General features: G+C 34.9%; 2 protein-coding genes across 2 annotated transcripts; both read right to left on the reverse strand.

Moving 5' to 3' along the window:
- Positions 1 to 2,606: 2,606 nt before the first annotated feature.
- On the reverse strand, positions 2,607 to 25,762 carry LOC129264735 (DNA mismatch repair protein Mlh3-like). Its single transcript, XM_054902672.2, has 9 exons — positions 25,722 to 25,762; positions 19,087 to 23,054; positions 18,217 to 18,423; positions 17,646 to 17,821; positions 17,018 to 17,162; positions 15,056 to 15,333; positions 13,713 to 13,815; positions 12,013 to 12,170; positions 2,607 to 5,675 (listed from the first exon to the last, which is right to left on the reverse strand). The coding sequence occupies exons 2-9, from the start codon at positions 23,045 to 23,047 to the stop codon at positions 5,607 to 5,609; spliced, it is 5,097 nt and encodes a 1,698-aa protein (XP_054758647.2). The 5' UTR covers positions 23,048 to 23,054; positions 25,722 to 25,762; the 3' UTR covers positions 2,607 to 5,606.
- A 6,360-nt stretch (positions 25,763 to 32,122) lies between these two features.
- On the reverse strand, positions 32,123 to 49,635 carry LOC129264734 (signal recognition particle subunit SRP54). The gene is made up of 15 exons (XM_054902671.2): positions 49,562 to 49,635; positions 47,079 to 47,269; positions 46,317 to 46,493; positions 44,946 to 45,050; positions 44,205 to 44,271; positions 43,443 to 43,500; positions 42,908 to 43,058; positions 41,793 to 41,941; positions 40,731 to 40,831; positions 39,596 to 39,682; positions 39,121 to 39,194; positions 38,619 to 38,727; positions 36,129 to 36,299; positions 35,447 to 35,542; positions 32,123 to 35,036 (listed from the first exon to the last, which is right to left on the reverse strand). The coding sequence occupies exons 2-15, from the start codon at positions 47,154 to 47,156 to the stop codon at positions 34,933 to 34,935; spliced, it is 1,527 nt and encodes a 508-aa protein (XP_054758646.1). The 5' UTR covers positions 47,157 to 47,269; positions 49,562 to 49,635; the 3' UTR covers positions 32,123 to 34,932.
- Between the last annotated feature and the right edge of the window lie 22,454 nt (positions 49,636 to 72,089).

Below are 72,089 nucleotides of genomic sequence, written 5' to 3' on the forward strand. Positions count from 1 at the left end.
GGTATTTTGTTCTCTCTCCGCGAATACGAGAAAATTCAGGAAGGATTCGGGAACATTCGAATCCACCGAAACCATCCGAATTAGGCTAGAATCGGTCAGAATTTATTCGGGAGAATTTGGTTTTGGTCTAACCCTGGCTTTACATCCATCCTAACATGAATACGGCCCTGATAACTGCGTACGAGTGCTGTAATTTGTGTAAAAACGAACATCAAATTAATGAGGACGCTATAACACTTTCACTAAAAGTAGACATGGTTGATATTGGAGAAAGTGTGGATAACATCGAAGTGACACATTACGACCGTGTATGTGGACATTGAGACCTTTAAAGGCTTTTAACTGATCACAATCCTGTCGAAGTTCAAGGTTGGACTTTTCAGTGTTTATATGGATATAAACAGAGAGTCTTTTAGACTTTATTTTATTGGTCAAAGATCATGTAATCATTGCTGGATCCTACTTTGAAAAGGGGTTAAAAAGTAAAGTGTTCCAATTGTAGGCTAAGTTTTCTGTTTTCGTCATTTTTCATTCGTACATTATACTGTAGGTGACAATTATATTGTTCTCATACATAATATAACCTGACGTCAGCATCTAGTGTTTGTTCCCCATATGTTATCAGATAGTCGAGACATTAGTTGTCAGAAAGGAAAATTTATCCTCTTTCCAATTCGTGAAATAGAAAAAATTAATCTTCCTTTTGTTATATATAAGAATTGTAAGAGCAATTACATTCGTTTTATTTAGTTATTTTCTCTTGAAGGATATTCATAGCATAGAATGATTAAAGAATATTCCAGAATGTCTCAGTAAAGCTTTGTTAGGCATGTTCGTTAATAGGCTGAGGAAATTGTTATTTCTGAATAGAGATTACTTGACAATAGGCTGCTAGTGGCAGTGAAAAGGACAATAGGATTAGCTATTTTGTTTACATTGTTATATTTACTGAGGTCAGTCAAGAATGTTCTAAAATTAGACTGCTCTAGAAATTGGCAGAATGTTCTTTTTTGTAGACACTAGAAGCTTCCAGAATAGTGAATAATTTGTATATAAGCTGGCAGGTTCTTCAAGGACACACTACATCAGATCAGAACTCAGAATTTCAAGCCAGACTTTATGTCAGAGCATAGTTTATTTCCAACTGGAATACAATGTTTATCTTCTGTGGAATTATTTGCACACCATCAATGAACTGTTTGCAGTTACTTTGAGAGAGGAATTCTCAGTTCTCATCGAGATCATAAACCTGTTTTAATGAACGCTTTTCAACCGATGGATTGCTGAAATTGACTGTTAATCATCATCAACATCGTCTTCACGGACATTCAACTCGTTACAGTGACTCTCGTCATTCATCGTGCTTCAACATCAATTTCATCATCGCCATCATTGTGAACTTTAATTTGAGGAATTTTCGCCAGCCAACTTGGATTATATCTGGATTTAACTTCGGATTATAATCAGAACTGACATTTCAAGAGATGTAAGATAAATATCTGTTTTGTTTAGTGATCCGTATATTTCCTGTAATAAAAGAAAAGGAAATCAAATTTAGAACTAAATTTTCATTGTTATTTGTTGCAGTATCGTAACACTTTAATGTAATATCTTATCAAAACAGGGACGGCATCAGTGTATTTGAAGGGGTGAATAATAGGAGAAATATTGAGTTACACGGTCAATGCTTTTTTATACTATTTCTTCTTTATATTTTTTATTAATGGGGTCACTCCCTGCCCTTCATGTGGCACCACCCATGTTACCAGCATGAATCCCCTCTACGAACAAAAGTATCAATATTCTCCTCCTTGTTCTACCTGTCTTCTGGTGACCGTTTCATAAAGTTGTCCGCATTGACAAGTTGACTTTCTCTGACGGTAACCATAGTAACAGTCAGAGGCAGGTGTATTACAGCCAATCAAAACCAAGGATTTCACTGAAATTGTCAGTACTGACAACTTTCATGAAACGCCCACCAGGGATGCCACCACAAAAAGTAAGAAAATCATATTCTCTCTCTCTCTCTCTAACCCACACTTGCACCACACAAACTCAGTTAAACATTTGCTTGTCATACTTAAAATTTACAATTTGCAACTGATCTTAAGACAGGAAATAATAGTTCTGTATGTTTACAAAATAATAAACATCCTTGCTTTATTCAATTCCACAATCCTGAGGCCTTTACAATTTATGTACATATTCCAACAAAATAAATGTGAACTTTTTTCCTGATATTTATCTTTAAGCAATAAATTAATAAGTGAATTTCAGCTGTCTAAAGTGATATGGCAAGACATGCATAAATAATCTGAGCTTAACCTGACACCATTTCTATTGCAAAGAAACAACTTTTTAACAAGATATAATATATCAAAATATTAAAAACATTTATCAGTCACAGCTAAGTACCTGGACAATTATTGCAAAAAATTTTTTTCACATACTAAATCTAAATGCAAGTAACTATAAACATAAACTCACTAATATCATTAATCAAGTTTAGTTCACTATTTATACTACATTTCACTTAATGGATGCAAGCCTGCTTTTTGCCACCTTCTATTGATCATTTTCTTTCTTTCTTTCTTTAATTTCCTTTTCAAACCTTCAGGTTAAATTCAAACAAGAGTTTAAGTCTTTCAGACATTCATTATCCTCATAAGGTACTCTCATTTCATGAGTAACATGTATACAAATCATTTCACTTTTCTCAATGCACAATGGTCCCTGTCTATATTCCTCTGAAGAATCACAGGGGCCGCGGAACGGTTTTCAAAGTGGGGGGGCTGAGCCAAAAGTGGGGGGGGGGCTGACCATGCTAAAAATCACAATCATATGGTCATTTTTAAGTTTTTGTACACGGTTTTGGAAAAAAGTGGGGGGGGCTGAAGCCCCCCAGCCCCCCCGGTTCCGCGGCCCCTGAATCAATGTGTTATAATATGACTTTGGTTGATAATTATGTGAGGTCAAGAATCATCATAAATTTTTAAGCGTGAGGTTAAGTCTTATGCTTGGTTCAATGTTCAGTTTTCATGGGGCTAACTATCACTCATGCAATTCTCATATATAATCTTGAATCTTGACTTTTGCCCATGGAATAATTTGTATGCAATCACCATATATACATCGCACACTGCATGGGAGTGTGCCATCAATCTTAGTTGATACCCCCCCTGTAGATGGGAATACGCACCTATATCATCCTTTCCAGGTCCTGTATGAATCATATTTTTATTTATTTCTCAAGTAATTCCTTTTTTCTATTCCCTGGGTGTTTCATCAATCTTGAAATACATTTTCAGTGATCTCTACAGGTATAAAATGTATGGAATTGAGGCAATTCATAAGTCTTTTTTTCAGAGCAAGAAGGTAATAGATAAATTAATTGGCCATTACTTCTTGCCGATAAATACAGTACATGTATAACTAAACATGATTATTTTGGAATATGAATCTATTCCTAAACCCGACTTTAACCTTGACTTGTATTTCAAAATTCAAATACTTGATTATTGTAATTTTTTTAGAGAACCATGCATACCTGAGTTGGATATATTTCCCCATGTTGACATGTTTTCATCATCTTTTGTTTCGTTCTGTGTATATACATTGCATCTACTTGTGTGTAAACCAGTGAAAAGAGAATTTCCTTTATGGACAATAAAGTTATTCAATTCAATTCAAATATTTAAAATAGAAGTTTTCATCAGAATGTTATGAAAGACATTTCCAGCAAGAAGTAGCATCTCCTTGATAAGAGGATCCTTGTTTTTACATCATTTGACAAGCCGTACATGTATATTTCTATATCCTTTCTACATGAAAGAATGCATAAGGTTACTAAATCATTCAAAATGTTATGTTCACATTTGAAATTAGTATGCAAATGAAAGGCCTCACCACAGACAATGAAAAATCTTCAATGAATTTGAAAGACATTAGTACTAATAAAGGACTTCACCTATGAGTCGAGAAGGTCACAAAACACAAAAAGATGGTGTGGATATGATTCTTTATGGAATTACAATTTAACTAGACATCATAAAGAAAGTTATCATTGAATCACATAAAGCTACAATGCTGATGGTTTTCACATGTCATGTAAGGATTCATGTTCAACATCGTTTCAAAAGAATAATGAAATACTTCAAATTCCAGCTGTTTGTCATCATTGTCTCTCTCATATGCATACTGCGACTGTTGTACTTATAACTGCTTTGAGAAATCGAATAAAATTTACAAAAAGGCTATACTTTCTTAAGTCTTCATTCCATTTTGACATTTTCAGTGTTCTGCACATTAGTTTACTTTTGTTGTAAGGTTGAGCCAAGCTTCCATACTGAATTCTCCATAATAGAGGCAGCTGTGTCCAGGTGACCTTAGCATTAGTTGAATAATCTTCTCTTCATAATATCTGCCTATTCAAATTTATTGGGATCACAGAAATCTCTTTGACTCAGGCAAAATTCGATTTTTGGGAAGATTCATGCAAACTCAACTGCATTTCTTACGCTTGTGACATGTATGGCTATGGCACATATCTGCAAAACATGTTCAATGATTTCTGAATTGAACAGAAGCTTAAATAACGATCTACTCATTGTCATTTGCTTTTATTGTTTCAAGAAAACAGTTATCATCATTATCTGCTATAATCTTCAAAGGGCTCTGCAGGCTACCTCAAAGATGAAATTAGACTTGGACGCACGTTATGAGGAGTTAAAGTTAAAAGTATATTTCGAGATTTGTTTATCTTCATGTCTCTGGTACAACCCATAAAGTTTTATTATTTCTTCTCGGTCAAAGATTGTAAACAACATAAAAATAATGTCCCCTTCAATCAAAATGACACAACATTTTAACAAAATGGTTTTCAGCAAATAACTTAGAAAGTTTCTCCTATACTTCTGAGTAAACATGAAATTATCTGTCATGTCATGCATGATGGGATCACTTCAAATGCAAAACATTTTTCAAAGCTCACAGGAAATCATTTATTGCATATCAAGAAATAACTTTGGTACAGGTGTATTTCTTGTTTTTTATTTAAATGGGTAACTAAAAAACGTTAAAATTACCTCTTAAGATTATAATGATAGCATTTTTTTCCTAGCAAATTGTCTACTTTACAATAGTCTGAATGTTAGCGATCCAAAGTTTGGGAAAGCTGAACATAGGGAATTTCCCTCTAATTTAAGTTCATTGATCCATGCAATACATGATCAATGTCTGGATCTGTGTGACTAGATCTGGCGATGAAACCAAAAATATCACAGCACTTGAACATTCACCAAATAAAAGTTTGACTGACAACATACAACCCACGTGACTTAAAAAAGTACCAATTCTGAATTTTATATGTGCTCATTCATGCATGACCCAACTGATAAATTTTATTTTTACAGAGAAGTTAGGTAAAAGGGGAATAAAAATTGTGACCAAACATGCTCAAAAACCTTTAAGATAAAAAGTTATGCCACTTTTATTTGGGGAGATCCTTTGATATCAGTTTAGTATGTATCTGTAGCCCCTTTGGTGGGACCAAAAGTAGGCTAATTAATCTCCATCAATACATGTGTTTAATCTGAAATGATATCAAGTCAACCCTGTATATTCATACCTGACGTGAGATACTTCAGCTTCCAAACTTGTGGTGGTGAAGGTGTAACCTGCATGGAGAATAAGAAAATTTCTTTTAAGAAATATCAGCAAAGTGCATGTAATTATTTTCTCAGTCAGGATATCAATATTTGAGCCTTAACATCCTGTAAAATCAAATTTTGTTGTTGAAATCTTCGATTGAAAGACATTTTTAGCACAGAAAATCGATTTTCTTCATACTTTTGACAAATGATATTTACTGACTTTACCAGAATGAATATATGTTCTACTTTTCAATTATATTATTTTTCTATTACATATGATTTCTAATTAACTTCTGATTTTTGCTTTGCATGCTCCAGTTAGCTTTCATCCTTGCATTTTAAAGAATTAATCCCTGATTTAACTGGAGAGTATGCTCAGGTATTATTCAGACAAACTGGTATGGAAATATTGGCTATGCTATTGGATTTTGATACTATGGCAGCCTGTATTGCTTCATTCCGCAAGAGTTTGACTGCTTTTTCCAGTTGGTTTCCACCCTCTTTAGAGTATAACGGACAGTTACCCCATACAAATTACTATACTTAAAGAAAATATATTAAAGCCTAATGGTCTTTATCTGTGTTTGTTGGCCTCATGGCAAGAGATACAAAAATAGATAAAAGAGGATTTTGATTAGATGTATATCTCCCAATAACTACCATGGGATAGAAATAGAAACATTAACACTGAATGAAGAAGATGGGCCCGGTTTCCCATCAGTCTGATCTCTAGTCGGTTTATCTTCTTTGATGTACCATTGATTAGTTTCTATCTCCTGGCCAGATGGATGATACCAATCTAGATGTTAATCTAGATTGGTATCATACTCTGGGATCTCATTTTGGCACACACCATATGAATTCAAGCAAGGGCTTTTTAGATCGGCTTAGAAGGAATGAAGGCTTTTTTTTACATCTTTCCTCCATAAAACTAACTCTTCCATTGGCAAGGCAACTATTTACTACAAAAACAGTGTAGCCTTGATGAGTATGAATGAAATACTTCAATCTATCATTCAAGGTTGTCGTTTTCTCACACTTTGTGCCAATCTGAGAACACAAAGTGTTTCTTTTATGAGAAGTAGCTAGCCTTCAGGGTCAGGATATGCCGTTCTGCACCTTACTTTCTGTAAGGAAGGCGGCAAGCACACAGGGATTGCTATGAATGTAAAGTGTATTGAGAAAGACAAGATCCTTATCTTTCAAACTGATGCGCCATTTTCAGGCAGCGTGCGCGAGTCTAGGCACCGATTGTCAACAAAAGTGGGTCAAATGACAATAATGAGGGGGGAGAAGAGAAAAAGAAATGACACAAGAAATATGAGATCAAAACCAAAGAATGAATATACGTGGTATCATCAGGTCGGATGGAGTAGTCCACAAACGCATATACATCTGCGGTAGGACATGCATGGCTGCTCATCCCAGCCATTGTCATGCAAATGATAGGTTAATAAAAGTGAGAAGAGCGAAGAGGTATAAGGGGGGTAGCTTTGAGGGGCGTTGGGGTGTGGAGGGTGGTAGTCAGGTTCAATGACAGGTGGGTTTAAAGGATCAGTTCTACTACATTAATCAATGACAAACTATCAGACATGGAGCCAGGGGGGATAACAAACCCACAGCTCTGTATCATCAGCCGAATTAAATCATTTCCTCAAGCATCAAACCTCAAATTCATTGCAAAAATAACCATTTGCTGAATAACAAAAAATGAAAGGAAATCACTTTTTCTGCAAATAGTATTATTTGGAAACCATAACAGTTATATACAAATAAAATGCTGATCATTTAGAAGCAGTTTTTCTGACAATTCGGAGTAAAGCTGAAGTTCAAATATAAAATGGTATCACAATGGCCTTGGATTTAAGGCATGACAGAATAATGAGTATCTATTTGAAAATTGTTGAAGAATTGATTTTGGAACTATAAAAAGAATAAATTAAATGAATGGATATCTGGTATTTCATTTGAACAAAACAACATAACTTTCACATTATGACAGAAAAAAAATTGACAATCAAATCTATAAATAATAAATTGCAAAAGTGCTTCCAAATAATATAATTTTTATTATACATTTTATTAGGGTTTAACCTTCTTCATACACCAATATCAAATTCTCCTTTAATTTCATTCACTTTGTTTTTAAATATAAGAAACAACAAAAAATCATTTTCAAAATACATTTAATCATTAATAAAATAAATACCCATTATACTCATGAAGCCTGAAGTATCATGACCATTACATCATTGCACTAAACCTTTACCACAAATTAAAAAAAAAATGTTTCTAAATGCATTTTACTTGTATTTATAATCAGAATATGTTTTAATTGACTCGACAGTTTTGTGATGTACATGCCGATTTTTGTCACAGACACACGTTCTACGTCCCAGGTCATGGAAACATCTGAGAGCCCTTCCCCCCTTCCCCAGTCAAAGAAATGCTCAAAATAAAGAGTTAATCACAAGAAGAAAGGAAGATAGGTTGAGGCCAGGGTTAATATTGGGTAATTAAAATGGTTGTAGGTAGCAAAAACATGGGTAATGATCACTCCTGGAAATGGAGGGGGGGGGGAGGGGAGAGAATCTTGTAATCCTGAGCTGAAACTTCAAGAAAATACATAAAGTGTAGTTGATCTGTTGCCTTTGAAGTATGTGCTATTTGGGTGCTATACAATAATTCATAAATGCAGCCATTTAAATAAAGTACATGAGATTTGGAACATTAGTAAAATTAAGTTTGATTTACAGATAAAATAGAGATGTCCTGACAGCCATTTACTATAATCAAGTAAATACAAAACAAGAAAAGAAAGAGCAAGAGAGTTAGAAATGAATATCATGAGATATAACATGTATGGTTCGCACTAAATTAAAGAATTCTTGCTAACTATAGACTTCAAAATGACTGATTGCAAGAAATTCTTTATCAATTCTGAATATGCTTTAGTATTCAGTATACACCAAGATGATTAATAATGCTTCATTACTATTCAATACCTTTGATGGAATATAACACCGATGGACATATATCACTCTATCTTCTCATAGTGACCTTCAATAGAGGTCATTCATCTACAGTCGAGTGTGAAAATATCTGACCATTCAGAAATCAAACTTATTCTGGACACTGACTGACGCTGGTGCCATGGCATGCCTAAAGGTCGTCTTTCTTTGTTTTCATTCAAAGTATTGGAAGGTCTATTCTTTAAAGGTGATATAGAGGTCATTGGGGTGAGAGGGCAATCAAAGTTGGATTTTGGTGGTCAGTGGTGTGAAAGAACCCCAGCAAATTAACATTGGAGGTCGCTGGAGCTCAATAGAAAAGAACTACTCAACATAATAATGTGGTTTGGAGATAATGGTCTAAAAGGACCCAATCATTGTCATTGAGGTGTGCAGATAAATGGTACACGAAAGAACAGTTGATATTCTGCTTTGGATATGAATGGTGAAAAAGAAATGTGACAGTCTGTCAGTCAACATTGGATTTTGTAGCTATATGGTGTAAATGAGCCCCAACAACGAACATATACGTATGTAGATTGACAATATGTAGCTGGGGCTATTTTCAAATTGCTTTGAAAGCAATTGCTTGTTTTTGGTGGGAGTTGTAAAAGACCCCCCCCCAAAAAAAAAAAATAATAATAAAATAAACAAATAAAAATAAAAAAAATGAAAAAGAAAATAAATGGATTAATAAATAAATAAAATTAAATAGATAGATAAATAAATAAATTATGATAATATCAATAATGATGATGAAAGTAATAATAACAATGATAATTATCAATTAAAAATAAAAGGATTTCAAGATAAAATAGTGGTGAATATTGGAGTACAAAGTTAAATGGTGTACCCCTATCAATATTGGCATTTAGAGCTCAGCTCAAGGAAGGGACAAAGCCCCCTATAATCAACAATAGGGTTTGGAGACAAAAAGAGGAAAATTTTGCAACAATGAGCATTGGAAATTGAGCTAACTTTAATGAAAGAATACCAAGAATCAAAATTCAATTTGGAGCTAAATGGTGTGAAAGACCCCTGTAATTATCAATGTGGTTTGGAGATAAATGGTGTAAAAGGAATGAAACAATGAACATTGTGCGGTTTTGAGGTAAATGGTGTGAAAGGACCCCATGAATGAACTGAAAGACTTCAACAATTAATATATGAATTTGGAGTGGTGTTACAGTACCAAAACAGGTAACATTAAAATATTGACCTTATGAAAAAACACCAAAATGATGAGAATTAGAGTTTAAAGAGAATTTATGTAAAGTTAATGATGTCCAATAATTAACATTGGAACATGGAGATAAATGGCATGAAAAGATCCCTAAAATCTCCATCAAGGTTAATAGGAAAGATGGTGTGAATGTCCATATGTCAAGGATTTGAAGCTAAGTAGTGTGAAATGATCACAAAGAATATTCACACTAATACACATATAGAACAGCTGTGTTCAGAACAGCCACATCTAGTCTACTTTTGAAAGGTCTACTTCTACTGTCATGAAAATATTGTAAAAATGTCATTAATAAGTTTGTTCATTGATTTCTTGTTGATATAACACGAGATAATGAAACCGAAATGGATCTTAAAATGGGGATAAAAAACATAATATTTCTACATTTTCAATGTTTCCGATAACAATTGCACACATTTTGACAATTTAAAGCAATAACAAACATCTTTTCTTTTAGCTTACTAATATTTCTTAACCGTAGCTAGACCAGATTATTTGTGTACATCATCAAGCTTAAGATCTCGGCCATGGACGGTGCGATCACATAAAATATTAGCATGTACGTTGCCTAGGACATACTCTACACCATGATTTATTTAATTTTTCTACAAATTATGTGATTTCATAGACTATGTTAATTTATGAAATCAGAATGCTCTGATCAAGAAGTGGAGTGTTGTGGTCTAGTGAATTAGAATACGGACTTTTATACAGAGGTTCATGGGTTTGAATCCCAGCCATGGGGTAATCTCCTTCAGCAAGAAATTGATCCAAATTGTGCTGCACTCAACCCACATGAGGTAAATGGGTACATGGCAGTAATTAATTCCTTAAAGTAATTGTGTACTGTTGACAGCTTGCCAAGCAAAGGTCAGGGTAATAATATAACATAAAATAAATATGTTAAGAAATCATTTATGCTTTTGGAGCACTGTAGTCATGGAATACAAGACCTTGGCTTTTCCTTATTTATTTCAATTCCCTCAAATGCTATACTTTAATAGAGAACACTACACATACAAAATGAGCATTAAATAAATAATAGGGAAATATGGAAATCTGATAAATACAATATTTTGAGATGAATATCAATATTAACATCTTAGATCACTCCCTCAGATAATGATAGAAAATGTAAATAATAATGAATACTTTAATAAATAATAAGAGAACATGAATTAATTCATAAAAGAATGGTTGAATTGTAAGTTTATATTCATGGGGTTTCGCTCTTGCTATATTCAGTGAATATAAACCCATGGGCTGCACTCACACTCTGTCATCACTTTGCATGGGTAACACTTGTACCCGGCACTACCTACATGCCAAGTAGCATCGAAATAGGACTATGGAAAGGGGTCAAAGTTCAACTTTGTTCTTATGAGCCAATCAGAAGAAATATGCAAATGAGGTCATTAATATGGACATATTCTGTTATCACTTTGCATGGGTAACACTTGTACCCGCCACTACGTACATGCAAAGAGTTTGCTTGCTTGGTCAGATTAACCTTTTTGAGGTACAATGGTTGACGGGAGACATTCATCCATCCCTCCAAGCGAAAATTAAATGTGCCATCCAGCATACTGGGCGGCCCAACATTACCATTAAAAACTTTGTAAAAAAAAACCAAAAGAAACCTGTAATTCATGACAATTTGTCCTGGATTAACGTCTCCAAAAATATATACTTGTTTATGCTGCAATATTTTTTTTGTTTTTAAGAGACACCACATGAAAATATTATCTATCATTGTATTTGCTTTAGAAACAATTGTGTTGATATGCCTGAATACCAAAATCCTTTGATTAAATAGATATTGTATACCAAAATCCTTTGATTAAAAAGATATTGTATACCAAAATCCTTTGATTAAAAGATATTGTATACCAAAATCCTTTGATTAAAAATATATTGTATACCAAAATCCTTTGATTAAAAAGATATTTTATACAAACAGGGATTGCACCTAATGGTTTCAAACCTTGCTCTAACAATTTTTTCTGAAATAATGATAACTTTTTTATGTTTAAACAGTTGTTTTCATACTGATTCTCCCTTCATGGTAAAGATTACACATTTTTGTTAAGTTTGATCAAAACAGTACCTTTTTGCGGTTTGCATGCTTTATCTTCTTAAAGTCGAGAATGGGCATGAGTGCTGGACGACCATGGGCACATTGAAAAGGCAAGTCACATGATGAGAGCTGACCAATCAGAGTCTTGCATTCAGCAAGATCAAGGGTGTCCCCAAATTTGATAGCACCTGTCATGAGATAAGACCAATAAGACAAATAAATTTAAGTAAAATAATAGGGCAGAGCATTTAATTAAAGGCTTGGTCCCACTGCACATACTGATGCAGACAGGATGTAAAACGGAAAAGAATTTTGCCATCCATTGGAATACGTTATGTATCCGTTGAGTACTCTTTGCATATGTGTTTCATACGCTCTATATCCATCGAGCATCCGTCCACTGTGATTTCATTGTTTGCCCTTTTTAGCATAGTCCGGAGCGGATGAAAACGGATGGAGCCACCCCAAAATTTTGCTTTTCCACTGTATCCATTATGAATACGTTTTGTGTCCGTTGGCCAGTGCAACCAGGCCTTACGATGGAGAGTGCGCTTCATAATTTCTATGTATCACTATTTACTACTATTATTATCAAGAGACAATAATTACCAGAATTAAAGAAAATACAGTGGTTGGTCTTGACTTTTCTATCAAAGACAAATTAGGTTAGTAGATGTGCTTAAAGGACGAGTCCACCCAAACAGAAAGTTGATTTCAATAAAAGGAGAAAATTCCAACAAGCATAACACTGAAAATTTAATCAAAATCAGATGAAAAATAAGAAAGTTATATTTTAAAGTTTTACCTAATTTCGCAAAACAGTTATATGCACATCCTGGTCGATATGCAAATGAGGGGACAGATGACATCACCAACTCACTGTTTTGTATTTCATTACATGAAATATGAAATATCTTAATTTGTCTTCATTGTCATGTGAAAGAAAGGTTTATTCCTCCCTGAATTTGTGGAATTACCATTGTTTAAAACATTTTGTTTAGTCAAGTTGGTCATTATCATCAAATCTGTAAAAATTGAAATATTGTACAATTCAATGATAAAAAAAAAAGATATAGTGAGTGGTGGACATCATCCACTCTCTTATTTTCATATCACTGAGTTGTGCATATAACTGTTTTGTGAAAAATAAAAGAAAATCTAAAATGGCACAACTATCTTATTCTAAATCCAATTTTGATGAAGTTTTCAGGGTTATGCTTGTTGGATTTTTCTCTATTGATTCAAGTCAACATTTTTACTGGGGTAGACTCGACCTTTATAAAGATACATATTTTTCTTTATATATTTTTAAAATTCTGATTTTGTTAGAGCAATGTCTTAAATTACGATTTTCAGCCTCCATTTTTCTTTTTTTTTTTTTTTGGGGGGGGGGCGGGCATACTTTCAATTGATACATCATTTACATATTTTTAACATTCATGATATTAGACCAAGTGATATCTAATACCATTTTATTTTTTAGCTCTTTGGTATGACTGTAACTTTGAAGTCGATGATAGAAATAAAATACTGTTAAACCTGTCTTAGTGGCCACCCATCTGTAGTAAAAACCTGTCTTTAGTGGCCTACAAAATTACCTCTAATTTGAAAGGAATATGAGTGTTAAAAGAACATGTCTATAAAGGTCACCTGTCTACAGAGGTCACTATTTCTGTTTCCATTGAGAGGCATTAATAGACGGGTGTGACTGTATACAATAACATATTCACCATGGCAAGCTTGAGAGTTAAGAATCCTTGTGATGGTCTTAGGTAAGGATGAAACGGCTCCAGATTGATGCTGTAGCGAGTCCAATACTTCCTTGATCAACGTCTGGATGAACGCCAAGTAACAGAAAGGAGATTTTCAAAGGTAAATAAACAATCAAACATGTTTACATTGGACTTGAAAATTTCAAATGTCTATTTCCTGTTATATTTTCTTGATTATCATATTGCAAATATATGCATTACATGACATTGATAAGTTATTATATGTATGTTTGTATATTGGATCATCAAATGAAAGAAGATGCAATAATGTAATAAGATGGGGGGAAAAATCACAAAAAAACATCACAAAATGAAGTCATCTGATGTTCTGTACATGTACATGTAGAATACATTCATCTATTTTAAACCATTTCATTTCCATCCTTTACTTTGAAAGATTTAAGAAGAGATTACCACATGTATGTACGATCTGAGCTAACTCATAATACTTTTAGTTCTACTTAAATGGACATAAACAACAATCTGAGTACTTGATACTAAAAAATTTCATGTAAATTTGAATTACATGTACATATACTTTCCATATTATACTGATTTCTACCCCCTCCCCCCCCCCAAAAAAAAAAAATGAATGAAATGTGTTGGCAAGGGTTTGAGATTAAGTTTTCAGGTTTATCCCTAGGACAGAAATTTAACGGCTGTTAAGGAAATCAATCATACAGTAAGATATCACGTTCATACATTGGATCAGATTTTCACTTTTCAAAAAATATTTTCTATTGAGAAATTCATCTTAAATACTAGTTGTGGTAATGATCTCAAGTGAATTTGAACAGAATCCAAGAAAATTACAACTGATGTGTTTGTATGTATAAATGGCAGATGATTCTGGTAGATAGGCAGGTGAAGTGTCTTTTTTGAAGCAATAGTAATTAACTGACTATATGTGCTTATCTATGTTGACAATTGTCAGTATGACAATTTTTCAGCATAGATTTCATGATTTCAAAGAGTAAGGTTAAAGTAAATGTACTTAAACCTAGATCTATAATATAGTGAATATTAAACTTCATTTTGAAGGCTTTCATATGAATCATTGCATGCTGCAACTACATTACTTAAGTGTTAAATATAAATCACACGTTACACCTTTTTCAAATCTAACAAGGAGTCAAAGAGACAGTTACAATGGATCAGAAGTACAGGACTTTCAGATTATTGTATTTCAGCTATAAACCATTTTCAGGTCACAGAATGAGATACCTCTTCAATCTAGAATGTTTACCAATCCCTTTAAAGCAATTTAATGCATAAGTATTGCCCTACGCCATCATTCTCACCTCTGCCACACTGGTAGCTATGGTTTGGCGACCTCTTTTGAGCTCATTTGCTTCTTTTTCTACCACACAAGCTGGTAGCCGAGTAACCAAGGCACTATCTTCAGACAATTGGTATGCTATACCAATCCTCTTCATCTTCTGAGGATAAGCCTCCAGAAGTCTTAATTCAGATGAAGATAGACTGATAGGAAGAGCTGGAGTGACATCAGAAGTACGGATACATCTTGTTTGGTCAGCGTTGCTATCATCAGGATTATCACAATGGCTTGTATATGCATCTATAAAGTAATTGATATCAAGAATATCAAGGATGTAGTTTAAACAATGAAATCCAATTTTAATATTCGGGATGTTGGTTATCTAATTAAGGTCTAAATGAATATCTGGTACAAGAATTTTCAAGTGTATTCCAACAAGGATCCGGTAATATTCAATATAAAAATGTAATGAATGCGATGGACGTATCTAAGAATCATTTGATATTCAATTCAATCGTCCTCTTATTACATATGAAAAGTTCTAGTCTGTATACTTCTTGAATTAATGAATATGATTGCTAAGTACTAAGGAAATGTCAAAATCATTTTCTTTTCACTGAACTGTTACCTTGCAGTGAATTCATTACGTTTCTCTGCACATCATTGACCACTATCAAAGAACATTTCCAAAGTAAGTTTTTTTTTAATAAACAAGTGGAACGCCTCTGGCAGTCTCGCCTGCATTACCCAATGCGATATAGCAGCAGCGCTTCCTTTGAAAATAGCTAATGAATATTATTCACAGAAGAAAACACTAATATGATAATAAAATATTACGTCCATTGAAACAAAATGACCATGATCATGTGACCTAAGGATTGTGCAAAACTATCATTCATACTTGATTACCCTTATGTCGATGTTTCATGAGCAAGTACCATAAACTTCCTAAGTTATGAAGCCAATTCAACACATACTCCCACCACGGCCAGAGTTCATTGACCTTTAAATGACCTTTGATCTTGGCCATGTGACCTGAAACTCACACATGATATTCAGGGATACATGGTTGCTTTATGTCCAAGTTTCATGAACTAGATCCATAAAATTTCAAAGTTATGATGACAATTCCTCAAATAACCCTACCATGGCCAAAGTTTGTTGACCCTAAGTGACCTTTGACCTTGGTCATGTGACCTGAAACTCGCACATGATATTCAGGGATACATGGTTGCTCTTATGTCCAAGTTTCATGAACTAGATCCATAAACTTTTAAAGTTATGATGACAATTCCTCAAATAACCCTAACATGGGCAAAGATTGTTGACCGTAAGTGACCTTTGACCTTAATCATGTAACCTGAAACTCAGGCAGGATCTTCAGTGATACACTATTACGTTTTGTCTACGTTTTATGAACTAGGTCCATATACTTTCGAAGTTATGACAACATTTCAAAAACTTAACCTTGGTTAAGATTTCAATATTGATTCCCCCAACATGGTCTAAGTTCATTGACCCTAAATGACCTTTGACTTTAGTCATGTGACCCGAAACTCAGGCAGGATGTTCAGTAATACTTGATTAACCTTATGTCCAAGTTTCATGAACTAGGTCCATATACTTTTTAAGTTATGATGACATTTCAAAAACTTAACCTTGGTTAAGATTTCAATGTTGACGATGCCGCCTCCGCTGCCGTCAGAAAAGCGGCGCCTATAGTCTCGACAATAAAATTGTTCTCATACTTGCTTATTATCCATAAAGCGGTCAAGCAACAAAAAATCCATAAACCTACCAATGTTAGAACAGGCTTTTAATGAAGACAGGGCTGTGTCTCACAAAGAGATACAATCGATTGAAATCAATCTGAAGTTGCAATTGATCAAAATTTGTGGAGTTAAGAGATACCTCAATATCAATTTGAGTTTGATTTGAATCTATCACAGCTCTTTGTGAGACAGGGCTCTAATCATATGCATACCTTGAGTGAGCATTTCCAGCCTGATGCGTTCATGTGCAGCATGTTGATCAACAAGAATAAGAAGATTAGGCTCTCCTGCGGGGTTCTTCTCATAATCACTGTTAACCAGGCAGGCTATGAACTTTTTATCTACCTGACCGAGGACCTGATTTATTCATGCATGAACAGGAAGAATAAAAAATAGAAACAATCAATGGGAAAAAATTACAAAAAGAAGATTTTTTTAATACTAACAAATAGAATTAAAATATAACATGACTTGCCATATGTACATTGACATACATATGCTGACAAAAACATCCAGTGTAAAAACCCCTTTAAATGGATATTTATTATAGAGGAGAATAGTTCTTAGCCCCCATGTATTTTCCCAGATGGAAGAGGTCGACTACTGCAAGGCTGATCGTAACTTTTCTCATCCATGTTCTAAAAATATAAAAATATTTTTAAATCATGATCCTGTTACATACAACTTAGAATCAATATTAACTTCATCATCACTGGTAACTTAATGTACCACCTCTGATCAACAGCCAATTAAAATTGTCTCAATGTCTCCTTGGAGTGGCCACTGAGGGTTAAGTTACATTCAATAGTTATTGTCATGTAACAGGGTCCAGATATTCACCTTCATGCTTGCAAACATGCCTTTGGTGAACTGACATGGATTGAGTGAGGCGAGAACCTTAGCCTGGAACTTTACATCAATGTTGGGAAATCCCTCACTCACAGAAGTCAGAAATCCGTATCCTGTGCCTTCTTGATTGTATTTTGAGAATTGTGGACCTTCATTGCAGCTATCTCCTGTATCAGTTAATAATAAGTATTGTATACATACTTTTATTGAACAAAATGCGCAAATAATGAAAGCAAATTTGAGACAATCTTAAGTACATTATTGTATGCATGATAATCATAAAGTGATGGAAAAGAGAGGTCAGACATAAAATAGTCAATTTTTTTAATGGCATTCCCCAACTGGTATGGAAATGTTCAACAATGAACAGAGACACAACTGTGGGAAACATTAAAGTACCTTGCATTTGACTATAAGCTTAATACCCTTCACAAGAAATGAAAATGCACAATTTTGCTAACACAGACAAGCGCAAACATTTAATCACATGCAAATTCAAACTTTCACAGTATCCAAATTTATTTTTCTAATTATATTTAGGGTGAAAATGAAACTTATTTACCAGAAATCTGACTTCTCTTGCCCCACTTGACAATGGACAACTCATCATCTTCTTCTTGGCTTTCTTCCATGGCAGCATCAACGGTTGCCAAGGTAGCAGGTGTGACTGGAGGATCATGGGAATGGGATGATGACTCTTTCTTATCACGCAAGTTATTCACAAAAGGGGCTGCACTGTGAGGAAGATGAGGATGGGCTAATGTATCATCTGTACAATGAGAGTTTAAAAAATGAAAACAGTGGCTTGAGATGGTATGAATGGCAACATTGAGCTGGCTTTAATAGAGGTAGCCTATTAACTTTCACTTTTAACAGTACTACTATCCACTTTGTTTCCATCCATGTTCTTTCCATCCAGCATCTTCCCATCTCGCAGACAACGTTCCCGAGTATACTCCATCAGAGACAAATGTCCAAAAACAAACTTATAATTTGAACCTACATGTATCACTGCAAATACAAACTTGCTTCTTCCTCTTTTTATTTCTCCTTTAGTACATAGGGACCCACATGTAATACTTGTACATTATTATTATCATATATGTATGTCTCACACAGTCAGTTTATAACAGTAAAACAGCACAGCAGATATTCAATTCTTGTATGCATTTGATATTAACCACTCCTTGCATTTCCTACCATAACCAAAGCTTCACTGTCCATTATACTGATGGAGTACAATGTAGAATACTCATTTTATACAATTCCACTACTCAACTACTGGTATAAAGCATTATTTGTATAGATCCATGCTCCCATGAAGAGTATACCATTCTAGTTTTATTCTTTTTAGTTGTAAGTTGAACTCTTTAACCTTCCATAGTTTACTGATGTTGAGCATGAGAGGGGGGAAAATACTCAAATTACTCACTTTTAGTCACCATGGTAAACTGATGATCTACATTGATCTGCCTTGAATCCTGGTTCAACACTAGATCATCTGGCTTGTCAGAAGAGCAGTTCCCATTGAAGCGATTAATAAAGATCTTCCTACCCCTGGAAGCATCATAGACACTGTACCACTCTCTGCTCTCTATCACAAATTTACCATCTGGGTCATTTCTCCCTGATGAATCTTTGGTATCCATGTCCTCCCGTTGAGTGGTATAAGAAGACTCACACATTCTTATTTCTGATTCAGTAGCTGGGTTACCTTCACTGGAAACCTGTATTTCAGGTACCTCTACTGCACTAGGTACATTTTCATCAGCTCCTTTGCATATTTTGATAGAATGGATGTCTTCAAGGCAAGAATGTTGTATGGGAGCTAGGTCAATATTGATACCAAATTGGTCTCTTCCCCCATGCACATTGGTTGATTTTGATGATAATGGTGCCTCTTTTGGAATTGAATTTTCTCGGGCATCATTTTTGGTAGCAGTACTGTCATCTCTATTTTCTGGCGCTACTACGACAGTATCAAGACAAAATGTTCTTTCTTCGTCATGGTGAGGTATATGAAATAAAGATATTGAGTCATCTGGATCACTTGCATCCAACAGACCAGAATCTTCATCCATATAGGTACCAGGATCAGTGGTCATCTCTGCATTATTTTCCTTTAATTCATTGTCGTTATGGTCTGTCTGGAAGATTTTGATAGCACTTTGTCCACTGTCTGCCATTGTGTCAAACTCATTCATTTCTGTGATATCCCTTGCATTGATTCCTGTGGTATCTTCTTCCATCCAATGGGTTGTGTTATTACCTAATGTTCCCTTTTCATTAACAATTTCACAAAGATCAAGTGCACCATCAGCAATCTCAACAGTAAATGGTTCAGTTTCAAGTACAGTGCAAGGCCTCTCCTGAACTGGAAGTGGAACCTGACAATCATCACTTGCTGCTCTAACACCCTCGCTCGTTGATTGTTCAAGTTCTTCATTGCTAATTTGAGTGCAATCATCTGTTGGACTAGAGCTTTGCAAAGTTTCTCTGTCAAAGACCTCACATGCACTCACCATGAATGAGGTAGATGTCAAGAACTTCACTGGCACCTCAGCAGATGCTGATGATTGCAATCCACTGGTCAGCTTCTGCCACTTGGAACTGACTGGGGAATCAGGAGGATCTGCTACTCTCTTCAAAGTAGGTGTTGATTCTAAAGTAGAGTTTCTTGGAATATATGAGGTATTGACAACAATGCTCTTTCTTTCACAGTGTTCTCTACTAGAGCTTTCAATACAGTCATCTCTGGCTGCAACATCCACGAGTTGCCCTTCTGAGTCTTGAACATACGATTCCATTCGTTCTCTTAAATTACATCCACTGCTCTGCTTCCATGCCTTGGAACTAATTGGAGAATCAGGAGGATCTGCTATCTTCCTACTGTTTGTTAGTTCCATAGTAGAGTGTCTGGGAAGATCTGACATATTACTATCACTTCTTTGTCTTTCCCAGTGTTCTCTGTTGGTGTTCTTTGTACAGCCACCTTTGGGTGCATCATGTATGTTTTGCTCTTCTGAGTCATGTGGCTTCATATGTTCACTTGGATTACATTTTTTATTCTCTATAATGACAAGACAAGCATTCTCTTTTTCATTAACCTTCAGCCCAGGTGCATTGTTATCATCAGCCATATGAGTTTTTGCTTGATTACCAAGTTTGCTCTTCTCATCAGCAATTGCTTGTTGATTGCTTAGACATGCTTCCTTCATTGAGCTGCCACTTTCTGAACTAAAAGTAAAAGCATTGGTGTGACCGTTTGATTGACTGGGCCCACTAGATGATGATAGCCTTTGAAGCATATCCACCTGTTCCTGCCTGTCCTTACATTTGATATTCAAACTCTCCAATGTGCTTCGAAATCCTGGACTACGGTACCATCTCAATGCAATTGTTTTGTGCTCATTGGCTGAAGCAGATTGCAGATGCTTATTAACTTTCTGTTCTGATTTCTGAGATGAATCATCCTTTGCAGCCTTAGTCATTTTTTTCTTTTTTACTGATCTTCGAAACATTGAAAGTGTATTTCTTGCTTTGACAGCAATCCTAGTTCGAGGAGAAACAAGATCAACAACTTCTTGTCCTGAGTCAGTGTCATCTCTTCTCATTGACAAACAGCGAGCATCACAACACTGATGTACTCCCGACTTAGGTGTTCCAATTTCCACTTCACTGCTAGTTAAAGTCTCCTCACTCGATCCTACATCTAGTTCTGATGATGGTGGTGTCCAATGAGCTGCACTGATGGCTGCACTTCCTTCCCTATTACAAGACAAGTTTGAAGTCAGAGACTTCATATTTTGAGAACTATCATCTTTCTTATCATCAGGTGTTTTTGGCATGGGTCTATTAACCAAAGTCTCCTCAGAGAGCTGACAATGTGGATCTGCATTAGGATCTGAATGGTCACTTGCATATGCTGTAAGAACCTCCTCCATATGTTTATTTGTGTCCACATGTTTATTTGTGTCACATGCATCTGGTTGCGGGATTTCAGTTTCTCTGATCTTATTGACATCTCCAAATGCATCTGGTATCCTGTCAGAATTATTTGTCGTATGAGAGTCAGCTTTATCCTCCTCTACTCTCTCTATGTTACAGGGATTCAGGTTATTCAACATGGTGCTGACATCTGGCTGGACAATTTGTCTTCTAACACATGTTGACTGAACAGCATTTTTACAATCAGTTGTACTGATGACACTGGCACACACTTCGGTTTCATTTGGTATGATAAGATTACTACGTCCTGCTTCACTTCCTGTCTGTGCAACATTAAATTTCATTGTAAGATTCTCCCTCTCAAGAAAAGATGTAACAAGCTCATGCACACAGGTTACGACTCCTTCCCAGTCCCTAAACTCAACTAAGGTCTTGGCTGGATCAAACGTGATGTCATATTCATTACGACAGCAAGTGATGTTCAAAACAAAGATGCCATACTCCATTTGATTTCCCCCAGGACTAGGTTGGCATGTGGCAGACATGCTGTATCCTTGCGACATGTTTTGATTTTTTCCTTTACTCTTAGTAACAAGTGAGTTACTGAGAAGCTCATTCACAAGTTTGTGAATTTTTGTCTTCAGAATCAATCTTCCATTCACATAAACAAATTGCAGGGACTTGTTCCGATGACTTGTTGATCCAATAAACCCTGAAATGTTGAAGACTGCGTGAATGTGATTCACCTCTTTCAAGCCACCTACCACATCTTTACCAAAGAGATACCCAAACGTTTGAACAACTGATGACGAGTGGTGCGTTTGTATTGATTTTACTCCTGTGCTGTCATTTCGAAGAGTAAGCGAAATCTGTGGGTGAATCAAAGATATTGCCTGTAGTTGCTTGCAGATTTGTTCATACACCAAGGGACTGGACAGCATCTTCCGCCTTACTGGTAAATTATAGAAAACATTTCGGGCTGTGACTGTTGTCCCTCCACTTAGCCTAACCTTTGAAGCCTTTGTGACACCTTGATCCTTTCCATGATGAAAGAGTTTACTGTAGGTAAGTTCAGACCCTCTGGCTCGTGAAGTGATCTCCAACACTGAAGAAATTTCCTTTATACTTGCAAGAGCTTCTCCTCTGTATCCATAATGGGATATATCTTCAAGGTCTTTTGTGTTATGGCATTTGCTTGTAGCATATCTCTCACCCACACAGAGCATATCATCTTTAGTCATCCCCCTTCCATTGTCTACGACCTGAATTTGACAGTCAGGTAGATGCACACGAACAGCGATGCAAGAAGCTTCAGCGTCAATACTATTCACAACCAATTCCTCTACACATTGGACAACTGATGGTGTGGCAACGCCAGATCTTAGTTGATTTTGTACATCTTGAGACAGGAACTGGATTGAAGCAATTTGATCAAGAGACATCATGAAAATTCTGTAACAAATTAAAAATGAAAAAAAAAAAACAAAAAAAAAAACAATAAAACCAAAAGAAAAAATAGACCAAATAAGACATTTGGCAACAAACCGACATCAGAGACATCTACAAAATGTTTAATTCCATCCAATTCAAAAATGGTTTATTAAAAACATATTTCACAGCCAAAGGCTTAATAAAACATTTGTAAGGTAAGGGGTCCTAAAGCTACACACCACTTATTGAACATTCAATTTCAATGGCAAAATGTGGATTCTGTGTATGGGACTGTGACTGCAGTGTGACAAATTATTCCTATTCAAAACTCCACAAAGGCTATGCAATAATTTGCAAAAATCATATATAGAACCATCAAATTATTGCAGCTTTGGAATTCTATTCTCTTAATTATCATATATCACATTTTCTTGCAAGAAAATAATAGATATTAAAAATTTGTACACAGGAAATGCAGTTTAACAACATTTCTCTGAATGGAAAATTGTGTATGTAGAAATACATGTAGGACCCCTTCCAAACCCATGGGCCAATTCAAGAGGTGAATTCAAAATAAAAGACAGCAGAATTTTCATTTTACATGTTTTAGTGAGTTTTTCACCATTTTCTTCTTGATTGATGATCTTTAGAATATTTACAAAAACTTTCAGATATAAAATCTATCCAAATATTCTTTATCCTTTATCACAAAGGATCATGGGATCAAAAAGGGGGCAAGACAAGATCTCCGCTATTGTCCAGATGCGCACATGCGAATGCTAGCAGCCAAGAATTTTTTGTACAGTATTGAAATACAATAGTTGCACAAATTTTCCCTTTTATTTTAACAAATAATAAAATTTGAAACTTGATTATATTATAAAGAATTATTATTGCAATAATGATTATTTATAGGTTTTAAATTTATTATTTGTTAAAGAATAATTTTTATCTATAAATTGTTCTTCAAAACGGCATTTTGTAACATCGCTTATCGAAGCTACGTCATAACGAAGCAGTTCAAGTGTCAAGCCTATTGTATGTGCGGTGTTTACAAATGGATCGAGGGATCTACACGAGAATGTTCTGGTAAGAAACCTCTCATTTTTCACATTTTTACTAAGTGTTTTTTTGCACCTTCATACGCATTTATAATTATAGGCACATGAAGGTGTATAGATAAATAAAATCAGACAAATTTACGTGATTTCTATCTTCAAAGATGAGATGGATTTCCTAGGGAAATCCATATTTGTTGACAAGTCTCGCTTACGTACCTATGGCAAGGGTTTCAAGGCTTCTTGATGAATAAGTATATGTCAAAATATTTAAAAATATCATCACAAAGTCCTCAAGGCTAAGTGCCACGCCCACTCTAGGCGACACCCCAATACTTACCCGTGCTAATAAACTGGGACTCCACTTACGCGCGTTTGGGCCTCCCTAGCTTAGAACTAAGCACTAATATCACCTTAAAAACTAAATCTACAAGGTATGTATAATCTATTTACAAATTTAATAATGTTTAATCGGTACTCACCGGTTCTTTTGTTGCATTTTCAGACCATTTCTCACAATTCTTCGTAAATATTTGCGGCAAATTTTGTCGCCATAGACAGCTTAGCGTCCATCTTTATTGATAAATGGAGCGCCCTTTACGATAGTTGTTAATGCCGCGGAGAAATCGTTAGGCATTTTGGCCTGTGTTCAAGGCGTTCTTTCTGTTTTATTTTTTATATTGAAGATTGTGCATTTGTTGAATAGCGCCGTCTACGTCAGGTATGAGATCGAGTGTATAAATACACTCTTCCAAAATAATTATGATTCCGACCTGGCGCTGTTTAACTTCAATCTCTTTCACCTAAATTAGCGATGAATGCTAGCATTATAAAATATATATTATTAACGTCTGACGAAAAGAATAACCAACCGATCAGCTGACGAGAACGCGAATCACGTGATCTTCATATCAGCTTCGATCGCGAGTCAGAAGAGAAGAGCAGCTGCCCAGAAAATCAGGAAAAAGCCGTGAAAATGTAAGTTCCCCTTCATTTCTTTCATTTTTTGTTGTTGCTAACGATGCATTTACACTATAAAATTATAATTTAAATAAGAGAAAGGAATTATAGCTTGTACTTGTGATATAATGTTTAAATATCATGTTCTCAGAGATTTCTAACCAAAAATACTACTGATGTCGCCTATGAGGTCCATACATGTAATGTTGGACCTCATTGGTACTAGGAGTGGCCACGCCCACACGTGAAATATTTGCTGAGCTTTTTGTCTCAAATTTAAGAGATTCCACTCTTTATGGTTACCATATCATAATGATAAGTGTCAAATTTATACTAGTAAAAACATATTTGATAATTGTGAAATTTATATCTGAAGACGGGTTTCCTTTTACTAGTGGGACGCCCTGTAATGTTAGATCTAACGTTAGTCCTTAACAATTTAAATTTTACCAACACTATTTTCAGTACGTGGGGGACGGGGGCCTAACTAAATAAGATTAAGAAAAGACGCACACTGCACTGGACGCACCTGAACGTGGTCTTGATCTAGATCTTACATTGAACACTCGATAACTCCATTTTCATCTTCATAATTGATAAAATTACACGAAACGGACAAAACATCACATTTAAAACAGCGAAACAAAATGAAGCAACCCATCTCACTCACCTCGGCTTTCTTTCCAAACTTTGAAATTCGCGAATTTTCTGCTCTGCGCTGTAGAGGGCGCAAGGTAAAAAAAAGGGGGGCAGAAAAGAGTTGAGGTGCCGTGGCCAAGTGGTCTAAGGCGCCTGGCTATACATGGAAAGTCCGGGGTTCGATCCCCGGCCGCGGCACCTGTGCCCGTGAGCAAGGCATATAACCTACAATGCTCTTTTATCCTGCTTTCAAATAAATGGAAATGCTATATGCATTATTGGAAACTAGATGTGCACTTGTAAAAAAAAAAAAAAAAAAAAAAAAAGAGTGCATTTGACATTGTGTATGAAAAAAACACCAGATCGTTGAGAAAGCTTTATGAAATGAAATTAATTAATTAGTATTAAACGTCTCTTTTCATATTGTACCTGAAATGGAAAGTGAGTGTTTTGAGCTCGTAAGCCTACTAAATAGATGTTATGCTTTTCCTGGTTCTTGTCTGCAATTTTGTGATTTTGAAGAAAAAAAAACTTGATTGTGAAATTGTGAAAAATGAGTGGTCTTATATTCTCCATATTCTCCATATTATGCAAAGAGAATTCTACTCAACGGAAGACAAAAAAGTGTACTTGGAATCTTGACCAGTTTTCTATAGAATAGGAGTAAAAATAGTTAAAATGAACTCGGAACACCTCAATGTAGGCAGATTATTCTGGGTTGCAGAATGTATCTGTCAATGTGTTTGAAACAGACTCTTAGATGGGCTAGATAAAATGGGTACACTATTTCGAGCAAAAGGCCCTAGCTGATCAGGCAGCAACATCATTTTAAATTGGCAAACAAATCCACATTTTGCATTTATTCATTTCTGAGAATATATATATATAATTATATATATAATTATTATTACAATTATTATACATATAAGCCTGTCTATTTTATGGCAAGGGTGTCTTTTCTAAATTTCAAATATCATCATCCTGGTGAAATTACCTTATTTGTGTTTTTTAATGTTTGTCAATTTTTTTTCCAAGTTTCATGAATGTGCTTCCCTGAAATTCCATCTTGCATTCGAACCAACGAACGTAGAGGGCAGCAACACACAAGCGTGTTGCTCTAAGGCATAGAGATATATACTAATAACGCTAGAGGGCGTACTTCGTCAAATCGCTGTGATTACGCGGAGACCGGCCGCCATTACTCGATAGGTATTCGTAGCCTGCCATGCGCGTACAGTACCTATGGGGCATGTACAGTGATAGCACAGAAACGGAACAAAATGATGACATATGAGCGCGAAAGCAAATGGAAAAGTTAAATAGTTTTGAATATAATTAATTAAAGTTTAAATCAACAAAAAATCTAACAAAACGAGAACAAAAATATGCCTATATAGGAATATCAATAGCGAATATACAGGCCAATGATACATCCCCAATTGTTTTTGCTTTGGTCATATTAAACATTTTGATAGGTCGCTACATTTATTTTTATGACTTTTATTTTCTAATGATTTGGAAGGGATGAATATTAAAAATAACATGTGTAGGCCTATGCATAACCATGATGCTGATAATTTATTTCTTCATTTTTTTAAAAATAATTGTTATATTTTTTCCATATACTAGACAGACACATAGACATCATAATAGGGCATAGCCCCTTTTCCCCATGGGTTTAAACGTCGATGTAACCGTCATCACAATAACTCGTGAGTCATAAAAATGACTTTTTATTGATATTTGAAAATGATTTACGCATTGGTCCAATTAATTGATGAATCTATAAGTAATATGATTTAGATTTCCAATATTGGCAACCATCCGATCATTTATGTGCAAATCAATGTAGAAAGTTTGTTGACAGCAAAATTTGCATATCAAAAACGCGCGTTGTACAATTTTGTAATGTACAGGTCTGGAGGCCTAATGGGGGAAATTATGTTTACAGTATTGCCTTGCAAATAACATGATAGTAGTAGTAGTAGTATTTATTTCCGTATTAAAAGCACAATTATATACAATAAAATACGGTGGATAGCCCACATTCAGCGTGACTGGCACTAATAAACAAATTGCAATGCGTGTCGCAACATAAAAGAGTTTCACTTTGATTTTCTGGAAAATCTAGCCTTGATCCCCCCCCCCCCCGGCTGAAGTAATATACTGATCGGCTGACTCTGTTAACATATCGCTGGTGTTTATGATCCTTTGATTGGACCCCGGGGGGGCCACTTACATTGACGAGTGGATACCATGCGCGACCAAAAAAACACGTAAAAAGGATGTCTTTTTCACGATAGGGCACGTTACGTACGTAACGTGATAAGGGTGTCAAAAACGCAATAATAATGAAAAAAGGGTATCTATTTCGCTAGGACAATTACGTGTTTAGGGTCGAATTTGCGGGGATGATAAAACAAAATTAAAATGTTTTATAAAGGATGTCCTTTTTGCCCCAACACTTCGTGTTTAGAGTCCGATTTGCGCGAGGTGTAGAAGGTGGGGTCGTACTAAACCAAATAAGGTAAAGCCGACGACCGAAGGACCCGTAACAATAAAACATTCCTGTACTTGTTTAGGGGTTCATTTCAGGGAATATTTGCCATGATCTCGTTTTGTTTCCAATACTTGTTAAGGGTAGGGATTCACACGCCAATACTTGTTAAGGGGTGCATTTTCAGATTATGGAAATTACGTGTTTAGGGTGCTTTTTGAGACCCCATGGTCGCGCATGGTATCCACTCGTGAATGGAAGTGGCCCCCCCGGGGATTGGACAAATTATGTGAACAAATCAAGGATCGAATAATAAGGAGAGCTAGGAAGAAGGAGGAGAGGAGAAGAAACAGGGCGGGAGTGGGATATAATTTTAATTTGTACTATACTACAAGGAATATTATTACTTAAAATAAAAAAGTTTTGCAAAATTGTGAGTAGGCCTACAAAAATCAAACATTAAGCAATGATAGGCCTATTGTAAAACTGACAAATACTTGGAATAAGATATCACAATTATTGCCGGCTGTTGAGTGATCAAAATGATACCTGTCAGGGAGGGGCCCAGTCGAGCCCCCTGTACTTTGTATTATGTTTGAATGAAAATGAAAAAAAAATTGAAGTGAAGTGAAACGAATAGAGTTGAAATGAATCAAAATTACAAAATTATATCCATCATTGGTCATGAGAACAGTCATGTGGACGAAGGAATGTGCCAAAGGATGATGTATCAAAGATAGGGAAGTCCAGAGAAGATGGGCTAATTCTGTCTTTTGAAATGATTGTCAAAATTTACTTTTAATGTATGTTTGATTTTTTTCTACTTATTTATGTCATATTATCAATATTGTTATTTTATTATTATCTAGGCATGTGGCAGGTAAATACACTGTATAGAGAATTTCATCCCGAGAATCCAGATAAAAAAAGACAAATTAATAGCATAATCCCCATGTAATCACAATAATAATTTATTGAGATGCAATTTGTCATTCATATTTTCAATTGTAATTAGGTTTGATTTTTTTTCTTCAAGATAAAAGCCGGAGACAGCATCCCCTTCCACAGCGTTACAACGTACGGTCTATGGGTACATCCAGGTACTTTTGCGAATCTATACCTATCAAGCAATTGCCGATCATGCTCCGCGCAATCACAGACGTTAAGTACGCGCGCCTATGGTGACTCCGCACTCTAGCGTAGTTAGTATACATCTCTATGCTCTAAGGTCAACTCGATACGCGCATGCAGCTGAGCTGCGCGCGTATTTTATTGTTCATGCCAACGAAATCAAATGCCGATCCAATACAACAACAAATTAGTAGCGATCAAAAAACGAATATGAAAGAATATGACTACAACAATATCAAAGATAACTTAAAAAATATGTTGAGGAATATATATACATATAAAAACATACTTTGATATTTAAAACTTTACAAATATAAGTTTCAGGGGTGGTATTCTGAGATCCATTTTATCTCAGATAAAATAAAATATTTTATCTCCGTTAAAATCAGTGAGATAAAATACCCTTAAAATCTCTCCGAATTAGTATTCTGAGAACAATTTTATCTTCATTTTATCTCTGTAAGACACACCTATTTTTTAATCAATATCCAATTAAAAATGCGCTTTTATAGCTCTCTCATATCACTCAACCAATGAAAATCCATTCCGCCAGGAGGTGTGGCAAAGGAGTGATATTGCGTCAATTTATTGACTTCAAATACGCTTGCAAAATACGCTTGCGCGTCTTTACAGAGATTTCTTTTTAAAAAATGACAATACTCTCATCTTTTTTTCGAAGTCTATATCACATCTTTTCAAGCATCATTTCAAAGACAATATTAGTCAAGAAAAGTTTTATGAAATACTTCCTGATTGTACAGGAATAACATTAAGGTATTATTCTCAATAAATATATAATTTTTCTTAATTTTCATGTCAACATTTGTAGTTAATTCACCAAGAAATAATGATAAAAGCAACGTCGCAGAGATAAAACAGCCCCTACCCTCTTTTAAGTTTATTTTATTTTTTCTTCAAAGTAACATGGGCGCAAGCACATCATCCGCGTTGCATGGCCAGATACGCGATAGGTATGTCTACGCAGGCACTCCTCTGTTGCGTATCATCTGTAGATACGCAAGATAAAATTTATATGCAAGATAAAATTCAAAATTTTATCTGAGAGATAAAATGTCATCTCAGAATACCAATTTCATTTTAAGAGATAAAATAAAATATTTTAAAGATAAAATGACCTCAGAATACCGCCCCAGGAAACTAAAATCATTACCAAATCGGTGATTGTTGTTATCACCAGACGGCTGTATTAGGTGATTTGCGTCGAGACGATTTTGTGACCACTCGCAAAGCATTTCGGGATTGAATATAACCACCTTATTTTCTCTGAGCTCTTCGCTGAACCCATCATCACAGTGCAGCTGCAGCGCAGCGCGCAGCCAATGCAATGCATCCGATGCATGGGTTGTTTTTTCGCCGTCCATGCCATGGTCTCGGACTCAGAGTTGAAATTTAAATTTAGACCCGGATTTCGGGGATACAGCGCCTTTATTTCAGATTTATAGACTTAAAAGTCAAATGACATTTAAAATTTGAAATCTAACCTTGAACAATCATCGTTGATAAACATCAGCCCTGAAGCCATTACACTTCAAATCAGGCCAGGCAAATTAGACGTCATTGTCTAAGTTGCTAGATCTATGACGAGTCGCCTGAAGCCCCAGCGCATCATCAACGTCACTAGCTAGCTGCGCGACCGGCCCAGACTCGGCGCACCCAGGCCAGAAAAATGACCTCGATTATTACGGTGGTTGTCTATGCATTTATTAGTGGTGCAGCGAAATTCAGCAGAAGAAAATAAGAGATATGAGGTATCCTCGTCACAGACTTAAAGGAGAATGAAACCCTTGAAACTAGCTGAATCCATATCAAAGAGAAAAATCAAAGAAACATATTGTTGAAAGTTTGAGGAAGATTAAATGAATAATAAGAAAGTTATGAGCATTTGAATATTGAGATCACTAGTGCCATGTAGATCCTCCCATCGGCAATGCGACCAAGATCTGTGATATCACACACGTACAACTCCCTCATTACTTTACTACTTATTTCACTTATATTCTCACTTTTATAGAGTCTGTCACAAGGTTAGGTGTTTTCTTTATGAGATGACAAGTACAGAGGTTTCACAACATTATATCATTGATGAATCGTTTGTCATATGATTAGAATGAGCAAAAAGAGATGTTTTGGGGTATATTTTCAGTGTCCGAATGGGAGAGTTGTACGTGTGTGACATCACAGATCTTGGTCGCATTGCCAATGGGAGGATCTCCATAGCATTAGTGATCTCGACATTCAAATGCTCATAACTCTTTTATTGCTAGTCCTATTTTACTCAAAGTTTTGTTGATCTTATTCTTTGATTTTTCTGCTTTCACAAAAGCTAACTTGCTCCAAGAGTTTCATTCTCCTTTAATATTCCAAAATGAGGAAAAATGTCAAAATCATGATTATTTAAGCTAAATATTTTCTTTAAAAATGAAAGTAATGTTTTTAATATTTATACTCAGAATAACCGATCTAATAATTGTTCATTAAAAAATATTTGAAATTAACAAATGAAAAAAAATCAACTCGACAAATTTCCCAAAACCCCACCTTATTTTTTAAAGTGGTCACAAAATTCGAGCGGAGTTGACCTTCCTTAGAGCAACACGCTTGTGTGTTGCTGCCCTCTACGTTCGTTGATTCGAACCTTCCCCCTTTCATTGTCAAAAGTTACCATCAAAGGTTGGATTATTTTTAACTGGAAAACATGTCACATGCTCATCATTCAAAACATCCCCACAATCATTCATTCAAATCCAGTACAATAATAAAATAGAACACAAAAACATGGTTGCTAAGTTTTAAATAAGAATTATATTTTCAATATACATCATGAATGAAGCTATAAATACTTCCAATGGAAGTCGTTTGTTTTCTTCCAAAGTGTGATGATCAAACATTAATATGACATGATTTCTGGGGAGCGTTTCATCAACATTTATGTTTGACAAGTTATAAGATCTGACAATTTCCCTTTATTTTGATGGCCTGAGGAGCACGGTTCCTATGGTAACTGTCAGATAAAACGTACAACAATCATTTCATGAAACGCTCCTCAGGTGACAATACTTGACAGACATTTGTATATACTATAATAACCTCTCATATTCCTACGTTTCAGACATTTTGTGTTTTGTCTAAATACAAAAAACACCAGAACACAAGTAGAAATAAGGGAAATCTAGAACAAAAATTAATATTGGAAAAAAAGACACATAAAAGGACAGAGTAATATCACCTAATTCACTTCATGCATTGCATATGGTTAACATGAAATAGATGTAATATTTAAAAGACATACATATGTATTGCCTGCAACTTCAACCTTGGAAGTTACTTTGGAAATAAAAACAGAAAGAGAAATTAAAAACATTTAATTACCAAGAAGTCACATTCATTTCCATACACATGTGCATTAAAATGAGAACTTGTCAACCAAAATGTCAGGGAAACTGATCTGAAATCTGAAAGGCACATAGTGCTCTACGTTTAGCACCCTTAATTAATTTCTCTGATGTTTGCAGTGATGCTGAGTAAGGTTGAACACCTTTCTCATAAGAAAAGGCCTAAAAAAGCTAGGAGGTATTTTTTAAAGGTGCTTTAAAGTTATGCAGAGGGAAAGGGTGACTTCTGACCAGTCAAAATTCCACAAAAATGTATTCAACATAACTTATGACATCACAATGAAGTATGTATGACATCATCATATAATGAAATCATTGCGATGTTACAAGTGTGTCCACACAACTTGGTGCTATCTTTTTTTCACCAGAAGCATGTCATTCAAGTACATTAGCATATATGTGTGGCAATAATTTGACCACATTTAAACATTCGAACCATCATCTCAAATAAGGCTTTAATATATGACATTACTCTATACAAATCAAGATGACATATTAAATTTATTTCTTGAGATAGAGAGCTGGAATTCTGACAGGCTTCTTCTTGACATATAATAGTAAAGATAAGCAAAATTTAACCAGTGCAATTAAAGTAATCAAACCATGTGGTTTACAAAGGTATTGTTTAAACTTCCTCAAGATCTTGAATATAAATATAGAATCATATTGAAAGGTAAGCTCCCTAAATCTATCAATACAAATACTTTTCAACTTTCAGGCAGAACAAAAATGATCAGTGTGAATTATGATTCAAAAGGATGAATTTATAAAAGACAAAATGACAAATGTGACACAAAGAAATATAATCACAGAATTCAAAAGAAAAAATATTCAGTGTTGAACTGAGAAAACAAGAACAATGACAATAAATGGTCACAATTAACAAGATCTTTGCTGAGTGATTCTATGATGGTTAAAATTAATTATCCATGTTTGCATGCTGTGGTCTCTTTTGGGTGTGAGCACAGGTGAACTATTTCTTGATAAATGAATTAATAAAAGGGGATAATCCCAATTATTGTTGTGTTGCTATTGTCCACTCGACATTATATGCACATTGGGATCACCACTTGGAATTAATGAATGTGATGGGCACTGCACTCATAACAAAATCTTACTATTACAGAAATAGAGTACTGAAGCGATGTCAGTTGCCATGGTGTCATGGCGGCCTGGATCTTAACAAACGAACCCACCGCTTGAAAGCGTGTGTTTCTCATAGGAGCAAAATGGCTGCTATCGGAATTTGATCGCTTGCAACCTTTTTTTCAGACAAGCCAAAGTCATTTGTAAAATGCAAATGTATACAGACGATCAGCCTGCCATGACACCCTGGCAACTGACGTCCCACTCCGGTATTCTATAGTGAACACAATTCTGATTAACATATCAACATTGCTAAGATTAATTAAGTAGGAATTAATGAAATGGGAATCATTTTGTTTGTAATGATAGCAAACACCATACTTGGATAGCAGAAATCACAATGTTTTGCAAGCGGAACGTTTTTGAAGAAACTTCTTTATGCTATTAATTTCCAAGAAATGAAGTTGAATCACGGCAGGCTACCAAACTGGAATGACATGCCTCTACTGATCTATATGACGCTTGCATCAATAACAAGAGCTGAAATTCTTTCATTATTTGAAGACAATGTTATCTAAATACAAATTAGCAAGTGGCACCACATTCATATAATAAAATCCGAAAGTGGTATTATTCCTCCAGCACATATGAGAGTTTAAAAAGCAAAGATTTAATTTGTTATTTATCACATAGCCATTAGAGGACATCAGAGGAAAACATACACTATTGTATAAACAGTGATAACAATTCTCCTTGGACGTTTTCACATTCTCACTCCACAGTATTACAGAGTCCACATTAGCATGATGAGCAAATTTTCTCAAAATAATCAGGAAGTCATGCAAGTTGTTTTTAAAGACGCCCACACCTCAAGCGATGTCTTTACAAAGAGCCGTTACATAAGATGCCTTTCATCCCCCAAGTGTCTCTCCTTGATCCATTTTTATCCTATGGCTTCCTTCATGCCATAATTGTTCTGTAACACCTCCTGATCAATGTTTTTGTAGTACCTGTTGCAGCTATTATGGCATTCTTGTCAGCCGAGTCTATTCCCATCTCTCAATATTATCCATGGTGATATAATGTTCTCCCCTCCCTTACCCGATTCTCGAGTGCTATTTACCGCCTCCCATCATATTGCCTAGACCTCCCATGCCGCCCATATTGCCTGCTCCTTGCTGGAATTGCCTCATCATGTTCTGTAGACCATTCATACCACCTGCATCATGGGAAAGATGAAAATAGAAGAAATCGTAAGATCACGATCAAGACTCATTGAAAAAATAGATAGAGACAATGATAAAGGGTAATCCCAGCATGTGGGTATTATATTCAGACATTTTAAAAACATCACTTTAAACTTTACAGCTTTATTCAAACAGTTCTTGGTGAGTTTATCAAACAAATGTAACATTCAGTTTTATACACAATTCTTTGAACAGTAGTAAAGAAAATGCATTTATTGTGTTATGTAACATACATGGAATTGTGTCATGTCCATTACACAACACAATAGGTTTTTTTTTCATCAATGAATGTGTTTGTTACTAGTACAAATATCAATGAACCTACTATTTCAAATCATAACAAAATACAACAAACAGAGTTTTATTGAATGTATTGACTTACCAAGTTGTTGAAGTACCCTAGGATCCATAGCCCTTGCTATTGATTGATTGATCTTAGCCATCTGAGCTGGGTTCACATTCTTTGACATGTCACCACCTGATGCATGAGAAGAAAATTTTGTTTTTGTTGTTGTTAAAAAGAATGTTTCTCTGCTCAGACTATTTGGTGTATTTAAGAATCAGGGACCACATGACAGTTTTGAAAATAGGGGGGGGGGGGAAGCTGGCCATGCAAAAACCTCAATAAGATGTGATTCTTACATTTTTAACACATTGACAGAAAAAAGTAAAAGGCTGAAGCCTCTCAGTCCCAACGGTTCCGCGGCCCAAGGAGTTACATTATATCTCCAAATGACTAATTTCTTTGATTATTCTGCTTTTATATCAATGGTAGACAAACAAAATGTGTTAAAACAGTGATCTTCAAAAAGTGTTACGTATGACTCTTGCTTATGGCACCATACATGATTAGCAATAATACATTTTTACTAATGGATAGATTTGCTCGATAGGAAATTATTAAACCATTGTTTTTCTTGAAATCACAGGTTTTTTTTATATATTTAACTTAAGGTTCCTTGTTTGCCAGTGCTTGATGAATCAAGTAAACATCTTAGGGGGGGTTCCCAAGCCCCCATCCCCCACCCCATCAATCTCTATCCCTATCCCCTTCTCAGACTTGCCTTTGAATAGTCCCTTGATGCCTCCCATCTTCTTGACCATCTGAGCAAACTTCTGGTACTGTTGAAGTAGTTCCTGGACCTCCCTGACCGAGACCCCAGCTCCTCTGGCAACTCTCTGTACTCTGCCTGGACATCTCATAAACACTTTAGCACCTTCCCTGCTATCAAGCTCTGTCAACAAAATCAATGGTAAAATATAATCTTATTTTTGTTTCAGTAGAAAATTATATTTTGTCACTCTCTGCCTGGTTTCTAAAGCTCTTTGGAAAGAATGCATGATCAAAAATACTTTTCATTTTTAAAAGGAATGATGTCATGTGTCTTATTTCCTGTTATGAAGCTTCATGGCAAAATTGTAATGTAACATATGCTCATATGGAGAAATAAGCTTCCTACTATGTGGAAACTCGGTGGAATGAATGCAACTTCCTTTTGCTCTCAGAGGAACCAAAGCAAATGGCCAATCCATATTTTCTTTCCCAAGCACAAAAAGTTGGAACGTCAACACAAATCAGACACAAAAATTGTTGCCTGACACAAAGCTGTGTTGAAAGGAACTGCATTTTTTCCCCTAAGTATAGAACAGGGTATAGGTTTGTCATATCCAAGTCTTTCCCTAGGAAACCAGTAATACAAGAAAATATAACATTCCAATAATTTTTATTTGCAATAATTCCTTGGTTTTTCAAAAAATAAGTAGATTGCAAGTAAAGAAAATAATAATTTTTGATACAGTTTTATAATGTCACTTAAACCTATCTGAACATAGATATCATTTAACATTAATACAAAGTGTTTTTTTAGCTCCCAACACTTTTTATTTGCATTATTGCACAATCATTGACATGTTTTGATCACACTTTTGTCATATATTTCCCATGCAATGCCCCTTTGTCCCTGAACGAGCATAGATTTTCTGTACTTTTTAGTTTCTAATGAATAAATGATAACCCGTTTTTATATGGCGCTCACTATATCTTAACGTCATCTAAAATATCTGCTTTGCAGATATATTATTACGACTTGATACTTTAGGGCATGTAAAGTTCTGCACACATGGCATGTATGGTTAATTATGCATTGACTCTATGTTTATCGAACCTTTCAACCTATCCTAGTTTATTGACCTATTTTACATGTACTGTAAATCTATGCTATTTAGGACCCACTAAAGGAGACACCTCTCTGGATACATTCACTTACCCCCCCTCCCCCCACCCCACACTGATTGGGATACTACATGCATCCTCATGAAATAATACCCAGTAAATCAATTGAAAGGGAGTTGGGGAAAAATCAATAACCCTTCCTCATGAACAATACCCAGATTCAGGTTCATTGTTAGGAGCTATGACTCATAGCAACTATGCAATAGAGGAGCTTTTAGTGAAGACACTGGGGCTAGGTAGAACGTTACCCTCTTTTCTCTTTCATTATTGTAAGCATTTTCTAGATTTTGTACCAACAGAGAGCTTTCTAATTATATGTGGAAGTAAATAGAAACATAGGAACTTAGTCATTGACAATATCTAAATGAAAGGGTTAAATGTTTCTTGAAAATGTTTTTATAAGAAAAGAGAGATTTGCAATCATGACCAGACAAGGAATCAATTGTACGTGATTCAAAAGTCACTTAAACACTCCAACAAAGTTTGCTACAGAACATTTTGTTTAAAAAAGAACATTTTGTTTCAAATGTTCAGGTGAAGAGTTATAGCTCTCTTTTGTACAGAGTTTGAAGGCATGTCATGGAGAACAGTTCACTGCTGAAAAAATGTAACATACAGCTAGTATAGTAGTGAATGCACAATTTTTTTTTTTTCCGAAACTTTATTGTGTGTTGTAATTAGTAATTTTTAATATGGATAAAAATAGCCTGGAAGAAAAATTCATAAAAATTTGAGCAGACATTTTCAAGATATCTGTGAGAGGGATGATAATTGTAACACATACAATATATGGACTTAAATTGGGATGATGTTTCCGGCCATTTGTACATTTTCACTTTTTAAAGCACTACATAAATGATTTACAAGTGCCATTTTTTTCAGGGCTACATTTATACAACACATCACAGATGCAGGTTACAATAGGGACTTTACAGCTCAGATTTTAAAAAGTCAAATCCATGTTAACCAAGGGCAGAAATCACTCCCCGAAGGTAGGGGGACCAGGGGCTGGAAAATTTGACAAGCCCCCCCCCCCAAAAAAAAAAGTTATCACCCAAGAAAGTAAGGTCATTTCGACCAAAATATATTTGACAAGCAAGAAAAAGAAAGAAAGAAAGGTAATCACCCAAAAAGTAAGGTCATCTCGTCCAAAATACATGTTTTATTCTGATTTTGAATGATGTTTTCCTTTCCATCAGTAAAAGACCAAAAATATTAGGGGGGACATTTTATATTGTGTCCCCCCTACTATTTTGGGTGGGGGGACGCGTCCCCCTGGGATTTCCGTCCATGATGTTAACAAATTCCATTGATGACTTACCTTCATCATTCATACTATCCATCATGGTCATGAGTTTCTTGAGTCTCTGCATTGATTCTTGCTCATTGCCCTTTGTCATGAAATCACTGCTGAATCCAGGAATCATACCCTACATATCACATAACATTAATAATACATTAAACTTTTTACATAGATTTTTCAGAATTGTTTAAATTTGCGAAACAAGAACAGCCCTGGCAGCCTTGCTGGCTAATGTTTGATAGAATATAACGGCAGTGTTGATTTTTTTTAACAATAGCAAATATTCTCAGTTTCTTTATTAACCTTTGATCTACAAACCTGTAAAACTGTAACCTATACTTGTCACATATTTTCTTTATGTAAGATTTATCTACAAGAAGCATTACTTTATACTAAACTTCATATTTGATGAACTTGCTTAGAATAATTATCATGTAATCATGTAAAAATGTATGTCATCTTTAAAGGAAGGGGTCTCGTTCAATTACAAGAGAAAAGGATAATATCACTGTGAACATACCATTATTTGTCCAAAAGGTCCCATTTTCATGATATTCTGGAATTGTTCATACATGTCTCGTAATGTGAATTCACCTGCATAAAGAAATGGAAAATAAATATTCAATTTTTTATTTGCAATAAATTTGCCTTAACTATTTAATGTATACAGTGTAGAATTTCTGACAAAAATCATAAATTCTGCATTGTGAACCTCATGTTGTTCTATTTAAAAAAAAATCATCAATAGTAAGAAATGGTTGACAAATAAAAATGAAGTATTTTTGGCCCGTCTTTTCAATGCACGATTAGCATATTCATTTAATCATTCAGGACTGAATCTTGTTAATCAAGTTTTATTCACAAGACATATCTTCCGTAGCTACAAATACTTCGACAAAACATCAAGGATTGGACAAAACAAAGACGATATGACATATTGTGTGATATTAAAGTCTTTTTCTCAGCCAAATGAAATAGAAATGATAATTGCTTACCATGTTTGAGTTTGTTGATGAGTTCTTCATTGTCATCCAGATTGAGTTCACTCACCTTGTCTATCAAACCTTCAATATCACCCATACCTGAAAACACCATAAATGAAGAAATTATGAATCTGAATGTAGTATGGTGTAGTGGTTCTGATAATTTTCTTTTATGAGAGGATCATGAATTCAAATACAACTCTGATGTATTAATTTCGAAGTGAGAAATGTATCCATATCATGCTCACTCAAGCCAGATAAAGTAAATCATATCATGGGTGTGTTTTAGTGCAAGTTCGTTTTAATTGATATCTTGTATTTTACTGTATTTTGTTTTTCTTAGAACAGTCACTACTACTTTAAGGTCCTAAACTAATATTCCATTGCACAATAAAAATGTATTGATATGTAATCTTGTATTTTTTTATAATGGTTGAAATATATGGAATTGAAATTGGAAATATTTGCACTTTCTTCCATTTGCCAAAGTGTTATTAGAATATGTGAGATGTTTCTGTTGTTTCAATTTTGTGTTCATTACTCCAGGATAACCATAAACTTTGGTATTCTACGTTGGAGCGGAAAGTTGCTCTCTTAATTGGCTCTTATTTTAGCCAAACATACATGTACCAAACCTCTGAGGCATATCGCTCTGAATTATATGACCTTACAAAATGATATTGTTGTTTGTTATGTTCAATATATTCTCAAATCCATAAGTGCTAGGAAAGCAATTGACGCTACAATGGAGTAAAACCTTTATTTTATAAATAAATAAATAAATAAATAAAGCCATTATGGCTAACTTGAGTAGATAGAATTCTAATTATACTTCCATATTGCATGTATAATTGACCAAGTCTCCATCGCACTGGGTGAAATTCAAAATGGATGTTTATCATGTGAACAATGGCTTACATCCCTAAAGTGTACAAATGAAAAGAACCAAATATGATTAATTGTAACAGTATTCTTCAAGCAGGCTATTACTAGTATCAATAACTCTTGGTTGCACTCTGCTGAATCACCCCATCCTTATTTTTCTTACTTAGATATCAAAATAGTCCAAACTTTTTAGGGTTAACACATTTGTACTTTATAAAAAAAAAAAAAATGAAAAAAGAAATGTCATTGAATGGTTCTGTACCTAACAGCTTGCTGATGAAGGGCTTGGTCTTAAAAGGTTCAAAATCATCTATATGTTCTCCAGTTCCTATGAAGATAACAGGACTCTTTGTTGCAGCAACACTGTGGATGAACAGTTGAAAGCACATGGCAATTATTTCTTTCATAAATATAACAGTGTAACTTGCATAAGCTGGCCCTAGATGAGTCAGAATGTTATAGGTTACAATAAGCTCTCATTCAATTGTCTTAAAGTCATACACGTATATATCAAACTTTCAAAGTATAAAATATTCTTATATTCCTAGAGAATCTAATGAAATTGAATGAAAATCAAAACATCATTTAAATGATCCAGAGAAGATCAGTATGGGAAGGGGGGTGGGGGGTGATTCACTAAACTCAAATTATTGTTGTTCCTAAGATAATTTTCCAAGACTGTCATTATTGCTTCCACACTGGTTTAATGGATGTGAACTTTACCATACATGTATGTAGACTCAATCCAGCCAATCAAAATACTCAAATTTTGGTGACCAAACCTTCAGTTACGCAACCCAAATATTTCAATACAGTCATTGCACTACATAAGTTATTAATAGTTGGACAGAGTGACTCATAAACTTTTCCCGGAATTGAGGAGGAAAACAGTTTGCAACATATCATAGAAACAATCACAACATTTTTTGTGACAGTTCATGGATAATTGGAACAGAGCAAGTGTTATATACATTTCTGCAAGCGTTGAGTTGACTTTAACCGACCTGGGTTGTAGTCAATTTTGCTATCTGTCAGGCTTCCAGACCATTTCATGTCATGTGCTGCTGCACACGTACTGGCAAGCCGACACCTATGCAGGCACAGTATAACTACACAACGGGTGGGCATGGCAGGATTTACAGTTTGACACTGTGTTGATCATGTTGTAAGAGACTTGGATAGCTATTAATAGCCCTTAAAAAGCAATTTGAATTACAACATGCTCTTTGGAGTCAATATTTGCTATTGTTGAATCACTCCCTGATCTGACTCTCTATCATCAAGTTTGGATTTTGAAAATAAAAATCTATAATGATCCACTTACGCACTGAGGGCACCTCCTCCTTTTGCATGTCCGTCTAACTTTGTGATGATGACCGATGCAACGTCCACTTTCTCCTTGAATGCTTTGGCTTGACTCTCGCAGGCTTGACCAATAGAAGCATCCATGACGAAGATGATGTTATCAGGACTCTAAATGCATATACAAATACAGGTAAACTTGAATAAGTCGACCTTCCATAAGTCAAATACTTGCCAAAGCAATATCTAGACCAGATCATAAAAATAATAATATTAACTCTTGTTTACCCAGGGTAGCCACTTCAGCTGTAAGTTATTCTTCAGGCGGGCCCAGCCTACAAAACATGTTATGAAAAACAATGTGTTAAATACCTCTCCTATGTACAATAATTTCTCCTAAATTTACCAGATTTCTATGTGCCCAATAGATTTGAATTGCAAAGATACCAGTATAAAGAAGCAAATCAGTTATCAAAAACTTTGCACAAAAATGTTCATAACTATATGGTCACTCACTTGATATGAACTGATTTGCCTTTGTTGTTGCCAAGTAGTCAGACATTAGAACTTAAATTGAATCATATGAGGTTTTAACTCTTTCTATGCATACTTAAAACCAATGCACACTCAGTGCCCCACGAACTTTGCATTTCACGCTCAAACAATCAATTGTATTTGTCTTTACCATAATAATACCATATATATGTGAAATTAGGCATTATTTACCAAATTTTTTATCATTAAAAGATTTTCCAAAAATATTGTATAGTCAGAAAGCTTGTGAAATTCTCTACAACTTCACTGTGAAACATATCCCCTTAAAATGTTGCAGTGAAAAGTTAAAGCAAGTTGAATTGAGCAATCCATTTCGTTAACCGCTCCTGATCCCTCCCTGAAAATAAATCAGCACAGAGGGGTTCAAGGCCCACCGCAAAAAGAGTTGAACAAAAAATATAAATTCAACTAATAAATCTTAATCAAACACTTAAATTGAAAAAATCACATTGGTCATGAAATTCTTATGATTTTATGTGTAGAAATATATCTTAGTGTAATCGTTACATTTAAACTTCTAATGCGAGTCCAAAAGAAGATATTACCCTGATAAATGAATGACCTACAAAAAAACTTGCTTACCGTAACATTTGAGACCTGCAACATTTCTTCAAAGAGTGAATCCTCTTGTTTGTGTCTTCCGCTAGTATCAACAATGATGATCTCAAAGTTTTCCTTCTTAAACTTCTCTACTCCATCAGCAGCTATAATCACAGGATCAACTTCTGTGTAGCTGAAAAATACATAAAATGTGAAATTTTGAAATGAAAGTATTAATGGGCCTTAGGTCATCACACACAATATCATTTTGTCAGATGAATTAGAATGTTGATGATCAGCTATTAAAAATAAGTTTCGTTTCATTTTCTTATATTTCAAGAGTAAATGTTAAACAAATATTGTTTTTATCATTTGAATCACAGGACAGTGTAGCTTTAATAACCCACAGTCCTGAATAAAAAGAAAAATCAGTCATTCAAAGTATTTTGTTGGAATTGAAATGCTCAGTTTTATATTAAACATACCCCAAATTTGATAAACTTGTTCAATGATTCAACTATTTTGGTCCAAAGACTTTATGTAATGACTTTAAAAACAATCATGCATCTGAACTCACCTGCCATAGAAAGGTATCCTGGCTTTTGTTGCATTCTGTTTTAATTGATCAAAGGCACCTAACATTACAAATGGGTGTGAAAGAAAATAAATAATGTCAGATTTGACTTGCTAATCAAAATATGACTGAATACATATATGTTGATATTTATCTATCTATCTATCTGTCTGTCTATCTGTCTGTCTGTCTGTCTATCTCTCTATCTATCTATCTCTTTATTTATTCATTTATTTATTCATTTGTTTTATTTACCCAGGGTAGCCTGATAGATTATTATACATGCCTCATATCAGTGACAAAAAAAATTCAGGGCTAAGAAAAATTTGTATCAGTAATGTGCAAAATTACCCCTGCAATGCCACAGTCACACTGACAAAAAAAAAACCCTTCAAAGCAACTACCACTATTACATTATTTCCAATGACATATTATTGGTCGGTTTGGAGTCAGTTTCGTTGATGTGACTGGAGCATTTACAAATAGCCCCCGTAAATTATCTGGTAAATTATCTTTTGATTTATTAAAAAAGGAATTTGGGATGAGCAGAATATCCACTGAGCAGAAACTGTTGTTTTCTGCTGCCTCATACAATGTTGGAATGGGTGGCAAGGGGACTATTGCCATTCATTGTAGTATTCTGCAATAAATAAACACATCACGGCAAAAATAAAATTAACATTGGGGTATAATTGTTGAATTAAAGTATCGTTTCAATAATAGGATCTTTTCACACGTTAATTATAACAACTTTGATAATGTTACCTGCTCGGAATGTATCTGCACAGATAAGAGCAACTTTCCATCCTTTCTTCTGATAGTAATAGGCAAGCTACAACGGGTTATGAATACAACAAATACATGTAAACACAATTCTTGGAGCAAGTAAAATTTCAAGCGAAATTACAAATATACAACTATATATAATCCACCAAACATATTACAAATGAACTTTCTGTAACCTTAGATTGACAATATTCAAATATTATGATGAACAACTACATATGTAAATTATTATGAAGAATACATGTATGACACCTAAACTCCAAAATGACTTTTCATCAACCATTACAGGCATTTACGTAGACTTAATTTCTAAATAAACCTCCAAACAATTAATTTGGAATTGAAATACAAAGCCTATTTAAACATACCAAATAGTATAATCATTACACATAAGATGGGGCAAATAAATCAGAGTGAAAGCAAAACAAAAATTTCTAAATTAAGGAGGGCTGTGAGGGATAAACAAAGATAGATCATGGAATACACCAGCTATAAGAACCATGTCTTCTGAGAAAATAAACAAGAATATTAATATTCTTCTACATATTATGTATGTATAGTGAGTGAAGGGTTACACTTTCAAAAATCTATCGAAATATGTTTCCTTAATTTTAAAAACGCACCTAAAGAAATACTGTGTATATAAAAAGCATCTGACAGATACAATAAGAACATTAACTCGCATGAAAGTGTATTAAAATGATTCAGTTTGAAGATTACCTTTGTGCAAGTTGTTGTTTTACCACTTCCTTGTAGTCCCACAAACATGATGATGTTAGGTTTCGCTTTTGTTGGAGTCCAAACCTTAACTCCAGGATCCACAAGCTACAAAAAAATAAAACCCACAAAATATATTCCACCGTACTGAAATTCCTCTAAATTTCATTCCCCAACTGATAAAACAATAAGCAACAGTCCAATCAATTTGATTTCCAGAAATCGTAAATATAAAAACTCTAATATATTTACTGTTTTATTGTCCAACTTAATGGAAATCAATTGCAATTTGCATGTACATGTATGCCATGTTTGTATATTGTTTTTTTTTTTAAATCGAATTCTTTGAATTTATAGAAACGATTGATTCAACAATGAACCCTTAAAGCCCGTCTTATATTAAGCCCCATTTATATGTCTGGTAATTCCTGGTCATTATCAATTTGATTTCCAGAAATCGTAAATATAAAAACTCTAATATATTTACTGTTTTATTGTCCAACTTAATGGAAATCAATTGCAATTTGCATGTACATGTATGCCATGTTTGTATATTGTTTTTAAAAAAAAATCGAATTCTTTGAATTTATAGAAACGATTGATTCAACAATGAACCCTAAAAGCCCGTCTTATATTAAGCCCCATTTATATGTCTGGTAATTCCTGGTCATTACTACATTATATGAACATACAATATGCCTTAAAGCTCTTATGGTGAGAATGATATGAGATAAGAATGTATGTTCGAGTAGATGTAATAATCATAATAACAATAATAAATAATTATAATAATATTAATAACAATAATAATATAGAGCATTTAGAGTGCGCCTTCTATCTAGTTTCCTATTCAGAGGCGCAGAGGGAATTATTACACAGAAGGGGGGGGGGTGTTATTTGAAATATGATGAGAATAGATATGTCTTAAATTTGGCTTTGAATGACTCTATAGACTTGTCATTGCATATTGTCGAAGAGAGTGCATTCCACAAAGTGGGAGCACTATTAGCAAAAGCTTTTTCACCAAATGAGCATTTGACTCTGAGAGTTGTCAACAACCCACTCCCGAAGATCTTAGATTTCTAGAGGATTCATATTCCGAAATAAGATCATTAAAATAATGAAGAGCGTAACCATTAACAATTGTAAGTAACAAAATCTTGAATGTATACTACAATTTTACTAGAACATTTGTTTTGATTGGTATGATTTAAAATATACTTTTCCATTATACTTGAACATGAATTCAAACTTCATAAATAATCATCAGATATAAAACAGAATTTTGGGCTTTAACATTTAGATTAAACATTGATAACATAAACCCGAAGCAATTATCATATTAGCAAAATGGCATATTGCTCTGTACACTACCTTTACAAGTTCCTTGAAGACTGCAGTCTGGATCATCTTACGTTTGTTGAGACCAGCTGCCATTTCATCAAAATCAATGACAGATTTGACATTTTCTTTGAGAGCTTTGACAAGTCTGATATTGACATCTGCCTCAAGAAGAGCCCTGCACACTTCATTGAGCATAGAGTTAAGTACCTAGATGGATAAAGAACAGTGATAAAATACATAAAAATGTCAAGCCACAGTAATGCAAATGCTTCTACATATGATTGAAGGTACGACTAAAGATCCGAGTATACATGAATGTTGCAAAATAAAAAATGAACTACGGCCATATGATAGGCTACAAAAAGTAAGCCAAAATATGAGTTTTTAAAAAATTGGGGATTCAGAAGTATCCCTGTATATTCATTTTAATTTGTGTTACATAGTCTAAAAAAGAATGATAAAGTGTATTGATTCTGGATAAGAAAAATCTTCATTATGTGAAAGGAAACATTTTCATAATGTACTTTAAATAGTCAAAATTATCATCTTTTTCATAACATGGGTTCAAAGTTCAATTCTATTCATCACACTATGTTTTTTTCTAATATGAACAACAACAACGACATTAAAGTGCATATTCAAGAACTAAAGCACTATCTACTATTTTATGAAAATAAAGGCTAAACACTCTAAAGAATGCTTCACACAAGGTGTTTTGTACATTATTATATTTTAGTTCATCTTAGCATCTCCTGCAATGCATGTAATTCATAGTAAATTTCCTATACTTACATCTTCATCAATGATAGTTGCATTACTCAATGATTTTAAAGCTGAGGTGATTTTCCTTCCAAGATCGGCTAAAACCATCTTGAAGGAGTGTAAATATCTCCACAGTGAGAAAAATAAATGTCTTGACCTCCAAGCAATATGACCGTCTTCTCCAGTTCCCTACGCACTGAATAAGCTGGTTACAAAAATATCTATTTAAACAAAAGGGGGTGAAAGCATTTTTAGATTGGAATGTATTACTGTTTTAAAACAAAAAATGAAATTTATTAAACAATACATGAAACCAATATAATGACAATCGATTACTACATTCAATTTTAGACTATTGTTATCAATTCCAGAACTGGAAAAACACTGGCCAGATTTTTTTATGACAGTGTTCTTAAGACTTTGTACCTCCGCTGTATACAGAGGCGTCAATCCTGGGGGGGGGGGGCAGGGGGGGCGATCGCCCCACCAATGAAAATATTGGGGGGGGGGCAAACATATCGTTTTGCCCCCCAATAATTCCGCATGTGCAAAAAATAAAATAAGATTGTAATGTTACTCAGAAATCAGCAAGCGATATTAAGATACACAACTCATATTTTATTTAAAATCGTGCTCAAAATGTCCGCTTTTCAGATTCGAATATAAAATTTTTCAGCTCACGCTTTGCGCTCGCATCATTTCTGTAGCAAAAACCCATACTTTTCATGATTAAATAGGTGAACAGAATGTCCAGTTTTCAGTTCTAAACCTCAAAAGAACTCCCGCTTCGATTTGCAATAATCTTTTGTTGGATATATATCTTGTTCTTTATTAAAAACGTCCATTAAACTGTCAATTTTTTCCAGATCGAAATAACAAAATTTTCAGCTCGCGCTTTGCGCTCGCATTTATTCTTTTAGATACCCATCTTAATCATTGGTACCAAAAATGCTTAGAATGTCAAGCTTTCAGGTCAGAGTATAAAGAAATTTCAGCTCGCACTCGCAATATCTGTGTAGTGAGATATGTATCCTCCTCATGAGTTACTACAAACAGTCCTAAACAGGTACCTCTTTCCTGTTTTCAGGTCAGTATAGTATAAAGTTTCAGCTCGTGCTTCGCTTGCATTAATTTGTTGATAAGATATGTGTCTGTTTCTCATGAGTCATATATATATATATATATATATATATATGCATGTGTGTGTGTGGGTGGGTGAGTTTGTTTGTTTTGTGTGATCGAGCGCCTTTGGAACGTTGATTATGATCCAATTTCATAATCGATTATGAGAACAACCTTCATAGCACCAGATACTAACTGTAACTCAGTTTTAGAACAAGGCATCACACACCCAACATAAAAGCATGCACAGCTGCACTCACACGTATTGCGAGGTTAGTATTAGTATACTAACCTCGCACCACGAACCGCGTTTGGCAGTGGATTTCTAACTAGTGGGTCGCTCGTGCTGGGATCTCACTTCTTGGGTCCACAACACACGACTTCAATGGCTTGATTTTCCTGTGCGCGGCGGCATGTAATGAACCCTTGGGTGGCACAGCTGTAATTCACATTAGATCTGTTATGATGGGGTGACCATTATTTGCACACATTTTAAAAATTATCATGAAGTTGATTTTCAATCAAAAATTTCTCACAGCTCACACAAAATTAATCAAAATCATAAATGCCAAACGGAAGGCAAGATCCTAAAGTCAAATTCGCTTGACGGAATTATAAAGTAGGTCGAGGGTTTCGCTGGTATAGCGATCTCAAAATTCCATGGTGATCGACTAGTGCACGCTCGGCTGAAAGTGACATAAAAAAGTGTGACCTTATTTAAAACCATCGTGCGCAAATTAAGGTCCTTAATTTGCGCACGATGGTTTTCAAGGCTTTAGAAACGAAATCAAGCAGATAAAGGTATGATAATCATATCACATGGACTGGAGGTTAAAATGCCATAAAATCGGCTGGTATCCATTTTACTTACTTATTTGGAGACCTCTGCTTGCAAACTGGCGATTTCTTGATGCTTGTCGAGAAGGTCGGATTTTCTCGGAGCGGGCGCAAAACAAGTAACCAAATCAAATTTGCCGATGTTTTGCCAATATTTTCCTTAATAATAGAGACCTTACCTTCAAGAAAATTATCTCAATAGGTCATTTTCAGTCGCTCTTTCTGTTGGCGATATCAGTTTTTCAACATATTAATTAGATATTGAGATATTCGACCGTGCGCAAAATTAGGTAACGCGCGAATTAAGGTCACACTATCATAAGGTTTTAAGGGCATACTTTTCATCTGGCTCAGGTCCCATGCATTGATTTCCGTGCGGTAAGAACACTTCTTTTAAAATGTTCACACAGCTGTGGTACATTTAGAAGGTCCATCTTCTCGCAATTCATTTGAAAACAACATAGAAATATTGAAAATGTTTCTTTTACGAAACAAGGACGAATTGGTATTATTTAAGTAGGATATTTGCACATATTCAATAACAATTCTATTACCTTTTTCTTCCGACTTGGAACCGAGAATTCATCAGATACGTGTTATTCACAATCAATGTGATCGTAAGTGGCGCTATACCAAAACAAGTCTAGTCGCTCATCAACTAGTTGGAAGGGTTGGTTCATATTTAATCATTAAATATGATTAAATATGATTTATTTTGAAAAATTACTGCATTGTTTACTCAAGCCCGCCAGACGGATAGATAAGGTGGCTTGGATCAAATACTTTTTTTCAGAACCTCACTTTATGCAGAAATCACAATGTGTCGAAAGTGACAGTCTTGTTTTCCATAATGTTCACTGACAGCAAAAATTATCACCCCCATATTTTCCAAATTTGTCTACCCGAGTCTCTAAGTCCAATTCCTTATTTTTATTCAAAAGAAAAAGAAGCTCATCAACTAACTCAGTACCGTATATGAATGCGGCCTTAGAAGTTGAATATTAGTCCTGTGCTATTGATGTATTATGTGAATTTTCCATGATCATTCCTGTTGCATTTTAGCAGATTCTAGTAGAAAATTTGCATGTGCGAAATCAATATTTTCATTACAAGTGGCGACAAGACCGCGACAAGATCTCCCTTGCTAATACTTGGACATACATGTAGAATGTAGCACTCAGACAGTAGTTCTGTGCCCTGTGAGTAAAAAAAATATGTTTAATTGTGTGTATTTTGACAAAATTTTAGTTAAGATAATTCAAAAGATTATTTTGGGATGCAGTTCTGTCATCAATTTCTTTTAAGTTGTATGACTTACTGGAATTTAATTTTCCTTAAAATAGAATGACCAAAGTTCGTGATATTGTTTTGAGTAAATGTCTCGTAGGACACCATCTTGTCATCGTCATCAACATCAGAAACGTCATATAATGCAATCCATTGCCACCATGGGGGAAACAATATGTATTCTTATTGAAAATTCAAATTTTTGATGAAAAGTTAAGCGAATGACGTCTTCTTGAAGGCGGGAATCTCCACTTAGACAACATCATCTTAAAAATCTTGCTATTTCGATTCCGAATCCCGCTAAAAATAATGAATGTATATGATTAATAATTGGTACGCTGAATAATTATAATGGTTTTAAAACCACCAATAATTTTGAAGGGTTATCCACCACAAAAAAGTTGATTATATAGAAAGATTTTTAAAAAATCATCATTAAAATCGGATGTAAAGTACATTTTTTCTGTTGCTTAATTTCAGAAATGAGTTAAATGCACATGTTGGTCGGTATACAAATAAGAAACTGATGATATCACTAACTAACTATATTATTTTGTATTTATTATAAGAAATAAAGAAATATCGACATATTTGATTTTTTCCTAATTACAATGTGAAACAAAATTTAATTTAATCTCTGAACATGTGGAAATTGAATTTATTTTAACCTATTAATGATTTAATAAGAGTTGTCTTATTGTCAAATCTGCAAGAAGAGACATTGAAACACCTATAAAATACAAATAAATTGTAGTCATTTGCATATCACTATGTTGTGCATACATGTTTTGTGAACTTAAGCAAAATATTAACAAAACTTACATTAGTTTAATTTGTCTTATTTTATTCAAATCATTTCTTGTTGGGGACGGGAAGACGAATACGATACTTCTGCTAAATAAACCACTTCCTTTACTCCGGAGTTTCTCTGATTACCCCATCTTTTGACCGATAGCATACATTCCGTCGTCCCTATTATGCTCGGAGATTTCGTTGTTTTTTGTTTTGTTTTGTTTTCGGGGGGGGGGGGGCAGCTGGGCGTGAGACCGGGACGACCCTCTCCCATGGACTGCTGTAGAAAATTCAAAATTCTAGGTGCCTCCCCTCCCCATCCCCACCCAAATTATAAGATATAATCTACCAAATGAGTGTACTGTTGGTGGTTATCCAGAAAATTATCCATATCATTTCCAAGTGTTTGCTGAGTAAAGATATATTTATGACATCCAGTTCATGATCCAGTGAACATGGTGAATATCAGACATTGTAAACTTGCGGAAAAGTAATCCCATTTGAAAGCCGTCATTCTTTCAACAATTGAATGAGACATTATTGAATATTACTACAAAATAGATTCTTTTGGCTACCGTTCGAATCCCAATTATGAATTATTATCATTGCTCATAAAATGGAATGTGTCCTTTGCGATGCAGAAAATCGATTCAATGTACACAATAAAGTCTGATAATGTCCATCGCTCTTGGTATTATTTCAAAAGAAGCAGTCGAAAAAGCGTTTTGTCATTTACATAATGCCTTGAATAATAGGCACACAATATTGCCAGGCGCGGATCCAGGAGGGGGCCGAGCCGGCCCCGGCCCCCCTATTTTTTGACAACCTGCAGAAAAAGTGTACTATAGGAAAAACACTAAAGAAAAGTAGGAAAGAGGTATCATATCCAGGATGTGTAATTTACAACCTCGTAACGGCCGGCCCGACCCCGAAAGGAAACAAGAAAAGGGTGAGGGGAAGAATTGGAAAAAGAACTTGATATAAAAAATTTCGCTCGCGCTTCGCGCTCGCATTGCCTGTGCCAATGAATCCCATTCAAGAGGATTAAATGACACTTATATATCCAGATCTGAAATCAATTTGCACACAATATTTTAGCTCGCACATCAAGCTTTAATTATTTTGTTTGTTTTACACAAATTGTTTATATCAAAATTTTCAGCTCGCGCTGCGCGCTCGCATTGTTTGATTTGTGAGTTACCTATCCTCTTTGGAAATTCTTACAAAAATTTGTCAAAATGCTCCTTTATCATGTCAGTATATAAAAAAATTGAGCTTGTGCTTCGCGCTCGCATTTAATTGTTTGGGACACACAGCTTTTTCTGTATTTAAATAAAAAAAACGCGCTTAGACTGTCCAGTTTTCAGGTCGGAATATCAAAAATTTTGAGCTCGCGCTTCGCACTCTCATTATTTAATTGGTGATACTTGTATCCTCTTCATTAATCACTAAAAACAGTCCTAATTGAGTCCCTTTTCACGTTACTATGATAAAATTTCGGTTCGCGCTCGCATTGTTTAGTTGGATACTTATCTTTTTCATGATTATAAAATCTCCTCAGAATCTTTAGGTCTAAGGACATAAAATATCAAAGAATTTGAGCTCGCGCTTCGCGCTCGCATTATATATTAAGACCACATGAGATACCTTATCTTGTTTATAACAATAAAAACTAACATATACTTAAAACTTCAGTCTCTAGTTAGGACTACCCCCTGAACCCCCCCCCCCAAAAAAACAGATTATAGCGGCCAATCGAGAAAAATGTTGATGAAAATTTTTTTCGGCCCCCCCTATTGGCGAAAGCTGGATCCGCCCCTGATTGCAGTCATACCATCATAATGCTACAGGACACGGCAAAATAATTTCGTGTAAGAGCGTGTTTAATTATAAAGGAACCTCATGAATCATGTCGCATTGTTGGCGTGATATTCCCCCGTGTTCATACCACCATGCAACCTTCAAACATCCAGCCCTTTCACACGATATCGTAATCGTAATTTGAATGAGGCTAATGACACATGTGAATCATAAACGCTAATCACAGTCACGATAATAGCAATCATCATTACAATGATGATTCAAGATTCACGTGTGAAGAGGCCCTTTATCTAATCCAAATTAAGTTCATGCGAGAGTTTAACAATCTTTATCTGATGGGGGGGGGGACTTGGGGCCATGGCCCCCCAAATGACCAAGAAAAAAGGGGGCAAACAAAGAAAAGGAGAAGACAAAGGGTGGAATAGGACATAATAATTTTCTGGATATCATGACAAAATGTATCACTAAAAAAAATAGATTTTCGTATTAAAAAGGTCAGCATTTTTATTTTTAGAAACTTTGCACCGTACGTTATGTCTGACCCCCTCGTTTTTTTTCTTTGCTCATTATACGCCAAGTAAAATGAAACGTGGCGGATGCTAATATCTAGCGTATGATGTCTTCACAGACGCAAAAATCGAGAGGTCCTTTTCCATCCTTTCGATAAATACGGATATGAGTGAATGACTTCTTTTGAGGCATTGACGTTTTATTTGGTTCACCTTAAAATCTTGCTATGTTTCTGGGTCATTCAATCGTGAACACAATATATTTATCTGAGTATCTTCCCCCGAGTCCAGCATTGTCCGGAGGCTGACTGCAATATTCTCAGTTCTAAAATGTCTCTATCTTTTGCTAATAGGCCCTAATTTTTAAACACTCTTGCATTTTAGTGATTATGGGTATACTGTCAGTCCTACCATCCATGGCCCTACACTCATTTGAGTCCTTCTTGTCTATCACAAATTTTAATTCAAGTTTAATGTGTCAAATGTGTAGGCTTATAGTGCAAAAAATAAATTGTAAGCGATTATAATTATGCAACCACACAACAAAGATATAGGCCCACTGGGCAAGCATTCTATAGAGTAAATGTGAATAAAATGTGTGAATAATGCTCATTTTGCCCGATTGCAGAAAATGTTTTTTTACCGATGTAAATACATGTACGCTAATCACATAGGTGGTGCCATTGGCCGGGGGGGGGGGGCGACCCACTTCGTTGTCTCGACTTGGATGATTTTTCTCAACTTATCTAAAGAGGGGGAGGAAGAGAGAAAAAGAATAAAAGACTATTAAAAATTGACGACCGGGTCGTTTATAATACCTCTATATTTTTCAGTTGGCATCTCCTTTAGTTCCTGTCCACCCCCCCCCTTCAAATCACCACCCGTGACGTTGAGTGAAGTTCGTGATCTACTTACGGGATATTACGTGTACTGTCTGTTTGCAGTGCTAACAAACACGCCAAATAAACAATATGGCAGACGGTGTCAGTAGATCTATGGTATAAAGAAATTATCATTCAAAGGATATAAGCTATAATACCGAACAAAGCGAATAATTAAAAAGACCTTGACACAAAATTCGTACACTGAATACTACATGCTCTCCCCCAAAGAACAAAGCAAATTGTTTGTTTTCTCCCTTTTTCTCCTATGATGTATTTCTCTATCTATGGACCTTTGAGACCTCTTTGCTGTATTTTTTTTCATTTTCTTCTTTCATCTCTATCTCATTTCTCGACACAAAATGGGGGGGGGGGGGCCCGTCTCCCAGTATTTTATTTTTCAAGTTAGTATTTCAATCATTCTGTGCATGTGATCCATTCTGCTCATTCAACATGATTATATGTTTAATATATATTTTGGTGTCATATTCTATAGCATTCTGCTTACAATGAAAATCGGTTTTCCGCAAGTGTTTTTATGTTAATGTATGTATGATTTATTCTAAAAACTTCTTTGCTATAATTCGGGTTACAATATTATATTGATATGCAGAAGAAAATGAATGATTCAAATCAAATCAAACCAATATTCTCCACATTTAGCCAGTCATGCGAACAACAACTCTGCAAGAATGTAAATCAATCATGAAATTTTATTGTGAGTGTGCAGGGTGTCTGGTTTCACTTAATCTCTTGTTATATCTTTTACTCATTTACTCCTTTCCCTGTGAATTCTGGCATCAAATAGGGTTAATGTCTCTAACATTAACTTCCTTTTTCCATCAAAGTATTTCCCTGACCTGGTTGAATAATAATAATAATAATTTAAATCAAACTGGCCTCCATCACGTAATCAGGGGAGAATATTAAACATCGGCCTGACCCTATAATGCTGTCCCTGAATTACGCAACGTCTCATAACAAAGTGCTCGTCACGCTCAATGTCAAAGTAAACTCGATCGCGATAATATTTTTTCCTTTCATAAACCGTCCCAATAACGGACCAAAAAGAAGAAAATAAAAGCATTGTGCGAGCCTTTTGAGTTACGAGGTCGTATGTAATAGAGGAGTGAGGTCGTATGGCTTAGAAGAGAAACACACTCATGGACATCAAACAAGGGGAAAAGATGGATAAATCTACACACCTCTTAATCGCCTGACTTGCTCCCTCACTCCCCCTCAAAAAAAGCAAATGAGAGGAGGGTAGTTATATTTTCAGCCTTGCATGCTTTTAATTTTAAAAGACTTTGGACATGTCGGAGGGCAGTGCACTTCCTATACTAGAGACATTTTATGTTCAAAATCAAAGAATAATCAATTACAATTGATGTGTTCGGATCATTAATTCTGAAGAATTTCTCATTAAATTTATTCAGGATTTTGTGATTTTGTGATTAAAAAAAATATTTCCAATAGTATCATATATCTTTTAGACTAGTTAGTGTCTTTGATTACTTCACATATTCAATTGTAGATTATAGACTAGTACAATATACGACCATTCAAAAATAGAGGTATTTTTGCTGTTGTTTTAAATGAATGACGACAAAAACACACGTTCGCTTTAAAGTAGCATGAATTATAGGCCTATCTTTATCTTATGAAACAAAGATGAATTCATATCTATATCTGTTACAAGAAACTGTAAATTGTAAATTTCTACGCTTACACAAGTTACGCAAAAATATGCAGAATTCGACCTCTTTCAGATAAGTGTTTTTGTTAGTGTTTGCTTAGTGTTTTCAAATGGGTCTACGGTGAACAAAATGTTCAAACTTCTTTTGGCCAATCCAAGCCATCACTTCAAGATATTTAGTAGCTTTAAATTAAATGACTTTATCCATTCCAAATTACCTGGGTTCCGATTTCCCATCGATGATTTTCCGGTAATATGTTTCATTAAAATCATCTATTTTGTAAAGATAGTTACTTTAATCTGGTACTTGCATGCTATTTCCTCTTTTACATGTTCATTTCAGGTCAATTTCGTATATCCCCTTGATCAATTCTGGGTTCTTGTACTTTCTTTTTGAGCAAAGCATAGTCAAACTTACTTTTCCCATAATGTAAAGTGACCCAATGATTTTCAGACAGCCTTCTAAAAGTTCCACTTACTCGTTGGGATCACCTCGCAAATTTCCGCACGAAGGATACTTACGCAACCAATTAAACAATGCTTACCAACTGACCGGACGACCGGATTGGCCCATGTAATTTTATGACCAGGGTTTACGCCTCAATTCCCGCCAAAATTATTACCAAAAATTGCATCTAAATTTGACCGGTGCCCTTGACTGCAGGTGGTCTGCAAAAAGGGAAGAAAAACATGAAAGGACACCAATCTATAAAAAGTTACACAGATGCTGTACTTTTGTGAACTCATGACCCCATTTGGACTTTCTTTATTCTTTTTTTAATCCTTGAGAAGACCATTGTGGAACTTTTCAGTCTTGCATCAGACTGAAAACTCTTTGGTGATAAAGTATATACAAAAATGATGTGAACGATTTGTGCTTTGGTAAACGGCAAACATTTCCAGACTATAGGATTAAAATCAAACTCGGCATGTTTATTTCATACCGTCCCTCTGTAACCATGGTAACATATTGAGTTTGTTAGAGTTCTGTTTCAGTCAATTCGATTACATGTTTATATCATTAATATATAAAACGTCCTTTATATATTATCATGTATATTTTGTTACCCAAGAATAAGAATCCACTGTCTTGTATTGCAACTCTTGAATATCCTAGCTTTAAAATACATTTAAAAAAGTTTCCACCGAACTACAAATGCCCTTTTTTCAAAAAAGATTTAATTTAAAGCTATTTTGAAAATGAAAAAAAAAGGCATTTGTTGTTCGGTTGAAAATTTTTTGATGTATTTTATGATATAGACATATTTACTACCCTAATCATATTAATCGATATTTTCTCCAACGGAGAAGGTTTTTTTATATTATTTTTACCTTTCTCACATAATAAATTCAATGAAATAGGCCTAATCATACAAATCCATTAATCGATTTATAGTATATAATATATATATATATATATATATATATAATAAAGCGTATTTATTTTGGAATCGCTCTCCCTCCCAGGAGCAGAGTTTACCTGGTCTGTCGCATCCAGGGCTGGTGTTGGGTCATGTCCGATATTTGACCAATGGGCGATGACCTGGGGTCAAGATGGATGGCAGTATGTCTCAAGGTAGAATGTACCTTAGTGGGTCAGTGAACTCACACATACCAAAATATGTCACGTCTTACTCGGACAGCGGTCACGTCAGTAAAAAGAGTGCATTTCAATCTGAGATCAGATTGATTTTGTGGTAAGTTGAGCATTTTTTCCATGTCAGAACTTATATGATTCATAATCTTGTAGAAATAAGTACCTTGCCTTAAATTAAATTCTTGGGAAACATTTTTACCTATATATAACATTCTACCCCCACACTGAAAGTCTCTGTCACCTTTGAAAAATAAAGATGTCAAATGGCTCAATTTGCCCCACCAATGGGGTAAGTTGAGCCACCTTCTGGGGTAAATTTGAGCCACACAAACTATGTCCAAAAGGTATGGGACGAAAACCAGCATGACATTTTTTATTTCAAAGTCTTTTCACATCTCACTTGCTAATTCTCTATAAACACTAACATCCTCTACAAGTAAAACTACTGTCTTGTGAATTTTGGTCCTTTCTGCCTGCATATTAATGGCTTTTCAAGGCTTTTATATACATTACCATATGAATTACCATGGTTCAACTTGCCCCATGTTGGCTGGCTCAACCTAACCCAGTCCGATATTTTCACATCAACACATTTCTTATGCATCTATCATGTAAAATACATAAGCATCTTATCAACATAAATACACTGTTCAGTGTTCATGTTATTATTTTAAAAAAATATGCAGGGTTGTGAAATTTCCATAACTTTTGAATGTTCTTTATCATATTTATTACAGTAAAATTATAACTGTTTTACTTTAAGGATCGACTTGCATGCAGGGGCAGATAAAAGATTCTCTTGAAAGAGATGGAGGGGGGGGGGGCTAGTCTGATGTTCACCATTCTGAATCCAGGATCTAAAAAAAACTTCCAAAGAGAGATGGGGGTAGATGTGTGCCAGAAGAGATTCAAAACGATGGATTTGGTTTTTCTTTTTATAGAGGGGGTGGGAGCGGGGAGGGAAAAGAAAGAAACAGAGAAAGAAACACGGGAGAGAATCATCGATTTTACCAAATCCCTAAATAAAAAGGAAATATGTCGAGCTATACTACAGTATAGTAGTAACGACGAAATTGGGAAATTGAGACAAACCAAAATGTACAGCCAAAATGCCCCAAGTCCAATAAATTGCATTTTATATAAATCATGTAGGATTACGCCATACATTATTACAAGCCTGATAATAAGTGATAACTTTCGAACCTATATGTAATCGTATTACCGAAATGTTAGCCCCACTCACTGCAATTATGTCTATTTTAGTATCTGGGTTATCAATTATCCATTTCCTTGAAATTATGTGAAGACTATCATTCATCACAAAGAACATGCACTTTCCCAGACATTTTGACCCACACTGGGAAGGAAAAAATCCTACCATTGTCCTTCCACACATTCATTTCATTATTAGCGAATCTGATGACCACATTGTAGTTAGAGTACAAAGGCACTTTTCGAATGGTCAAGGCTTGAATTTGGTCAGATCTTAGTCAAATTTCTCTTTGTTTGTGGTATTTTTAAAGTAATTGATTCGTAAAGATTTGTTTTACGTAACCTGACCTTCCAAATGGGAATCATAAACTTTTAGACAGGCGTAACAATAATAAGTTCACATTTGGAAAAAGTCCTGGGAAGTGAAAAAAAGATACAGCATGGGGATTATTTTTTTCACATATATTTTTGGGGTTGGGTCTCATCTATCAGATGAAAATAAAAATTTAAACAGAATGTTTCGCTTGGGTGGGGAATTAATGTCCACTTTTGTAAAACTCGCGGTTTGCCACATGTTTGCGCAGAAATACTCATGTTCACGATGTGTCAAGGGAAAGGGCGAAAAACGAACTGACCCTGTCGTACATTTCTCATATTTTTCTTTTCCATTTTTAGTAAAAGGAAATAAAAAACAGATTCATTTTAACCCTAGGGAAGCACAACTTTAACCTTTTTCTTTCTTTTTTTCTTTTCCCTTCCACGGGGTTCTTTATTTTCAAAAATCTTCATAACATATTCATACACAGCGGTGAATAAACAAACTAAATATGTACGAAACACTTTTAACATGGACACACATATAAATATCGAACTGACTATGCAATATATTATAGATAAACTGTTTATAAAGTTTATAAAAGTTTATAATAGATACACTTTTTTGGGGGGGGGGTGCTAGCTGAATGTAAGCCGCATTGAACATGAAACAAATCAATGTAGACATAAATTTATTCAGATATCCCCCATCATTTTGTTATCTTAAAGTTTTGTCATTAAGAGGGGCTTCATAATTTTTACACAATTTTCCCCAGTCATGAGAAGGAATAACAGAAGAAAAATCAAGTCTAAGCGAACCACTGCTATGAGGGGTAAACCAGTTATCATCACGATGATCTAGATGTGTGGGGAAGGGGGTGGGCATTGGCGCTCGAGGGAGTGTTTTGGGCAAGGAAACAAGTAAAAAAAAAAAATAGAAGATATCGTCACATCAACCTTAGTTTGCTAAGGTCCATTTGCTCTTCTTGACTAACGTTTATGTATATCCATATAACTATTTTCAAGTTCTCCGCAAATCATTTTTCACAAAGTGGTGCTCACTCAAGCGGAAAAATTTGTCGATGGTCATATCGTCATTTGCTTAAACAGGCCTATAACAATGTATAAAAGAAAAGGGGTTTAGGATATTACAAATATATCATTTTATAGGTTTATTTCAAAGTGTAAACTTTGGGGTTTTTATACGCACTGTAGAAAAAAAAACATTTGCACCTATGAAAAGGCACAACCACACACTGGGAGTACCTTTGAGACCAAACAGATGAATAAATGCATCTGCAATATATGTATGTGGCATTGCCAAAATGCGCTAAGTAAAGTGCAATGCACAAAACAAAGCTAAAATGATATTAAACCATTTTGAGAGCAAATTGTTTTTATATCTCTCAATAGTTTTTTAAAGCAAATTTTACGATGCTGTAATAATTATGGCAAGTAAAAAATTAGCCACGGTAGCGGCTGTGATGAGTTTTAGGAACGAGGGGGAAAGGAGCGCCAAGATTATAATGGTTATACAACGTCCAATTTGTTTTGAGATGTCGTAGAAGTAATAATCGATGTTGCGCAACCGAGCGAGGCAATTGAGCTGAAAATATTTGCCTAAAATTATGGCAAAAGTCTATTTGAAAAGAGAGACTCTTGGTCTATCAGTTGCAAGAGAGACACTTGGTATTTAAAATGTGGAAGAGATTGGTCTATATATGGCCTTTGACTTATACTTTTGAAAAATCATATCAAGCTTTAACATTCGAATGGGGACACACCCCGCCCTATGCAATGTAGAGCATGATTTATTTATTGGTTTATTTTTTATTTATTTGTTTTGTTTCATTAATCATTCATTGATTTTGTTTTTATTACTTCTTTTATCTATTTGTAATTACTCATTCACTTACTCATATACATTCACTTTTAACGATTTTTATTATCTTTATTCATTATTAAGTCATGTATCAAAATATCATATGATAGAATATTTTCATTCGTTATCATTTTTTTCATTTAGTTAATTCAGTTATCATTTGTCATTCATTTATCTAATGATTTTTAATTCATAGTTGTATATTTTTTGTTATCCACCCCTGTCTCCATCTCTTTTCATTCATTCTTATATATGCACCTATAATACTGAAATGTCCGAAAACAAGTGTGGGTGGTATTTTTGCTTCTTAGTAAACTAGCTTTAAAACGGAATTTCAAGGCCTAAAATAGACAGAAATGTAGGGTAAGTACTGTCTGTTTCTAAAGGTTTTAATGGAGTGATTCACTTATGAAATACATTACATCACTATTTGAGCCACATATTCATGAATCTACCAAGCGAATATGTTTTAATCTATTGATGCAGAAGCTAATTACCTTCAGTGGACAATAACCGGTGTCATTTAAAAGGAGCACGTATACCTTGTGCTGATTCCTTATTACTTTACTTTTGTTTAGGTCTTCGCAAATGATTTTTCAGAAGCGTGTTTCCTCTTGGCAAGATCATGTACAGTAATCAAGAAGGAACAGAAAACTATATATAGCAAACTTTTCGCGGGGCTGCATACCTTATCAACTGCACACCCATACACATTCCAACTATTATTTATTACCCCTGTTCAAATATTCCTTTATTGTTCATTACAATTAGTGATCACAAATATTACAGTTTTTGTTGACATTCTTGGGAAAAGAAAGAACGGACCCATTTTCTTGAACTTTGTGGTCATGCTAACATAATGTATTCAAAGTAGGTAAATAACAAACTTTAATTAAATATCGTCGACATTTGGATTATAATATTATTGGCATCCCTCAAATCCCCCCCCCCCCATTCTCTCGCTCACTCTCTCTCTCTCTCCCTCTCTCTATTTTCTTGTATTCTCAACTTTACTCGTAACAACTTTCAATGATTTCAGAGCTTAGGTCCACGTAGTGATGTCTGTTATAGTTAGGTCTCTTCAGATATCTAAACAATATATAAGATCATATTATAGATCTGCTATGTTCCTGCCTTTAACTCTTTCTATCGTTTCAGAATTCCTCCTTCCGCTATAAAATATATCGAGTCATGTCACGTGAAGTCTTAGTCATGCCATAACTATTAATGATGGGTCAAGTGTCCAGTTCAGCCTGGTGGCCATGGCCAAGATGTAGTAAGTTGAAGGCTAGAATGGCCTCAGTATTTCAACCGTCACAATCTTAGCGGTCAAGTCAAGGTCTTGGGTAATCCATTATGATAAAGTTATGCGATGTGGTTTACTTTATCAAGTCCACAATTAAACAATTTCCATACCAGCGTCTTTGTTTTTCCCTTCTCTGACTTATCTGTTATTAACTGGGACACTAATCTTACAGGTCACCGCTGGACATTGGCCAGTTGTTCAAGATTGACCTTAAAGTCAGACGATGACGAAATTTCGTCATTCGTGTGTGCATTTTGTGAATGTAAATTAAGGACTTGTTTACCAAATAAAGATAAGGCCACGGCGAGAAACGAAGAGAAATAAATGGAGAAAATGGGAAGGGAGAGACTGAAAAGATATTCAGAGTTATGGGGTCAGTTTCATAACTGAATCATTCCCTGTAAACTGCTTTTGATCCAGATGATACTACTTCACACTGGCTAACATATAGGGTGGGCTTGGGGGCCATGCCCCCCCCCCCCCCAAAAAAAGAGTTTCTCTTAAAAAAAAAGAAAAGGAAAGAAAAAAGTGTGAAATATGATATTATTCTATGTAATATAGACATCATGTCAGAATCTGTCCAAAAATTCGATTTGTATACTGAAAAGGTCAAAATATTGCTCACTCACTCCGCTTTCTCGCAACTTTGTTGAAATTTTGCCCCGCACGCCATGTAAGGCTAACTCTATATTTCCGGCTCATTATATGCTACTACAACTTCACATAATCCTGATAAATGCCAAAACTGTAAGTTTTCATTCCGGAGAAAGTGTTTAGAATAGATATTTAAGTGTTTTTCTAATAATATTCAAGGATCATCCATGCTGATGAATATAGGCCTTTTGTTGAAAAATGATTTTCTTTCTTATTTAATAATGAAACCATAGAAAGGCATATCATAAAGTAATTGCGAAATTTACAGTCCATTCTTTCATGCTTACATAAAACACGAAACATACATGCAATATTGGCGCGGTACCCATCATGTTCTGGCATTCTGGCAATAAGGGGACATCACCTTTCAGGCGGCCCTGGGAAGCGCTGAAGCACCCCCAAGATTTACCTGGGGGTGCTCCGAGTGTTATTAATCATAGGCAGCACCCCCTGGAAAACTGGTAGGTATGCTAAATAGCAGAAATTTTACCAAAATGACCATCCTTTGTTGTTAAACCATTTTTTTTTTCAAATTTAAGCCAGCGCCCCCTGTTAAAAAAATCGTTCCCAGGGCCCTGCTTTTAGGAGCCAATCGGGGGGGGGGGGGGGCGGGAGACTCCCGTATAATGGCAGTATATTGTGGGTATGTGTGGCCCTCATAAGAGCTCCCTTTCCCGCCTTGCCGGCAGTTCCCAATCATATTTCATTTTCATCCCTTTTCATTGACCAGCCAGTTCCTAAACCCCTCATTTCAGGAGTCGGTTCTTGGAGAGCCCCATTCCATGTTAAATTCCAGTTCTAAAGCAAACCCGCATTTACAAAGGGCCATCTTCATAAAGCCCCTTCAGTTCTTTAGATTTTGAGACAGGACTCCCACCTTTTCCAAAGGTCTCGGGCGTAGCAATAACTGCAGTGTATGGTGTACACTGTAAAAAATGAAGTTCTAATTTAGCACTTACAGTGCTTGTATAGTGAATGCACTACGAGTGCTGATTTTCTAGTTTAAATTTGAACTAGAAAATCAGCACTCGTGGTGCAGTAACTATGCAAGCACTGTAAGTGCTAAATTAGCACTTCATTTTTTAGTGTATCCAAAGCCCGGATCCAAAGAAGAACTTTCGACAAGACGAGCTTCGATCGTACAAGAAAAGTGAAAATAGCGCCATCTAATGTTTGTATTTCACTAATACAATGCGGATCGGAGAGACAAACCGACATATCGGCAATTTTGATGATTGTATGAAAAAGAGAAGTAAGAAAAATCAGATGGACCTTGGACGGTGACAGTTTGAAAGTAATAAAACATCGAATATCATTGATAATTGAAAACTGAAATCTATGTAGACTTTTAAGCACGTTGAGTGGCAATTCGAAAGGTAGTTTTTTTTTGTTTTTTTTAATGAAAACCAAAGAAACAAAGCGATATACAAAATACTATCGAAATTCAAAATTAATGGGGGGGGGGGGATGAAGGGTAGTCAATACGATGGGATGGTCAGAGGAAGGATATTGGTAAAAAGCGATATGAGACATAGAAATGTTGACGGGTTTTCTTTTTTCTAATCAGATGGTTGCGGATAGGTTATTGAACAATTTAGAACCTGATCATTTTGACTGATTTTAAGCATTTGTTGGGGGGGGTTTCGCGTTCACTCCATGTTCACTGCAATATAATATGCTTGGCGAATGTGAAATTCCAAATTTTAGCTCTTTTTTTTTCTTCGCCTTTTAGCTCACTGTATAAATATAGTCATGAACAATAGTCGTCCGACCTACATTAGACATCATTGGGGTAAATCGATGGATCATCTCATCTCGAAAAGAGAATATAAATGACATAGAACAACCACACCAACCACCGATTACTTTAAGGAATCAATTTATTAAAGATAAAAGTAATGTTGATTGGGCCATGTGACATCATTATCAAACGAAGCTGTACTTGCCCTTGTAAAACATCTTGTCACAATTTACATGATTAAGAAACATTTGCAACTTAGAATAATCACAAGATTCATAACTATCTTATTGCTACTAGACCACATCAATTCAAACTATGGCACAGATTACTTCTCTAACAGGTCTAATTAGTAATTTGATAGCCAGTACAGCATGCCATTATCGATTAAGGATGGCTTTTCTAAGGTTTCTTCAGCTGATAGGCTCAAAACAGGTCAGAAGATCTACAAACCTACAAACTTTGATCAAGACAAAAGTATTGCGCTTATAGTTGCATGAAATCTTAATTTGAATTGCCCTGAAAGATGTAGGCATACCGGTCGTCATGATTGTAAAAAATAGTAAGATAATATTTTGTTATGCTAAGTATGAGTTGCTATTTGTGACCTGTAAGACAAATAATAATAAAATAAAAAAATCTCTCGAATTTATCCAGTTTACGTTTATTTCAGTCTTAGTGCCATCGGCTATAATATCAAGGACTAGCGTTTATTATTATTCTTTTTTGTAAATTTCAGTTCGTTATTATCTTCCTCAAGACAATTTGCTGAATCCGTGATAATATGCTTCCAGAATTCTTATTCATATTATCTATCAAATTTATTTTCATGAAAAACAGATGAATTAAAAATCGATAGACAGTTTTTGTTTAGTAGATAATGGATCGTTTTCTCGTTTGGTCCGGTTTGTGTATTAAGTTATTCTTTTCTATTTCTTAAAAAAATATATATGAGTATGTTATGAATCCCTAAATATTTTTCATTTAAAAACATGATTCTTTATAATGTCTTAATTCGATTTAATCAAATTAAAATCTGTTTATACAAAATGGATAAAAAACATCAAACATCAAATACATATAAGAAGCATATACACTGTAAAAAATGAAGTGCTAATTTAGCACTTACAGTGTTTGCATAGTGACTGCACTACGAGTGCTGATTTTTTAGTTCAAATTTAAACTAGAAAATCAGCACTCGTAGTGCAGTCACTTTACAAGCACTTTAAGTGCTAAATTAGCAATTCATTTTTACAGTGTACAATTATAATACATAAATACAAAGGGAAATCAAATGGGGGTTCAAATGGGTATTGAAACATCAAAATAAATTCCCAACCATAAACATATACAAGTTATTACATGAATTGCATAAGAATAACGATAATGGATAGTTGACACTTAGTAACCAAGATAAAGAACAATAACAAAAAGACAAAATAGGAACAAACACAACGGGGAAGAAGAGACAAATACAATTATCTCAAGAATCAATGGGGAATTTTTTTATATTTACGTTTAAAACATAGAAGTGTGGAGTGCTTAAGATCATCAGATCGAGAAATCCATAGTTTTGACCCGATATATTGTGGAAATTTACATTTGAGATTTATAATAGACACTGTATTAGCTTGTCTTAGAGGACCAGTGGGTGAGTTACTTTGTATGAAACGTTTATTCAGAAAATTTGCAAGATATTATTATAGGAATACATAAACATAATTGTTTATTTATTTCTACTCGAGTAGGTATCTTCAATTTTGCGAATTTAAGACACTATTTCCTGTGAGTTACAAGGTACAGGATTTGTAATGAGTTTTACTGCATGTTTTTTAATTGTTTTTAATCTATTTAAATGGCACAATGAGTCACAATGCGTCTCTGGATAAAGTTTTTAAATTTCAGATATAAACCTGATTGTATTATTGATTGTATAACATGCGTGTACAGTAAGTTAAATTTTGACAAATGATGTTTCGGTGGTAGGTACTAAGCACTGAGGTAAATAATTATTAATCAATAATTGTTTGATAGTTATGAAATAAATTATTTATTTCTTAACTATCAATCCAGGAACTCTATCAAGCTATTTAACCCACAATATGGTCATGTTCTGACCTATATATGATATCCCATATAAAATTCAAAATTTATTTCTCTAAGTCACTCTTAGCGATAAAACAATATAAATATTACTATTAAATGAAAACTTAGAACACCATTATATTTTACTATGTAATAAGATGACCGTGTTTACGATGATACCACCAATATACCAGCATAATGTAGGACAAAAATCGAGTATCAAAACCAGTGATAAACCTGTATTTTACTTCGTGTCAAATCTAGTCTGGAAAAAGAGACTCGCCTCCAACATTGTCCTAGTGTATTTCTTCATTACAAGTATACAACTGCTTAAGTAAATGTTATGATAAATGATATCAAATACATTTTTTGTAAACAATGAAATCGATTTGTTTCGATTGAAAGTTCGAACCTTAAAAAAAAACCACACATGCACATCCTCTCACACATACAACCCACAATCGCTCACTCCAACACAAACACTCACACATGATCACCCATAATATAAAATTATACAAAAATATCAAAAACAATACCTCTTTTTTTTCACACACACTCGCGTATTTCTTCACCCACACTCGCACATTGCACCCTCACACACCCGCCCGTCCTACATACACACCTTTCTACACCCGCACGCCCATTCTCGTTATTCATTTTTTTTACATTAAAAAATGTCGCTATGGGTTTTATTGGCATGCGTTTTGAAGCTGTTATCCTCTCAAAATTCGCACTCTTAGCTATTAATATCTTCTTGTATATGCTATTTGCTAATGTTGGCAGCCCGTTTTGTTTGAACAACAAACAGGTTAACTGGCAAACAAGTTACTATTAAGGTAATTTTGCAATTCAGTAGTAACTTTAATGGAACATTGATTTTGATTGGCTGATGGGCATGGCCGACATGCAAATATTACATGGCAAAGCTACCACAATCCCAACATTGTAGTAGAATGCAATGGGGCCCTGGAAGAATTAAAGAAATATTAAAGATATTAAAAGGCCGAGTAGCTTGTCTCTGATTATAGACTAACTACCTTGGTCGTTGTAACATTGGCATCGGTTTGAATTACCATTGAAAAGCCCTTGGCCTTGTGCAACCGTGTATTTCACTGATGTAACTTTAGATAACACGAAGGGTTGGTATCATGTTTCTCTTCATACTTTTATTCTATAAGTATAGCGATTGTGCATGACTGTGGAGTACATGCGTGTAATTAGAGGACGTTTAACATGATTAGGGATGCGGGACAGTGCTGGTTAGATAACGGTAAAAACACATTTCACTAAGCTGTCTGATTTCCAATCAATCTAGGTCTATTTATAAAAAAAACTAAATTGTTATTTTTATTATTATTCAATTCAAAATTATAAGTAAAGCATAGTTGGATAACCGACATAACCATTCAGATAGTTTTGTGTGATTTTATGTAATATATTTTTATCTCCCTACTTTTGGTTTCCTCTTAACCCTTCGCACGCCGATGTTGCAATTTTGCACATTCGTACAATTAAATTCAACAATCGTAATAATAAGTTTTCCCCCCTAGCTTCATATTAGAGAAGCTAATAAATGGCAAAAGTTCTTGGACAACATCTATATAATAATAACTAGTATCAATGGTTCAAAATTGAAATCTTGATTTAAAAAAATAACATTGAAACAATTGTCATTATTATTATTCCCCAAAAGTGAATTCAGCGTATGGTCGACCATTATTTTTAAACCGTTATACCGTTATGAATAAAATGTTTGCCTTTAAATATTTAAAACAGATTATTTGATTTGAATAAGAGGATGACATGGCAAGCAGTTCTATATAACTAATAAAGCTATCATGTATATGTATAAAAATAAATGAATAGTAGCTTCAAATAATAAATACAATTTGATTATATATATATATGTATATTCATTAATAGATGAATAAATGAATACATTACAGACTAATTGAATAAACAAAAACTTTAATTGATTTGGTTCCTCTGAGAGAAACAAGTGAATCTTCTTAGCAAGATATGAACTATAGTTACAAATATTTGTTTTATTTATTTACCAACAATTCACATGTTTACAGGTTATAAAACGAATGGCATAACAGTTACACATTATATGTATGAAACAAACAATGGTAAATGGGACCAGAAAAAAGCACAAGTGCTAGTCGGGCCTGGTCCCACATATACTACAAATGCACATTTAAAAAGAACAAAAACAAACCAAAAATTAAATTGCGATATAAGTAACATTTTTTTAAAGTATCCCAATTGCAGTAATTACATATACTGTAGAATACACGTAGGTAGTGTGAATTTATCATAATAAATAACTTTTAAATAGAGGATTACTAAATCTTTTCTGAATATCTTCAATTAGAGTTCAACTGGTACTTTATTCCAGAAACCACTACCTAGAAAAAAAGGGAAAATTGACCTTGAGTTGTTCTTAGTCTTGGAAGATTTACTTGTTGGCCTTCTTCTGTCTTGTAGGATTTGTGCTCAATTAGGTTACAGTAATCTGCTGAGGAGTGGGGAAAGTTATCATTAAGCAGGTCATACAAAGGTACACACTGATAGATTATGTTAATCAAACGCATTAAGAATCATCCTTAAATCATTGAATAAAGGGCAAGTATGAGCTTGTCAGTGACTATATCACGCACTGCCATTTTTGGAGAAAGATATATACATTTCAGACTGTTTTGTATATGTACTCCCCCACCTCTATTCTTTAAAGTGAGATGTGGCTCTTTAGCAAAAAAAAAAAAACAATTGTTCCATGGGCATCCTGCGTTTAATTGTACATGGTAAGAAGCACCTACATTGACTCGAACGATTTATTTGCCAATGTAGACCTGTTATGAATTTCTGTACGATGCAGTATCTCAACTAATTCTTGAAATCGTAAATTAGCAAGTCTTGAGTCATGTAGAGGGTTTTCATAAGTTGTTGAGTAGACTTTGTGTACGTATAGATTTCCCTGTTTAAAGAAATGGCGTCTTACATGTTTCCATAAACATCGTGTCACGATGATTTCATGATTGCATCTCTTATACTGTATATATCTATTTCAAAGCAACAACCTTGCAGGTACCTTTATGTCTCTACTGTATCATGTCAAGACTCTTTGAGATCGATCAGCACGCAATACCAATTGACCACCACACCTTGCCACCCCCAGTTAACATTCGATATGAAAATGACAGGTGTCCTGATCATGCCTAAGTGGACCGGTCGCGAGGTAAATGTACTTTGAAAATTACTTTATTTGTAGTGTGAAAAGAATGACCGTCTTGATGAGTGCAGCCCAATGCTGTAGGCACATTTTCAAAGGCACAAGGCTTCTGTTGCATCGGATTCCAAGAAATCGACCTTGCTGGCTTGCAATTAACATCAAAAGCGTTCAAGGTGTATTGCTGATCAGCAATAACGGTATAATATGGCCCGGATTTGCCCTATAATCACAATTATAAATTATAACATCATTAAGGAAAAGTAGTTAAAAAGAGGGGCATGGCCATGGAAATAACGTTGGTACCTACATCTGCATGCACTTCAAAGAAAGACACAAGAAGCCGGTTGGGGTGTTCTTTCCGCACAAAGCTATTGGAATATTACAACTTTATTTGATAATCAGGCTGTATAGTGAAGTGTTATGTATAATCATTATATTTTCCAAGCTACATTGAGGTCAATGTGGAAGTAAAGAGACAGATCAAGAGAGAACGAGAGGGGAGAGATGGGGATAGAGGGGGAGAGGGGTGGGGATTCGCAGAACGTGAGAGGAAAATAGAACGGATTGGAAATGGAACACAAGAAAACACTCTGTAAAGAGTGAAAAATCAACATTTATCTTGTAAGGATGGTAATATGGTAAAGAGATTTAAAACGAGTGAATCTACGAATCGTCCACTTCACATTCGTTATTTGTTTCTGTTGCTCCTCAAGTCAATATTTTAGAGAGTACATAGAAGACTGCGATATAAGTGAAAAGGGGAACCGAGAGGGAAAGTGAGATAGAGAGAGAGAGAGAGGGGGGGGGGTGGGTGAGGGGTAGATAGGGCGGGTGGGGGACGATAATGGGGCTAAACATAGGTGTGCCTGGGGTCAAGTTGTAAGAGATTTATTCCCTTTAGGGAAACGAAAACCACGACTGTGCACATATCTTACGGTCAAGGTTGTCATACTGGGCATTTCTGCTAGGAATGGCATGTGTCTAGTGAGGCAACATGGACTAGTCAGTCGCCGGTCTGATGAGGTCATTTCAGGTCACCATGACGCATGGATATCGTGCTTGACCGTTTACAAAGTCCACATAATGATTTACGATCGGACAAGTATGCCCGGTCACCGGACAACTTGGATGGAAATTTCGAAAAACAAGTGATTAACCTGTAAATCATGGGCTTTTAAAGAATAAAGTGGCGGAGGGGATTATTCTATTTTACAATAAGAATTAATTACTTTACACTTAGTTTAGTTTGATAATAAGATTTAGCCAATGCCCTCCCCAAATTAGTATGACGTTAAAACAATATAGGGATATAAAGACAGACTATGAAGGGAGTAATCATGAAAAACCTCATCATCGACATGACAATTCAAATAATTATAATTTGAAACACTGACCCCATTTTTACAGCCTATTTTTTTAATAGGAGGTCGACCTCCTTCACGAAGATATAATTATAATTGAAGGCCTCATGATTTTAAGTATTAAAATGCCAGAGGCTTACTTTCGCCTTTTAAAACTATTACGTGTTAAACTTGAACTCTCCAGGAGCCCCAATGATGCCCCCTCCCACACACACACACACACACCCTCCTTCACACGCACACACACACATACACACAATGGCAGCGTTGCCTGCGCCGTATACCCCTCCCCCTCCGGGCTTTCCCCCTTTTTGAAAATATTGTTTCATAAAACATAATAATAATAATGGATATTTAGAGGCGCTAAAAACAAACAGTACCATAGCACGTACAATGTATGAATAATTTAACATGAATAATAATTTAATAACTACAATATTTAAGATAAAAAGGGAAATTATTTATTGAGGAAAAAGGTATGTCTTAACATAATTAGAGACCCCATCATCATTATTTTGCTTACCATCAGATACAATTGGGGGGGGGGGGGCTTGGGGCACTGAACACCCTCCCTCCCCCCAAAAAGGTTCCACGTTCAAGGGGCGGGAGATAAGGAGAAAAATTAGAGGGATAAGGGTGAAGTATGATAGATTTTTCTGAATATTTTGTCAAAATCTATCGCATTTTTTTTCTTCATTATTAAAAGGTCAA

Source organism: Lytechinus pictus, chromosome 7 (genome assembly GCF_037042905.1).
Source record: "Lytechinus pictus isolate F3 Inbred chromosome 7, Lp3.0, whole genome shotgun sequence".
Lineage (NCBI taxonomy): Eukaryota > Metazoa > Echinodermata > Echinoidea > Temnopleuroida > Toxopneustidae > Lytechinus > Lytechinus pictus.

Coding starts and splice junctions, on each gene's coding strand:
- LOC129264735 (XM_054902672.2), bottom strand. CDS start 23,047: ATGATGTCTCTTGATCAAATTGCTTCAATCCAGTTCCTGTCTCAAGAT. Junction 18,424..19,086: donor GTTTACCATGGTGACTAAAA/GTGAGTAATTTG, acceptor CTCATTGTACAG/ATGATACATTAGCCCATCCT. Junction 5,676..12,012: donor AGCATGCAAACCGCAAAAAG/GTACTGTTTTGA, acceptor TTCTCCATGCAG/GTTACACCTTCACCACCACA.
- LOC129264734 (XM_054902671.2), bottom strand. CDS start 47,156: ATGGTTTTAGCCGATCTTGGAAGGAAAATCACCTCAGCTTTAAAATCA. Junction 46,494..47,078: donor CAACTATCATTGATGAAGAT/GTAAGTATAGGA, acceptor TTATCCATCTAG/GTACTTAACTCTATGCTCAA. Junction 44,272..44,945: donor AAACAACAACTTGCACAAAG/GTAATCTTCAAA, acceptor AACCCGTTGTAG/CTTGCCTATTACTATCAGAA.